Source organism: Helianthus annuus, chromosome 16 (genome assembly GCF_002127325.2).
Source record: "Helianthus annuus cultivar XRQ/B chromosome 16, HanXRQr2.0-SUNRISE, whole genome shotgun sequence".
NCBI lineage: Eukaryota > Viridiplantae > Streptophyta > Magnoliopsida > Asterales > Asteraceae > Helianthus > Helianthus annuus.
In genome coordinates this window covers 195049646-195120565 of record NC_035448.2, presented here as the reverse complement: position 1 = coordinate 195120565, position 70920 = coordinate 195049646, and the positions used below count along the sequence as shown (strand labels likewise).

Genomic DNA, 70920 nt, shown 5'->3' with positions numbered 1-70920 from the left:
CGTCGACACCACCACAGTGGTGGTCGGCCCTTCATCTGAGCCGGTGGTGTGAGAGCAGGTGTTGCGTCGGGGGGGGGGGGCATGAGGGTGATGGTGGTGGTTGTCGCGTGGAAGATGTCGAAAGGAGGCGACCGACGCCTGGGTCGCCGGAAATGCGGCGCCGGTGACGGGGAGGAGAGAGGGGCAAGGAGTGTGTGCGAGAGGTTAGGGGTTTGTGAGGGAAGGTAGTGTCTTTATATAGCCTAGGGTTTTAAGTGAGTTGGGCCTAAAGCCCGTTTACGGCCCAAATCGCGTTTCAAGACCTGATTACGCCCCCGGCTTCATAAAATGCATCGTTTTATTTATTTAAAGATGAAACTACGTTGAATGGTGTCGGTAATGGGTATTAGCTGTGTCCGTTTGTCGGTTGCGTTAAAGCGCAAAATGCACGTCATTTGTCAGTATTTATCCGTTTTTCGAACTGATTTCGAATGTGATTCTAAAAAAAAAAATAAAAAAAAATAAAAACGAACACGAATTTTATAAAATTAGAAATACGGAAAGAGCGGAGCGTTACAGTCTCCTCTCCTTTAGGAAATTTCGTCCCGAAATTTATTCAAGGGGAAGGCTTGAAAGGGTTTTGGCATACAGAAGAGGATTGTTTAAAATTGAGGCCTTGGAGTTGAGACAACAGAGAATAATTGAGGTATAAGGGTGAACGATTGATCTAATAACGATTATGAGTGTAAGAATAGCATAAGTATCGGATAGACGAAAGCAACGTGTTAAGAATGGAGTCTCGTTATGGATAATCGGATATAATACGTTTGTGAGTTGTTTAAAGTTTGAATTAGGGTCCAAAAGGTCTGCAAAACACTGAATTTCTCATGGCACGTTTTACGAAAGTTTGGTAACATGGTGAAAACATTTATATATAGGAAGCACCAGCGGCGTATCCACCATGTTTTGACCACATTACGTCTGTTTCGTATTTGGTGTCATGTGACATTCTGTGTCTTACCACACACAGTAGTACACTCTAGGGTTCTCATGCGCGTATCACTATAATCCCGTGTGCACCCGCGATTATATTGATCGTCGCCTGATCCGCATAGCTTGTACTAGTTGTGTATGAATTAGGGTATACATAATTTTAAAAAAAAAAAAAATTAAGAATGTGTACGTGTAAGAATGTAGTATGTAAGCAAGTCCATGCTTAAGTATGTATGGGACCCACGCAAGCGAATCCCTCGGATTACGTTCGCGTATAGGTACGAATGTATGAATCATGAGTTTAAGTATGAATATGCATGTATGTATGAGCATAAACATAAAACGTGTAAGTAGTATGTGGATAAGTATAAGCATAAAACGTATGAAAAATGAGTATAAATGCAAGTACAATAGGAGTATAAGCGTAATCACAAGGCGTATGAGTATAAATACAAGTATCAGTGTGAACATAAGATTTATGAGCATAGATATGAACATGAATGTGAATATAGGTGTAAAACATGAAGGTTAAGTATGATTAAAATATATGTGTATGAATATGAGTGTAACAAGGTCGTGTAAGTGCAATTGAAAACATAAAGCATATGAAGATGAATACGAATGTAGTATAGACATGAATGTAAGGACAATCGTACGGGTATAGTTGTGAGTGTATGTATTAACGTAAAATGTACGAATTTTGAATCGTGAGTATAACATAAATGTGTAAGTGTGAACATAAGTGAAGGCATAAAATGTATAAGCATGGATGTAGAAAATAATGATTTTGTTTATAGTATAAATCGAACTACACGAGTTTATGTGCGTAAACGTTTAAAAGTTTTGAGTATGAAAAAAGTGAACGAGTGACACGCGTGAGATTGTTATGAGATGTTGACTAAAACGTATAAAATGGTATGCATATGTAGTTGTTTGCGTAAAACGTGAAGTTAAATAGATTGAGTTGTCACGAAATGCAGAATCTAGTTTGTGAATGTAAGGGAATAAGTGTTTATGGTAAAAGCCGAGAATTTTGTGTGTGCGAGTGATGTGAAAATAAATTATAGAATAAGAGGTACGTTTAAATAAATGAAGCATTTTGAAATACATGATAAATGATTTAGGTATAAACATGATTGTGTTTACATAATATAGCCTATTAGAAAAAAGCATTGGTAACGATCACCTAGGTAAGGGAATCACCCCTAACTCGTTGGTGAGGTTGTTGTAAGGTGAGAAATAAAGCGGAGTTAATCGTCAAGGTAAGGAAATCACTCCTATCTCAATGATATGTCTCCACTTGTTACAAAAGTGTAAATAAAATTACGTGAAAATATGCATGCAAATAATGTATAATCGTATGAAAAGTAATAGCATGATGCATGCGCAAAAGTGAAATCTCAAAAGTGGTTCAAACTTGACAAAAGAGAGTTTCATTATGAAAGATCAGATTAATAAAGCGTAAGTTTGATAAAAAGAAAGTCGGATGGTTCCAAAACGAAACGTTGACTAACCGAAGTGGTCGAAAAATCTTTCGAGTTTGGGGAGCATGCTTTGGCCTAATAGGTGGAATACTCTCGCCGACAAGTCGGTTAACGGTATTTACCCTTCCGGTTACTACACGTCCCAAATCAATCGAAATTCCGAGACTTGGCGAGATTAAAAATCAAGGAGTGGAACTAGTCGACAAGGTGCGGGTTTCACCCCTAACTTGGCGATTTCGTATCCTAAGTGTGGTTGTTACTCGTCGGGTCAAAATTTAATTTCAACACTTTGACGAGGGTACACTAGAATTTGAGATTTGAAATTTCCTTTAAGATGTGGATTTCACTCCTAACTTAATGGTGAATTTCGTGCGAAAAAAAAATAGAATCAAGCGGGGTGAGGGTCGTTTACCAAATTGTGGGTTTCACGCCTATTTCGGTAAACTCGTCTCGTCCGTATAATATGAGTGGTTTCGAGTTTAAGAGAAAAAAAAAATCGAGTAAAATGCCTTGTAAAAAGGCGTATGTTAAAGGAAATAACGAATAAGTATAAGCACATAAAAGGCATGTTGAGAATAACACACAAAGAATAGATCAATAAATCAAAGTATCGACACATAGTAAACGAGTATTGACACATATGAATAGCAATTCAAGTATTAACACACAAGCGGCTTATATGTTTAAAAGTCAAGGCGAATAAATGAGAAGCGAGTAAAGTAGCATGCAAGTAGTTTCAAGCGATACACGAGAATAAAGCTCTAAAACTATAGACTAGGTTAAAGCATTCCTACTTTTCCTAATTCCCTATAGTTATGGCTCTGATACCAATCTGTCACACCCCAACCAATGGCGGAAACATCGGGATGAGACGAAGTGTGAAGATTGCTCGAGACATCATAACGCTAATAATTGTGACAAGTATTTAAATAATCATTTCATTCCATTTCTAACGGATCAATTACAAGGCTTTTGAAACACTACAACAACATGAATAATAAAATAGTACAATATGAATACAAATCTTTTTAAGTGTGTATCTATGCATCCTACTAAATTCCATGCATCGTCGACATCCACCTGTAACATGTTAAAATAAAGTCAATGCAAAAGCAAAGGCGAGTATACAAGTTTGTTACGAACATAGTAAAAGATAAGTTTTAAACAATTCCTCATAGCAAGCATGTGATTCAAGATAAACATTCAAACATGGCATGTGTCCAACATATCAAACCAAGAAAACGCAATATGCTCAAGACATAACCTCAAGTTTACGGGCGGGTCGTTAATCCTATAGCGCTACATATGTCAAGGTTTGGCTTGTACGAAGTTAATGATAAGTTCAACACATAAGAATCACCCAAATTTAAAGTATCAAGCCATCACATATACAAGCATTGTTATAGGAATGTTCGTGTGTTTAGACAAAAGTTCATGTGTAAGTTTCAATAGTTAAACATGTTACACCCCAAAAGTGGTAAAAGTAAAAGGGGGATATACGAGTATACTCACAAAATTGCATATGCTTTCCGATTATCCAAGCGTTGACGAGTGTACGAGATTAGGAGGATGGAACACCAAGGTCACCCTATATGGGCAAACGATGGTGTATGAGTAAACAGAGTTATGACGGAGGATCTGGGTTGGAATGTAGAGTATAAATTGTTGATATAAATGTATATATAAAAATAATAACAATAATGATAATAATAATAATTTTAAAAAAAATAAAAAATACATATGTACATATAGTTTGAGAAATGTTTCTAAAATTAATCCTTTCAAAAGTATTGTTAAAATATTGTAAAATAAAAAAAAATAATAATAATTATACATTTATACCTATTTTGTAAAAATTAGTCGCATTCCATAGGTTTCGTTTTATACAATTTACGCATTTCGTTTCACGAAATTTTACAAAAAAAACGGGCAGAGTTTCCTCTGTTTTTGGACGATCCCGACAACAAGGCGTCGCTCATTATATTCAAAACTCAACAATTTTATCAACGGTAACACAATATATATAATTATATAAATTTCTATGCATTCTTTATAAACAAAAAAAATATATAGGAAGCGGGTTTGTGATAACAAAATATTAAATAATATAATTGTAATATTAGTGTCGTTAAAACATCACGTCTCCTATTTAACCCGATGACCCGAATCCGTAACCAAACTGCATCGAGGCCTCGGTTGACCCGCTATGACCAGGTTTGACCTGAACACCGACCCGAATCCGATTGTAATAGAACCCGAACCTGCTGAATAATGAAAGGATTAGCGCGACTTGAATAGGAATAAAGACCAAGGCCCGAACCGAGACTAACCTGAACCGAACCGCGTCTGAACCGGCTGAGCTGACTGAACCAGAGCCCAAACATCAACTCGTAGCCCAAGCTACTATCTGACCCGAAACCGGCTGCGAACTCGGACCGGGATAGGACCCGAAACGAACCCGAATGTAAACCGAGCCCACTGGAATCGAACGAAATGAACCAAATCAAGACAAACTGATTTTGAAATAAAACTGAAATTTAACTATTAATGCTCGAAACTCTTACCGGAACTGAGTCTCGAACCGGAACCACACCACTGCCATGAACTGCCACCACTGTCGTCACGGGTCGCCGGAAGCATGGCTGCCCCGAACTGTTCTTGAACCTGGAACTAAACCGAGAACAACACGAGCCGAGAACCAAGACTAACCGGACCGCCGCCGCCGTGAGCGGTGCTGCTGCCGCCGCCGTTTCTCCCTATCGTCTCGGTCTCTCTCTCTCTTCGCTATATCTCTCTCTCATCTCGATCTCCTTCTCTCTGTTTCGCGGCCTCGCTGCCGTACGTCGACACCACCACAGTGGTGGTCGGCCCTTCATCTGAGCCGGTGGTGTGAGAGCAGGTGTTGCGTCGGGGGGGGGGGGCATGAGGGTGATGGTGGTGGTTGTCGCGTGGAAGATGTCGAAAGGAGGCGACCGACGCCTGGGTCGCCGGAAATGCGGCGCCGGTGACGGGGAGGAGAGAGGGGCAAGGAGTGTGTGCGAGAGGTTAGGGGTTTGTGAGGGAAGGTAGTGTCTTTATATAGCCTAGGGTTTTAAGTGAGTTGGGCCTAAAGCCCGTTTACGGCCCAAATCGCGTTTCAAGACCTGATTACGCCCCCGGCTTCATAAAATGCATCGTTTTATTTATTTAAAGATGAAACTACGTTGAATGGTGTCGGTAATGGGTATTAGCTGTGTCCGTTTGTCGGTTGCGTTAAAGCGCAAAATGCACGTCATTTGTCAGTATTTATCCGTTTTTCGAACTGATTTCGAATGTGATTCTAAAAAAAAAATAAAAAAAAATAAAAACGAACACGAATTTTATAAAATTAGAAATACGGAAAGAGCGGAGCGTTACATGATCCATCGTTGTTGTTTCGATGTTTCTTACGTTTGACCAAGAACGACGATTGGGTTACGTTTGAGACATCCCAAGTTGATGTTTGTTTGACTTCCTTAATGGTTACTACCGTTTGTTCTTGGAAGGACCGATTTTTCTGGATTTCAGAGTCCATTGTTCCTTTCAGGCTTGTTTGGAGGCATCCTTATGCTGTTTTGAATGAGCTTGAACCTTTCAAACACGAGATAGATGGTTGTTGAAGTTTATTAGGGGGTGTCCTTCCAGGCTTTGTCCCTTTCCCGAACATCTTTTAGTGTTGGTGGATGTTAGCAAGTTGTGGGACAAGCCAGATCGTGACCCTGTGCTTGTGAGAGATGATCAAGGTATGATATTTTGTATTTTCTGCTTATGTTATATTTTATTTATTGCAGTTATGTTTGCCTTAGACTTTATCAAGAGCGATGACACATCTGATGTTGTGTTTGGAGATGCCGAGGCTACTTCCGGCGAAGATGTTGTTGTTAGGGGCACTGAACATAGGTTCGAGGGTTCAGGCTATGTGAACGTTCCCAATGTCAAGGGTTTCACCAAAGTTGTTGCTTCCAAAGTCTCTACTCGTCGTTCGAGCTGTTGTTTAATAAAGACTACTGACCAACCATCGGCTTCTGAGTCGGTGGAACTAAGTAATGACATAGAGGCTTTAGATGATTTAGAAGTTGGGGTTGGGGAAAATCAAAAAAGGACAAGGGACGGCCCTTGGTGGCTTGGCGGGTAAAAAGGTTGTGAGCTTGAAGGGTTCCGGGAAGGGTGGTGAAGGTTCCACCAATGTTAATCCAGGGGAGGTTTATGTGCTGGATTGGAAGGTCACAGTTGGTGACAGCTTCAAGCCTTCATCCGTTTGTGAGGATGTTCTTACCCACTTTGATTCTCCTGTTGTTCGAGGTTCTTGCTCATCTATGGGTGATGACCTGATGATTTAGAAAAATGGTAATGGGTGCTTGTAACCTTGTTGCCTTGCTTCCAGAGGGTGTATCCCGATTTCACAAGAGGATGCGAGAATATGATGTCTTCTCGAAGAAGAGGGATGAGATGAAGGCTTCACTAGCTACTCTAAAGAAGGAGGCACAGGGTTATGTTGGGAGGGAGAAAAGCTGATGTTGAGTATTGATGAGCTTTCATCCCAGCACAAGACTGAGGTGGTTGAATTGGAAAAACGCTTGGAAGCTGATAGGGTTTAAGTCAGGATCGATAAGGCTGCCTTGGAGGTTCAGAAAAAGGCCTTATTAGAGGAGAAAGAAGGGTTAAAGGCTTCACTTGCCCAAGCAACTAGTGATAATAAATGGCTCATTGAGTATGGATTCCAGCAAGTGGTTAAATATCTTCTCCATTCATCGGAGTTCAAAAAGGTCTTGGCGAGCTTCTTGCTCATGGGAGGCACCAAGGTTTGTTTGCTGGTTACAAAGCTTTGTGAGCCTGGGGAGCCTCAGGAAAAGTCTTCTCTTTTTCAACCCAAAGCCTTCAAAGCCTTAAAGGAAACTGTTTTGAAGGTAGGGCATATTATTTACCCTTATGTGGGTGAAGTCTCCAAGTGTTTTGGTAAACCTTTGCCTGTCTTGCAGGAGCTAAAACCCAAGGGCCTTAATGAGGTTGTTTGTAACGAAGTGTTGAAGTCCCTCTCGAAGAAACGTCCTTGCTCCGGAGATAGCAAGGAAACGTGTTCTGAAGGTGGTGAGGGCTCAAAGGGTTCAAGCCTTGAAGCCTCCGAGACAACGGGTGTCGTAGGGAGGAAAAAGAGGATGGCTAAAAACACCCAAGATGATGGGGTTTCGAATAAGGATGATGCAGCAAAGTCTACCATCTCTGATGTTGATAAGTGAAGAAGGAACTTTGATTTGTAGTATTCTTAGCATGTCGAACAATGTTATGGATTGTTTGTTTGAACATCCTTTTATTTTAAGGGAACCGTTTAGGTCCCTTGGTTGTTAAAGCCTGGCAGGCTTGTGGACAATGTTTTATGTTTGATGGCCAGTATGGCCCTTGCTATCTTTAACTTATCTTGTTATGTCTATTGTGTTGTTCTGTTTACTCCCTTGTGTTTTTATTGGTTTTGTATGTTGTCTTTGTTTTGGGCGGTGCATCTTATGTTACTTATACCTTAAAGGGTTCAGTGCTGCAGTCACTTAGCCTTAGAATATTTTTAACAAGAAGATACAACCTCTATCCTATGTATGACATTCACTTAGAGTCTTTTTGGTTCGTAAGCCAATGTTGGGACTTAAGGAACATTTGGCGTAGGCTGTTCAAACCTGTCTATGAGACATGTTTTTCAAGATTTCTATGAGTCTCATGGAGTTGTATTGATTTAGGAACTCACCCCTTATATAGGTCCATTCAACCCTTGAACCTATTGAGCGATGTGGCCTGGGAGCTCATCCCCTTACATGGCCCTTGCCATGGAGTTTCTTGCTAGGTTCTCAACCTGATTATAGGATAGAAAGACAAATTTTGATTCATCGTTCATTCATTTCAAAGTACTTTGATTACTAGGGGAATAGAACAACTTTTGGGAACTATTTGTAATACGTTTTGGTTAAACATGGAACCTTTTAAGGTTTTTGTCATTCCAATAGTGGGGAAGCTTTTTGCCTTGCGGACCTGCCAGCTTCTATGATCCCCCTTTGTGGGCTTTAAGGATAGTGTATGGCCTTTCCTTCTTCGGGCCAAGCTTTCCTTGGCTTTCTTTCTTGCAAGCCTCATTATTTCGAAGCGCAAGGTCCTCAGGCTTGAAGCGTTCATGCTTCACCCGTGTATTGTAATATAATTCCATGTTTTGCTTGTACCTTGCTTTTTGTATGGCTGCTTGATCATGAGCCTCTTCGAGGAGTTTCAAATTCAACATCGTCTTTTTCTTATTTGGCTTGAGGTCGATGTTAATTGTTCTTTGTGTTGTTACTCCGATTTCAACTAGGATTACAGCCTCTGATCCAAACACTAGGCTGTAGGGTGTTTTCTTGTGGATCGTTTTCTTGGTTGTTCGAATTTCCAATAGCACATTGGGAAGCTATTCGATCCAGTTGTTGTCGTATCTTTCCAATCGAGATTTAATCCTTTCAACGATGTTGTTGTTTATCCTATTAACTTGGCCGTTGGATTGTGGGTGAGCTACCGAGCTGAATACTTGGGTTATTCCGAACTCCTTACACCAGGAGCTAGAAGGCTTCTCGGCAAACTACTTCCCGTTATCCGTAACTAGTACCCCTGGAGCCCAAAACGACAGATTATGTTTTCGTAAACGAAATCAATGACCTGTTTCCCTGAGATTTTTGCTAATAGTTTTACTGTTAGCCACTTGGTGAAGTAGTTCTCGGCTACCAATAAGAGCTTGACTCCTCTTTTGGCTAGTGGGAATGATTCAACAATATTCATTCCCCGCTTGCGAAATGGCCAAGCCGAGGAGGTGGAAACGGTGTCATGTTTGAGGCTTTTGGGTACCGGAGCATGTAACTGACAAGCTTCATACTTTCGCAATTGTTCGAAGGTATCTCGATGCATGGAAGGCCAAAAGTGTTTGAGGTTCATCAACTTTGACACTACCGATTTTGGGCCACAATGAGCTCCACATATCCCTTCGTGAACCTCTTTGATCAGATATTGGCTTTGTTTTGGGCCAACGCATCGAAGTAGTGGTGCAAGGCATCCTTTTTTCTAAAGGATATATATCCTTGTGACATATACTGCCTTGACTTGATACGAACCCTTTCAGCCCTAGTCTGGTCATTAGGTAATTCATCGTTTTTTGGGAACTTTTCAATGGGAGTCATCCAATTTGGCCCTTCTTCGGTGATCACATCTTGAAACTCGTGTTTTTTGGATGGATGGTATCTTTAATACCTCAACTAGTATCTTCTTGGTGAGATGTGCAAACGTAAGAGATGCAGGCTTGCTTACTGCATCAGCTCTCTTGTTTTGAGATCTTGGAATTTATTTGATGGCACATGTTTGAAATGTGTTAATCGATTCCTTTGATTTATTTTGGTACTTATTCATGTTGGGTTCTTTTTCTATGTAGATGTTATTGTCTAAGTTTGAGAGAGTCTGTGAGGACTTGAAGCCTTTTGACAACCATCGTTTTTGCAAGCTTGAGCCAAGCAATTAATGCTTCATACTCAGCTTCGTTGTTTGTAGTCTGAAATTCAAGACGAAAGCCATACGTGAATTCCAATTCGTTGGGATTAATTAGAACTAGCCCTGCTCCTGACCCTTCAATGCTGGAAGCTTTGTCGGTAAAGAGCTTCCAGGTATCAGGGTTGGAGGGTTCAGCTGCAGCTGTATTAACTTTTGTTATGGCTTCTTTAGGGACTTACAAGATGAAGTCAGCCAAGATTTGAGCTTTGACAACTTTTTCCAGGACATAGGTGATTTTGTGTTCACCTAATTTCACAACTCATTTAGCTAATCATCCGGAATTTTCTTGTTTAGCACATTCTTAATTGGTTAGTCAATGATCACTTGTATCGGGTGTGACTGAAAGTACCTTCGAAGCCTTCTAGCCGTTTGGACTAGGGCTAGAGCAAGTTTTTTTTTTTAAAAGAAGAATATTTGATTTCTGCTAATTTTGAAGTTTTGAAAAAAGTAAACGGGTATCTGAACTTTGTTTCGTTTAATGATTAGAGCCGTACTTATGGTATTTTCAGCAATCCAAAGGTAGATAGAGGTCGTTCCTCCTGTTTCTGGAGCCGAAATGGCTGGGAGTGAAGCCAAGTGTTGCTTCATTTGGTTGAAGGCTTCCTTTTGAGGTAAAACGCTTCAAAGCTGTGAGCTTTCCATTTAAAGTCTTTCTTGTTAGCACATCCTTTGAGGGTTGGCTTTTATGCTTTGTTTCCCCATGATGTGCCCTAAAAACGAGCACTTGACTGGATTAAGCTTTCATGTTTATCTTTCTTGAGTTTTGGAAGGTTTCTTGTATGTCATCGAGCATTTGGTATTCCGTTTTGCTCTTGATCATCAAATCGTCAACATAAGCCTTAATGTTCTTGCCGATTTGTCTGGCAAACGCTCTGTCAACCAGACGTGGATAAGTGGTACCTGCATTTCTTAAACCAAAAAGCATTTTTTGATAGCAAGATATACCTTTATCAGTGTGGAATGTGGTTTTTCTTCATTTTTTTTATTAGGATCTGATGGTAACCCTTTTAGGTGTTAAGAAAACACGAGAACGGGAAGCCTGTGAGTGAGTTAACCTTGAGGTCTATTTAGGGCAGCGGGTAGCAATCCTTTGGGCATGCTTTGTCCAAGTCTTTAAAATCGATATACATTCACCAAGACTTATCGGGTTTTTAAACTATTGCCGGATTGGCCACCCATGATTGATACTTGACCTCTCGAAGGGTTCCGGCTAGAACAAGCTTTTCCATCTTTTGGCATTATGCAAGGCTTCTTTTAGGGACTTGACTCCGTTTCTTTTGTATAATGGGCTTAACATCAGGTGGGATCCATAACTCATGTTTCAACAATGCTACGAGGGATGCCGGTCATATCTTCGGGGCATCAAGCAAATACATAGTGCAAGAGCAGCTTTTCAAGGTATGAGAGGGTTTCATTGTAAAGGTTAGTGTTTACCCTTATCCCCTATTGAGGATATTTTGGGTTTATGTCCAACCCTTGTATATCGTTTTCGTCCTTTCTTGAGCTTTCCCCTTCAACCACAAAAGCTTCTTGGCTAGGTTGAAGGGTTGTTATCCCTTTTTCAATGAGAAGCTTCACAGCGCCTTGGCCAACTGAAACTGTCATTCCGAACACACTTTGCCATGGCCTTCCTATGACGATATTATATTTGGAAGGGATATTGATCACCGCAAAAGTGAGTTGTTCGGTTCGTCCCTTTGTTCTTTCGCTGAACAAACATTAGGGGTTATTTGGCCTAAAGGCTTGGTAGGCATGTCTGCGATACCTTCGATGGGGGATTCAGGCTGTTGAAGCTTTGAACGCTCATCGTCGCTGAGAGGGTTAAAGCGTTTCAAGCTTTTCATCAGCTGAGAGGGTTAAAGCATTTCTCAAGCATGATTTTGGAGGATTCAGACTGTTGAAGCTTTGAACGCTCATCGTCGCTGAGAGGGTTAAAGCGTTTCAAGCTTTTTATCAGCTGAAAGGGTTAAAGCTTTGTTTTCAAGGTCGACCATGTTCACTTCCTACTTTTATTCTTCAACCATTTTGTCCTTGACCCCTTTAACCAAGTGTGTCAGTTCGGAGTTGACGGCTTTTTCAATCCTCTTTTTGGGTTAGAAGCAATTATTGGTATGGTGACCTTTCTATTCATGAAACTCACAATACTGGCTTGATTATTCCAATCTTTTGTTTTTTTTTGGCAAAGGTTGAGGAGGGCGGAAGCTGTGTTTTATCTCTTCGGTTGCCACGATCTCTTATGTAGCCTTGGTTAAGGCTGTAAAGTTTATGGTTTTTTCTTGGCTTGGAGGGTTCCGGCCTTCAGGCCTTCTGGAATCCGAACCTTTGAACCGTTTGTCATAAGAGCCATACTGGAAGCTCCAGTTAAGAGTCTTTTATTTTGTTCTTTGATGTCTACAGCTTATTCTCCTCGAATGTGGGCTTCAGCCCTTTCAAGTGTTTCTTCAAGGGTTTTGGGCAGACATTTATTGAAGTATCTTGTGAAATATTTGGAATTTAGCATTCATGAACCTTGCAACCCTAATATTTTCATTGGCGTAAGTTAAATCTTTCTTCTTGTAACTTTCGATGAAGTCTCTGAGACGTTCATCATCACGTTGTTTGGTCTGGAAGATTATCGTGGCATCATTGACATGCCTCTGTTGTTATAGGGAACTTTTGCTAAGATCGTCAAAGGTCTGAACGCTTCGTCCAGGAAGGTCATTGAACCATATGCATGAAAACCCTTCAAGGGTTTGCATGAATATGAGACAACATTCGGAGTTGGGTCATTTTTCAATTCTTGCAATCCCGGCGAAGATTTGGAGGTAGTCTTTAGTACCGTGATGGCATCTTTATCTGGATTTGAAACTTGTAATCAACGATTTGTTGGGAGAAGCAAGACAAGTTTGTTAGGCTTGTAGGGTTTTGAGAGGTCTTCTACTACCCTTGAAGCTGGGTAACCGCTTGAGGTACCCTGGTGAGTGGTTGGCACTTGGTTGATGAAATTAAGGTCAAAGCCTTGAAGGCTCTCTGTGTCATCATCCACTTTTCACGTGCTGCAAAGGAAATTTTTTCCATCATCCGTGTCATCAGCTAGGGCATAAGGTTAGAGCCTTAACGGCTTTCTGATGGTACTCATGAAAGATGTCATCATCTATGTCAGAAGGTTAAAGCCTTAAAGGCTTACTGTATAAGGCATTCCCATGGATGTGTTCATGACCATACCACGAGCCGAAGGCAGGGTGGCCATGGCTTGTTTTCACGAAGTAGCAATGGGAGGGAGAACACTTGAAGTTGGTGACTTACCATAATTGATCAAGAGTGGTTTTATGCCTCATAGGTGCACCGGTTGTAACGGGTTGGGAGGTGAATAAGGGAAAAACGGTTGGACTTGGCCTCCCAAAACCTTAAAGGCTTGAGTGGTTGGTCTGTCACACTAGGACCAGCTTCAATGTAAGATGTGGCTGAATGTGAGCTGCTAAAAGGAAGAGATGGACGGTCTGGTGATAATGAGGGTTTAGACTCCTCATAATTTAGTCTTATTCTTACCCTTTTTTCCCTTTCTAAGCTCACATGATAGTTGAGAAGAAATCTCAGTTGTAAGAAATTTCTAGCTACTCCCTCGGGTGTTAGATCTATGCGTTCCGGCGTATGCATTGCATCGATTTGAGTAGGTGCAACCCCTGACCGAGATGGGGTTGGTGTTTGAAAAGAAGTGAACTCCGGGAACATATCCCGGTGGAGTACTTCCGGGAGTAGAAAGAAATGTAGATTTGACCGGTGAGATCCGACCGGAACTTGGTGTTAAATCGGTGTTGTTAGGAACCTGGTTTACCTGACCGAGAGACTCGCTTTCAGACATGATGTAAAGAGAAATTGGAGCTACACAACTGGTCTTTAAGATAAAGTTAGCGGCGTAGCCCCACGGTGGGCGCCAACTTGTTGATACAACAAATAATAGACCAAGGCCTGTAGCGATATCTCTGGGTAAAAGGGTTCAGGGGTTAGATTAGCCTAACGCAGGTCGTGGGGTCCCCCCACGTTTGCAAGACGTGGAGAGAGGTTCACTAGTATTGTTTTTATCCTCCTTAGATCTTGAGCTGATTAGAAATCAACCCAGAAAGCGATCGTTGGAGAAGATGAATTATTTAGTGTGAAGAAGAGAAGCAAGCATGAAGCTAGTTCTCAAGAGGGAGAAGGAGAATCAGAGAGTTAGGGTGATATCTGCTGATCCTGGTGTGTTTTGTATGGTGAAATGGCCTGCATTTTATAGGGGAAGGTGTTTCTCAAAGGAGAAACCCGTGACTAGTGAATCTGTGCTTGCAGTGAGGGGTTTGCCATTTTGGGGGTTGAAGGGTTTGGACCTGCGGACAAAAGGGTGTGCTCTCCCACATGGTCTGGTTGCAGCTGGGCAGGAGGTTTCACACGTTAAGTGTTGATGTGACCGGACACTGTGCTTGTCCTTTTTACTGTTCGTGACCGTTGAAACATTTCCGAACCTTTTAACTTTTTAAGCTGTTGTGTCTCTAATCAGTTTATTAAGGTTTGAGCTACCCCCGTCATCAAAATTAATAACAATTTAATAAACAATACTTCCATTTCTAGTATTTTGTAGTAGCTGAAAATTTATGTATTTAATATTTAATGGTTTAATCAAAAGCCCATTTCCTGCATATGATTTTGGTCTCAATGTGATTTTGTTTTATGGTGATGGCGATGGTACAAAACTCAACCTATCATTAAAAAACCTTTTACACATAAACAAGTTGTAAACTGTTAGTTAAACATGTGTCCTTTTGGACTATAATAATATTCTCACCCACTAGTAAAGTCGTAATATATCAATGCTAGACGACAATAAATATTTTGAATAAAAATAAAAAATAATAGTTTTGATTCTGTCAATATAATAATTTATCATAAACAAAACGGAATGTCAGTAAGAAATAATGTTCAACTTAATAAATATAAAGAAAATATACTCCGTTAAATGTGGCGTGACTTTTCTCGATGGAATGTTTGCGAAATTCTGAATGGCTAAGTACTGAACTAGTAGAAGGTCTGAACCATTAAGTGTTGAATTAGTAAAAAGTCTCAACCATTATGAGCTAGTATAATGTTTAACCACTCAGAGACAAATGTCTGAACAATTCATATAAGAGGTCTTAATCATTCAAATTCAGTATAATACTTAACCATTCATAGGCAAATTTCTGAATCACTCAAACATCTGCTCGCGAAACAAACAGTCTGAACTATTAAATGTTGAACCAGTAAAATATCTAAATTATTAAGAGCCTTATTAAGAGTTAAACAAACAGTCCGTAAGTCTTTAAAAGAAATAACAATACAAAAAAAAAAAAAAAAACCAACTTCAGGTAATATAAAACGGGTTTAAACCTTTAAAATGTTCACGGATTTTAGTTTTTTTGCAAATCACGGGAGAGAATGTAAAACAATTTTAAACCTTCAAAAAGTCCTACCAAAGATTTACTTTTAGGAGCATAACTAGGTGAAAACAAATACAAACCAATGTTTTAAAAACCGGTTTTTAAATCAAATCGGATTAGGCTAAAAAATGGTTCAACCGGTTGAACCGAGTTGTACTGAGCGGTTCAATCAGGCTGACTAGCTAACTGTATAAGTTCATAAATTACAACATCAACTCAAAAGTTAATCCAAAAATACATGATTACATATTAAAAGATGATCTAAAAGTAAACCTATAATAAAAAATAATCCAAAAGATAATCGAAAATCATTAGTGTACAATATGTTTAAGCCATTTGAGTGTTAAATACATCAACTATTTTCGTTTCATACAATATTAAATAAGAACTTTTAGCTATGAATAATCATAACATATAAAAATTACGTAAGATAAGTAACATATATAATAAAAATAAGTAACAACCCAAACTAAAATAACTCTGGACCGATACCGGTATTACGTTTCAAACCCGTATACCGGATTTTACTGCCGGTACAAACCTTATGCCGTTTCACTTATTTAACAGGGTGTTTCGTACCGGATTTACATCTAGAAACGGTAATACCGGTATAACCGGCCGATATTTACCGGTTTTTAAAACATTGATACAAACTTTGAATCATGCATTGGACGAGTTGTTTTTTTTTAATAGCTAATTTCTTTAATCCTCTGTCGTCTGTGAGACTTGAACCCAAGAACTCTCTCTTCTCAACCTTGGTGTTTTAAAGGCTTTGCCTTTACCAATGGACCACTACCCATTGGTATTGGACGAGTTGTTGTAATAGATAAACAAAGAGCATAAAAAGTCGAATGCTTTCACCTCGAGAATTTGACGGTTCAAATGTTGCTAGCCAATAGCCATACAACTTGACAAGTCAATATGAGGTAGTGAAATCGAAGTTTATTTCTTTCACTTTAAATGGAGTTAATGGCCATGTGATTAGGCCATATTGTATGTTTGGTCCTCACTTTTTTTAAAACTACACGATAGTCATTATTGTTTACTAACGGGTAATACTGATAACCCTTGAAATGAATGTTAGTTAATTTTCAGGGTTAAACTGTATTTGAATGCCTAATATACTCAATAGTCACTCCCCATGAGTAAGAACGGCATTCAAAAGAAGGGGAACACCCTCTTTTTATATGTTTAATACTTTAGTGTCATGCTCGACAAACTCTCTTTATTTAATAGAGTTAAGTTCGAGTATAAAGACGCTTAATGTACAAAAAGGAACGAAAGGCATGAAAAAAGTTTTAAAAAAAAACGCGTTGGTATTTTCGTAATTATTTTACTCGTAGGGTAATTATTAAAATTACTCTACAAATGGTCTTGTAGAGTAATTTTCGTGAATCGGATATCCGAATACCTGATTTTTTATTTAATTTTTATTTTTTTATTATTTTTGATATTTGGAACCGGATATTTCGGATAGTTTTGAATATCCGATTATAAGTTCTCGGATATTTCCGATACTATTCGGATATTTCGGATACTTCGGATATGCGAAAAAAATAAAAATTAAATTTTTAGATATTCCGGATATACGAAATATCCAAAAAATTTAAAAATCACTATCCGAATCCGAAAATTCGGATATCTGAATTTTTGGATTTTTCGGATTAGGATATCGGATAATTCTGATTGGATTTTCGGATACGGATAGTTTTGAACATCCTTCATATTTATATACACTTGTTGGGTTACCGGTGAAGAATTCAAACAGAAAATTCTAACCTTGGATTATCGCAACAACAAATATTATCGCCCGGAGTTTGCTCCCAGAAATATAGCCATCCCTGCCCCCTCACGTTAATCCCACGAGCCTCTTCTCGCTTTAAATTTGCTATCCAATTCAATTTCGTTAGTCCCTGAGTTGGAACAATATTTTTTTATTTTAATCTGATTCTTCGATTCTGGTATGTTTTCACTCTCTATCATTTTATGTTCTCTGCGTATTGCTACCTCTTTTTTTATTATTCGGTTATTTGTTTGTATGTTTTCACTCTCTATCATTCGGTTATTAGTTATTAATTAATTCGCTATATATTATTCGATTTGGTTTTCTATACGGATCAAATAAACATCGTAACTTGGGTGTTTGCTATCTTTTTTTCGTAATTCGAAATACATCAGCCACGTTCTTTTTTTTTTTTTTTTGAATGGCCACAAAAATAAATAACAAAAGGAGAGCCCGTATGCCCGCCACCGCAGACAACATTGAGTAGCCCAAACCCACTTCTCGAAGGTCTACTGTAGTAAAACCAGGTTTGAGATTTGAACTTGAGACGTAAAGCCTCAAACCCAAATCTTCCCTTCCTTTCAATGCCAATTGAGCCATATATCATTCTACCTAAAAGTAAGAATTTTAAAGTTTTTTCAATTGATTCAACAATACACAAATCGATTTAAGCGTAGAATTTTCCATGTTCCTTTATTTCCTCCTTGAATTTCGATAGGCTATTGATTCAATATACATACCGAATCAAACATAAGGGTGGTTGTTTCAGTTGTTCTCACTGGATGGTTTCACAGGGTTCAATGATAATAACCATGGTTGCAAAAATCGCGACTAGTCGGCGATTAATCGCTGACTAGTCGCTAGTCGCCCATCAACTGAGTAATTTTCAGGTAATCAGTAAAAAAATCGCTAGTCGGCCTAGTCGGGCCTAATCGCGACTAGTCGGTCGGGAAAAATCGGAAAAAATCGGGAAAAAACAAAAAAAAATCGGAAAAAATAAAAAAAAATCGGAAAAAATCAGAAAAAATAAGAAAAATTCGGAAAAAACACATATTCCAGCCAAAACCTCCCAGATTCCGGTCAAAACTTGTCAACTTAAAAAAATTACATATAAAAATATATGTATATATGTATAAAAACTTAAAATTATATGTAAAAGGTCCGATCCGATTAATCCCGATTAATCCCGAGTAATCCCGAGTAGTCGCTAGTCCCTACCTCACCGACCCGCTAGCGACTAGCGAGTTCTCCAACCTTGATAATAACAATAATAATAATAATAATAATAATAATAATAATAATAATAATAATAATAATAATAATAAAAAATTGGTATTTATATTTATTATATATGATTCATGTATGTTTATCGTTCAAGTTATTTAGTTTGTTATATGATTCATGTATGTTTATCGTTTAAGTTATTTCGTTTGCTTAAAATTCAAAGTTAAAGGTATACATGCTGAAATATGATTTGTTTCATGGTGATAAAGCAATAAAAAGGAATGTTTTCAATAAACGTTTTCCCATCTAATACAACTACTAAAGCATTCATAATCGATATCTCGTCGCAACGCGCAGGGCAACGTCAACTCATAACAATTACAAAAGTAATGTTGTATCTCCAAAACTTGGTCATGCTAAACTCTCCTAATAAACGACCTTTAAATTCAAAAGCTATACAAAGTCAAAGATTACATTACATAACACTATAATAGACATGTCATATGTTTAAAAATACCCATAGTCCTACGCCGGTCTCGGAATATTATATGTTTTAATGTCATTTGAGCTCAACCTTTTGTTCATATGATGTTTTATGATAATTGATATATTTCTTAGAAATTGTAGAGTTTGTGGATAAAGCTGGCATTGTGGTTGAATAATTCTTCATGGCGTAATCTTTATTTTTTTGGAAGTTTTTAGGAAAGTTCCATTGTCGATTTAAGATCACCGTCATGCATCAAGACAAACAGTCTACTTTCTTTTTGATCAACGTACCTTTATAAAAGAAAAAAAAATACATTAGATTTAAATAATCATAATTTTCATCAATTGGCCGGTAGCATTTATAACTTTCGATTTGTACCACACCACTTCCAACTTTCAACTTATTGGCCGATAGCACCCCCAGGCTAACTGAACCCTAACCCAGTTAGTTTTTTGCTGATGTGGCACTTGTGTGTTGACGTGGCATCTGGCGTGGAATTTTTTGATGTGTGGGAGCTGAGGTGGCCGCTGGCATGGCATCTGACTTGGCTTTTTTATGACGTGGTAGCTAATGTGCCACTAGTTTGGTGATATGACAGCTGATGTCAGCAGACTGAGTTAGTGTTAGGTTAATTTTGGAGTGCTGTCGACCAAAGTGTTGAAAGTTGGGAGTGATGTGGTACAAATAAAAAATTGTGAGTGTTATCGGCCATTTTGATGAAAGTTGTGGTTATTTAAATCTAATATCCAAAAGGAAAAGGCTAAATTCTTTGTGTTATCGGCCATTTTTACAGCCTGGTCAAACTCTTTGAGCTCAATTCAATACGTAAAGGTAAATATCTGTAATACCCATTTCAAGAAGGGTCGTATTTTTGTATGTTGTTCAGTTTCTAGCTTAGTCAAGGAGGTTAGAACCTTGCTTTCAAGGAAGGTTCCATTCATGTTTGTTAGAATGCGCCCTTTTCTCCAATGTGTTTTGTAAAAGTCGCTAAAAGCGTATTATTATTATTCATCCCATTTGACAATATTTTCATAACCGAACCGGTGAATAAATCATGTGTTTTGTAAGGAAGGTTCCATTCATGTTTGTTAGAATGCGCCCTTTTCTCCAATGTGTTTTGTAAAAGTCGCTAAAAGCTTATTATTATTCATGCCATTTGACAATATTTTCATAACCGAACCGGTGAATAAATGATGTGTTTTACACAACTTTTACCATTCCGATTATGAGAACAAGATCAATTAACATTTTGGTATTCTTTATATGATCGAGGGTCTCTCTAGCAGGAGTGTTAGAGCTTATTTAAACACATTATTTTATTTCTTGTATATTTCAAGCATACTTTTGATGTAAAAAAATACTTTTGCTTAAGTTATTTTTAAGCGGACTGATATGGATTTAATAAGTTGATATAGAAGTTCTTAGGCTATGTACATTGGTGACTAAAGTTGGGTTGGTCACCAATAAGATAAAACTTTGAGTAATTAAAAAAATCAAAAATGAAATTAAAATTGGCAACCAAGTTGGTGGAGCAACCTTGGTTGCAACTCAAACTAATTCCCCTATTAGTTTAATTACTTAAATAACTTATAATATTCAAACATTTAAAAAAAAACTAAATACATGGTATTTCTTATTTTCTTTTTGTGAACATCCTGATATAAATTTTATTAGAAACCGAGTCCGTTAAGAAAACATATTTTTTAGGTTGGAATGGGTTGTGAATGTGTGTTAAAAATTGAGTAAGGTTTGGTTGTGTAGGTGGAAGAAAGAGATATTAATTTTTTAATAAAAAGTTGGGTTGAGTTTGGTCACCAATGGAGATAGTCTTATACGCTCATGCATAAACTCCTAACAACACATACCTACCTCCTAATATATGTAGGCCGTAGGTGAAATGTAATAAAACTTGATATATTTGAATTTTGAAGGTGATGCGATGATTTTTCAAAACTAAAAGTTGAAATATAAGTAGTTTTACCTACCTTTGATAATATATTTGACAAACGGATGCGTTGACCCTTAGTCATATAATCAAGTAGGAGTAAATTTCAACGCTAGAAAATGATTATTAAGTATTTGTATTCCCATTAAAAAAAAATATTTGTATTCACAATCAAGTAGGTGTAGATTTCAACACTAGAAAATGGGTATTTGTATTCACAATAACCCAATAATTACTTTCAAACACAAACTTTGCATGTTTATTATTGGAAATTTACACATAATCTCGGTTTCCATGTGTGTAACTAGTTTAATACCCGTCCGTTGGACGGCTTACGCTAACAACGTAACAAACAAAGATAATGTATATTGAGTGTGTTCGGGAACACTTCTCCTTTTCTTCTTTACAATATCCTTTTTTGAAAAGGTTGCAACCATCTAAATTTTCGTTTTCTTCTTTTCAAACCACTAAAACTCATTTTCAAAACACATTATCTATCCAAACACTACAAAGGGATAGGGCCTGTAAATCTGCTGTGTGTAGATCAGCCCCTCTGTTCACCACAAGGCAACTTCGATTGCTTGTGTTTGCTTAACAGCCTTAAAATCCTCAAAGAGAACATTAGTAGTAGAGATATTTGGGAGTGGGGTATTTGTAACAACTTTTCCGTTTGATTTAGCATATGGTTAAAAAATTTACAAAGAAAAGCAATCCTTGGGTTAACATGCTGTACTTTATTAAGGCAATCGGAGCAATCTCGAACAATATTCCTTGTTATATGTGTCAGCTTCATCCGCACCTGCACTGGTTTCAGTTGATCCGACAACCAAAAATAAAAAAATTTAAACAGATTTTCGGTTAAAAAAATCAAAATTCGATGATACCCTCAATCAAATACGAAACCAATCCAAGAAAAAACTAAAAGAAAGAGCATAATAGCTATGATACTTTCAAATATGAACAAAAGCCGACCTGTGATCGGGAGGCTCAACGACGAGGATTGCAGGGATTTCTTTTATTCTTCAAGAATGATTCAATTGAAAATAGAAATTTTGTATGTGGCTTGTACATTATATAACAATACTGAATTGATACCACTACCCAAGTTTGTAGGAGGATTAAGTTGAATTGTGGAGATCATGGGTAGGAAAATGTGGAAGTAACCACCAGCTAAGAAAACCGTAAATAACCGCCCTGAACCGCCATAAGAGCAGTTATTTTTGGGAGTTTAATACCCGTCCGGCGGACGGGTCACGTTGAACAACGTAACAAACAAAGATAATCAATATGAAGTGTACACAAATTTAAACAATTTTACACACAAAAGCACCATTCTCTTATTTATAAAAGGAAAACGAACGTCAACAACTTACAACCACAAATCCATAGAAAGTAAAAATGGTACTCTCAGTCTCAGCACTACATCAGTTATTTATGCAAAATCCCACGAAGTGTGAACTGTAGATAAGATACAAGAGTAAAGATCAAGAGATACTTTTAAGCTAGAGGGGACATTTTCGACAAGGGGTTAAAGTTAAAAAGTACAACTAAAAAGGAACCGGGCCAAAAGGGTCATAGATCGAACGGGTGATTACAACCTCTTAAGTTATTTTATTCGAAAAAGGTGATCATGATACAGCAATAGTTATGTAACTAATTCAGCAAAATAACTATTTACAAAATTAAATATATTTATAAAAAGTGTTGACTTTTCAACCCAATACAGATGCTAGTCAATCTTTAGAGCTTGTCTGCCGAATAGATGTTACTCATAGTCTTTTAAACCTACCGAATGAAAACACACACCTTGATGCGTCTTGGGGATCTTCAGTAGACCAAGAAAGCATGCCTTTAAACTCTTGCATAACTTTGTTAATCTCTTCAAGACCACATTTCAATATACGAAACGGTATATTGCAAAAGATGACAACACAATATTAAAACTAAATTATAAACATCATATAAAAAGATAAATAACTTTAGCTATTATACATGAGAAAGGAGGACAATTGACTTCGCTTTCGTGTACTATCTTAACTGATAGGTCATACTGTCCCTTACTATTATTGCCACGAATCGCACTTCGTAAGTTGAATAAAGTACGAAACCTCCGAAGCATTCCTTGAACTGGCCTAATCTTTTCCACACCTCTAGTAAAAAAGTTTAAAGATGTTTTTCAAGTAGGGGTGCAAAGAACGATTAGCCATCGAAGAAACTCCTTGGATGGAACGACACACATATGAGGTCCCTGAGTCCCTCATCTTCCTGCAGCATGGCAAAGATTGCATACTTCCAAAAGATAATCATCTTCTTTCTGTTTAGAAAAAGAAGATATATTTACAGTTCACAAAGAAATGAATATAATATGCTTCTACGACTATAATAGACATTATAATTTGTATGTTGCTATATCATTATATCACGTTAGAGGAAATATAATGTTACATTCTAATCCCTCTAATATAATATAATAATAAACTATGTCTAATACTTGTTAAACAAATTGTGCTAATTTTAGAAGTCATGGCTCATATAGCAAGAAAAGAGTAACTGACTGCCTGGCTTAATTAGCATCACTTAACATTGATAGCTTAATAATTCAAGTAAAAAATGTTCCCAATATCAAAAAAAAAAAAAAAAAAAAAAACACTTTGTCACCAGGAAGTGGTTGCGCATGTTCGTGACTTGGAGCATCAATGCTAAAATAACTCCTCAGTAGCCAATGTCTTTACTAAAGCCTGCAAATGAGAAGAATAATCTGAATGTGTTACTTCTTAGAATTCTTGAATATGAAATTTACACTTCTGGTTTGAAAATATAGCAGTTTTTCAACCATTTAAGTTGGGTCGATTTGGGTTTATTTTTATTTCATATGCGCCAAATAAAAATACTTACCTAAGTGAATGGGTCAAACGGGCTGAATGTCATGTTGTATGCCCCAGACATCAACAATACATCTAAGTAACCTACATAAAATAAAAAAAGATCACACGAAGGTGTAAAACATTTAAAAAAAGAGCTGCAATACAAGTAACCACTCACATTCCAGAAACTTGAAGATAGCATTTGGACCAATGCTAGACAAAGTTTTAGAAGTGTCAAGATTTTTAACTTCCTGTAATTAGAAAACCCCATTAGAAGTGTCAAGTCAGTGAATGAATGAACCAAACCATTATACTTAATTCAGACTGCAAAGCGTCATCGGCTTCGTGTCTACCATCAACATATGTCTTCGACATATAACTAAGCCAAAAAGTCCAGAGTATTAAGAGCACAAAGAAACTAAAAAGTAAGAAAAATCTGAATCTTAGACTTTTAGACGGACTTGGTTGCATAAAAAGTATACCCATGTGCGAGTCAACTACCCGTCCAGCTTAAATAAGGATATCATATAAGAACCAATCACTTACTTTTTCACCCAAATTACATGTACAAATCCAAATTAAATAGCCTTGTTCCTGCAACTCATCAAGTGACAATTAATGTGTAATTAGATAAAAAGTATAATGATGATATAAAAAAAAAAACAGCAAGATAAGAACATACTTGACACCGATTCTGTTCGGCTTCACGTTATAAGATCTAATGTAAGCCTTCTCTGATGTTCCACTCAATCTTATTGCAGTCTGCTGACCAAATAGCATTTGATCAAATAGTTATTACAAATATATAATCACTTTGATCCATGATTAAAGAGTGTCAATTATCAACCTTAGAATTGAAACACTAATATTATACTCACGATTCCAATTACACAGATATTAGAAACAACAATTAACAAAAGAAATTGATTATGAATATAAACTTGCACATTCATATTATCAGCAATCGCTAGATACATTATCGATTTACAAATCTTCCCCATATTAGGAAACATTGAATAAATTAGGTCAGACAAAACATTGGTCAGTGAAGTGAAGTCGACTGTAAATGAAAATGATGCAACATGAGTGAAAATTAGGTTTAACTTACAATTTTGGCACTGGATGAATCGAATTGAAGATCAGTAATGTGACGGAGCTCAGCGGCACTACGAACGACTTGGTCCGATTCGAAAAGCCCTAGAAGCACAACAACGTGAAAGTTTCAAGAAACAACAAAACCCCTTTTATTTAATTAAAGCTCCAAATTAGATTTACCTTAAATCACGAGAGGGAGACGATGACTGATTAGGGATGAATCGCCAATTTCTAGAGTGGGTTGTGGGAAACTTGGAAGAAGATCCAATGTTAGAATTTTGAAAGCCGATGATTGGATCTAGTGAGATGATCATCCAATTTGTGTACAGAGGAGAAAGAAAACCTGGCAATGGTGGGGGTGGAGGGTTATAATGGGTGGCTTAGGTGGTTGCGGAGGAGAAAGCAGGGCGTGGGGGATGGGGATTTATAATGGGTGGGGGAGAGGTTGAAGAGAGAGTGGGGAGTGGGATGGAAACCTCTAATAACCTCTCAAAACTTACAAACTATTCTGCATAAAAATTAACCTCTATATAACCACCTACTTATTATGGTTAGGATTTAATCTTAGAAACAGCCGTCAAATTTGAACGGCTGAGATCATTACAAAAACGGTTATTATCCTCAATATGGCGGTTAACTCATCGTGAACAATAGTATAATAATAGTGGGCAGGAAATTTATGAGGTAACCCCTAAAGTTGTGGAGATAATGGGTAGGAAAAGGTGGAGGTAACCAATTGTTGGAGAAACCGCAAACAACCGCTCTAAACCGCCATGGGAGTGGTTATTTTTGGGAGTTTAAAGGGTCAAGATTTATTTTCAGCATGATCCAATGGACAAGAATGATTTGAGAAGTAACTTCCACTTAATGGGTTCCATATATATATATATAATTTTCAATTTGATTAATTAATTATAAAAACTCTATACTCTCTTTTGATTGGCCAAAGGTTGTAACCAAACAAATATACCGCCGTGATATTTATAGCGCCACTCCCCCATTCCTCCTTGATACCGCCCACGTTTTGGTGTGCTGGACGTTTTGCCGGCGCCATGACCGGGCATACCGCCCCACTACGCATTACCTAAGGGGAGGGGGGTGGTCACTAGTGAAAGAATTCCATCACTCACAAGCACCAATCAAATTCCGCCATGTCATCAACAATTTTTCCATCACTCACAACTTTTTTTGGTGGCAGTGGTCATCACTCACCACCACACCAAAAAATTTCCCCCCAACCAACAATTATCCTCACAAAATTAATACCATCACGCGTTGAATAATTCACGCGTTAAAGAAATTTGCACCATCACGCGTTATCAACAACCGGTGGCGGTGGGGAAAGTTATTCCATCACGCGTTGAATTGCACCATCACGGAAAGTTAAGGTAGTGCCCCCAGTGGCCTAACTAATATTCAAAGTAATTTGTTTACACACGACTTTTAAATAAATAAATAAACATATAGTTGGAAATCATGTAGAACTTGCATTACTTTCCTGAGAAAGAACATACATGAAAGATAACACATGCATTATTTTCCTTGCAATAACCGGACAATCATGGAAAATGAAATCGAAAAAAAGGATCTTCCTGCATATTAAAACAACATGAAGAAGAAAGGATTCATGTCGTCACGTTCTTCATGACTGAAGAACCATTTAAAGATCTCAAGATCATTTTTGACAGGCACAAATGACTTCTTAGATGGCTTAAAACCTCCAAATGGTATAGCAACAACTTCTGCGTTTGGATTAGCACCTCCAAATGGTATAGCAACAGCTTCTGCATCGGGATTGGCACCTCCAAATGGTATAGCAACAGCTTCTGCATCGGGATTGGCACGTCTAAATGGTATAGCAAAAGCATCTGCCATGGAACGCCAGAAACCAGTTCGGAGCATGTGAGTTCGGTTACCATCTTCTCCGAGCCCCCAAACTGTTTGAAGTATGGTAAGGTAAATGACTATAATAGCAGCTATAGTCGCTACTGATACCCAAACATTGTAAAAATATTCATGCTTCAGTTTCGCTCTCTTTTGATTCCACCCATCGTTGCAATAGCAATTGATCTCCCAAAGCACATCGCGTAAATATGAGTCATCGGCGGCCCCAGCTACCTCTTTACAGAGCTTGTTCACCAGTCTTGCTGCGTGTTTATTCCCACCTAGAGTATGTTGCAAAACACCTGGATAATGAAGCAATTCTATGTCCTCACCAGAGTTTATTAGCCTATCAAGAAAGAATACATAAGCCGTTACATGTGGTTTGCAGCCAGAGTGGCATTGCTCAAAGGCCACCATGTTTCTAAACAATGTGAACTTGTAGTCATCCATGCTCACAGGAGCAATCTTCAGAACCCCCTTTTTAAACCTTACTTCTAACGGTTGACAGTTTTCCGCCCTTTTGACTTTGACACCAGACTCTTTTAATTCTGATACTGAACGAAACATGTGCGGCTCCTTGACCACAAACTTATTTTGCGAAACCTCAGTCGGGCAGATGCTGGCCCGAAAGAGTTCTAGAAAGTGGCTTCCATCAACCTGCAAAGAACTGTTCTTGGGAGTATCTAAATCTTTGTATATCATTGGTTCGAAGTATTGAAGTGCAAGCTCTTTCAAATTTAAATCTTCTGCAGCTTCACAAGTACTAGTTTAATACCCGTCCGTTGGACGGGTTACGTACATTAATGTAATATAACATGAATGAATGAACATAAAGATATAAAACAAAGTCAGATTACACAATTATATGAACTAATGTGATATAAAAAGCTAACCTATAAGCTAACCCATTCATCAGTTGTGATCCTTGCAAGAAATTCAGCACCTTCATGAATATAGGAGATCCTTCCATTAACAAATGTTACTTGAATTACATATTCCCAGAATTCCTTCAAACTAAAAATTCATTTCTTGGTTTCCATGTTCATCAATCCATGAGTTTGTACCATTTCTCCTGCACACCAGTCACTCCCATTTGTATCTCGATTATCATATGAAGTGGCATCTGAAATCCCCAATACTTGAACTCATTAACGGTGTTTTCTAAGGTTACAAAACTAAAACTGAAATGATTGATCTAATGATTTGTTGGTTACCTCTATGTGTGGAATTTCTTTCAATGGCCTATCTGCAGATTTGGCACATAAATCTCTTAGAACAGCCTGCAACGCACAAATCCCATTAAAATTCATGTTTGCATAGAACAAATCTTTCAATGAATGAGTTGGGCAAAGCGTCATTTACATTCGAGTCGGGTCAGATCTACCCAAAAAATTATTTATTTCCAATTTCTTTAAAGATGTTAATAAAGAGGGTGTCCAGCCAACTCGGGCCTGCGTAAACCCTGCGCGGCCGCGCATGCCGGAGCCTTGTACAGGGAGTTTGCTTTTTAAAATAATGAATGTCCTAAAAATGATTTTGAAATTTATATTATACAAAAATATGTATTAAAAATACACTTTACAAACCCGTTCGACCCAATTCCTTTTTAGGTTTTTTTTTTTAACTCTTTTTAGTCATCTGTGGAGGTAAAATTTTGTGGCTGCATTGTCTGACCTGATGAGGTACAACTACGACAGGTGCACGTTGTCGTTCAAGCTCAATAATAACTGGCTCGAACATGTTATACATACAAAATGCATACTTTGACTTTGCTTAAAATGCCGAACTTGTATTTGCAACAACTGAATTAATTATTTACTTTCTATATTTGTTTTTTGTTACAAATAAACTCGATTTTTAATAAACTGTTAAAAGAAATTAATAACTTTGGTCCAATTTTGGCCATCCTTATAGTAAGCTTACTGGTCTGTTTTTTCTTTTCTTTGCATTTTTACAAGAAATTAATAACTTTGGTCGAATTTTGGCCATCCTTATAGCTTTGATCACCTACCAAGAATACACAATTCGCCCGAGAAGATAACTACTATTGTTCACCAGAATAATTTCTCAGGAAAAATATGGTGATATTATGAAATTATGCTAACTTTAGTGTGTCGCTTAAATTAAGAAAAAAAAACAGGGTAAACAGGAAATACTTACTTGTATCTGGCCCCATGGCCACTAACCATATATATCACGTCATTAACCGGCGCATAAACCTAGTCAACATTAGGTAAAAATAATTTAAATCACAATAATAAATAATTTATATGTCACAAACAAATTTGTTTAAAAGAATTTACTACCTTCTCGTAATTATCAAGCCGACGTTTAAAGTCCTGATACCCAGCTTCAACATTTGGCCTGTTTAAGAATATATAAAGATGGTCCATATATATACACCTTCTGACCTTCAATTGAAAAATAAGATGGTTTTATAAAGTAAGCATACTCATCAGCATCGGCACTCTATCGGGACTCTGATGAATCTTGAGTCGGATATTTCTTTCAATTATCTAGCGATCATTACAAACTGTTTCCAAAAATATGATCTGTAGTGTTCGTTAAACAACAACTAATATTAACAACCTAGAACATTCATATTTTTGAATAACAATTGTCTATATAAAATTGTAAAAATAAAAACAGAAAAGCAATTTAACACAATAAAGAATTAAAAAGAAAGAAGAAAAGTAAAAGCTAACCGTTCTAAAGTTGTGTCAAGAGACACGCGCCCTTCTTTGTTAAGCATATCTGAGCCCTTAGACAATCCAGTTCATTCTCTTTCAAGCTTTTGATATTGACTTTGATTAAACATAAAAAATCACCTACAATCATGAACTTGATTTCAAACAGCAATAAGCAAACAAAATTAAACATCAAAGTTATATGATGAACGATTACAGAGTTGTAAAATGGAATAACAGAGTTTGGAAGAACATACACATGACAAATTGTACCGGTTGGAGGATTTAACTGTCACAGGCATTTCATCGAACAACTTGCGTGCAACATTCAAGACCCCACATTTCACTTACATAAACATCAACGCCTTACACGCACAAACAAATTCCATTCCAAACCTACATTCACAATAGATTCATGAACCACCCTCCCAAACCCAAATTAAAATCTTCACCACAAATTAAAATCAGGTGTAGCCCCTTTACCCACCATTTTCGATACATATACAACCCATCTTTCAAACACACAGCTCTAACGTAACCAAAAATAAGAACATTACAAGGATGCGGAATATTTGAAGTTTCAATGACAATGTATGCCTCGTTTAAAAGATTAGACACATATTAGCACCAGGCTAACTTTTGAACCGAAACAGGGGATGTTTTGAGACCGGAAAAATTTGCACAAATCGCCAATTACAAGAGCTTGGGGGAACCGTCGTCAAGGAGAACTCCACTTCAGATTTCCTTCTTGCGATCATCATTCTATATTTAACCTCTTGAAACCCTAAAATTAGGGGAGAGTGGGGCAGTTGAATTGGCGGTTTACCAGGATTGTAGGAGGATCCAGTTGTGGAGGTCATGAGTGGGGAAAACCACCTGCTTATTGTAGAGATAATGAGCAGAAAAAGATGGTGGTAACCACCTATTGAAGAAACTGTAAACAACTGTTTTGAACTGCCATCATGGAAGTTACTTTTATGAGTTTAAGTGGCTGAGATTTAATCTCAGCCAAATCCAATGGTCAAGGTTGATTTGAAAGTTGGTTACACTTAATGGGAACCATATATATATATATAATTTTATTGGTATACTTTGTGGAGAAATAGGGGGTTTAATCATTAATTGGATTTTTTTTTAAATTAAACTTCATTAAAACAACCTCCGACCTAAACGGGCAAAAGACCAAATACAAGAGAACCCCCGACTCAAACAGGCAAAAGGCAAAGAAATTACAGCATATATATAGGGTATTTAATTGGATGTTATAAATGTTACATAATTAACAATTTGGTGCCTTTGGAACTTTGGATGAAAGAGGGCGTTAGATTTTTTGTTTTTTTTTTACAGGCAACAAATCAGACCACAAACAATTTGGTGCCTTTGGAACTTTGGATTTTGCATAGCCTAAGGGTTTTTGTATGAGTTAACCTAACAAATTGTATTGAACTTAAGTACTTCCTAAAGACATCCAACCGCTTTTTTCATTCTTTTTTGACTTGTACGTTATGCTCTCTACGTGAAAGGGATGGGAAAGATAGATACCATGGTTTTAGAGATGGTTATACTATACGTTGTGCAGGGGCTTGAAAAAAGGGCGTTATGCGACATGTGGACGCCACGTTAACACGCGTCAGAAAAGTGGCGTGGTGCAAAAAAAAAAGGAGTGGGATGGGGCGTGAAAAGCAACGTTTTTATAAAAGAAAAACCAACCAATCAAAATCAACCCAAAATTCACCCACCAATAAAACGCCGCCACCTCACCCACACATTTGCCCCCACACCGGTGGAGATCCTCAAGCCCCAACCACAACTTCACGCCGAACACAGGGTAGGGGGTGTTAGCTTGACGTGAACTGGCTTCTACGCCAGATTTCTATATCAATACCGTGTGGTCTTAAGAAATGAATGGTGTGGCTTTGGTGTGAAGGAGAGACCAAACACCATCTTGTAATACTTTCTTAATTTTGTAGTTGAATAAAATGTCCGGATAGTCCCTGTGGTTTTTTAAAATAACACCTATAGTCCCAAACTTTTAGAAATTACATCGGTGCTCCATGTGATTTGACGAGTTGTTACTCGGATAGTCTATGGAGTGGATGTCCGTTAGTTTTATCCTTTAAGTCCATCTGAAATTACTTATTTACCCCTCCCTTTAAAAAAAGGTTATTGGATTTTATCACCCCTAACTATTGGCTATTGGCCACTGCCACCCTCAACTATCACTTTGACGCCCGCCACCCCCAACTTAACACTTAGTGTGTTCTGTTACCACGTCGTTAACTGATCACTAACTTTTGATGCTGTTACTATACATTTGGGGTGTCCTAAGATCCCTAAAACCTTCCTAAGATCCCTATGACACCCTCAAAGGTATAGTAACGAGATCTTAAGTTAGTGATCAGATAACGATTTGGTGACATAACACACTAAGTGTTAAGTTAGGGGTGACGGACGTCAAAGTAATAGTTGGGGGTGGCAGTGGTCAATAGCCAATAGTTTAGGGTGATAAAATTCAATAACCTTTTTTAAAGGGAGGGGTAAATAAGTAATTTCAGATGGACTTAACGGAGAAAACTAACGGACATCCACTCTAGGGACTATCCGAGTAACAACTCGTCAAACCATAGGAAAAATCGGTGTAATTTTTAAAAGTTGGAAACTATAGGTGTTATTTTACAAAAGTAACAGAGGAACTACACTCTTTATATTTTGTTTACATGTAGGAGTGAGAAAACCTGAATCTGACGTAAATACGTCAGAAGTGACACCCAAAAGGTGAAACATTTGGGGACATGTATTTTTGTATGAATTTAAAGGTTGATTCTAAACACACCCCCTCCCCTCCTGATTATACCCCCCTTGTGAGACCTTGTGAGAGGAAAACTGTCGGTCCCACGCGGGCCCCACCTGTAAGTATGTGAGAGGAGGAGGGTGAAAAAAGTAATTAGGGGGGTGTAGAAAGTAGCACCCAATTTAAAACATTTGGGCCATGTCCAGTGTCCACATTAGTTTAGGCGCGTTAACTGTGGTTGACTAATTCTTCAAGTTCAATGCTTACGACTCCAAAAACTTATCTTCATTTCTGTCTTTCTACTAACTTTAAGAAATGATCACCCACTTTCTTCAACCTCTATAAAACCCTAAAACTCTTACGATCCACAAGTTACTTTTTGTATGTTTGTAAATACTATTTCTTAATCCAATGTTTGGTCTGGTTAGCAAGCAGGATGACCAAATCCAAAAGCTTCTTTTACAATTTGGTCAAACCCTTCAAGCTCAAGTCAACTAAAGGTACCCTTTTCAAGATTTCATCAAAGATTGTGTTTTTTTTTAATGTTTTTTGAGGCTGGTTTTGTTTTCATATGCTATGTTGTTCAAGAATCTTGGTTTTTATGTGATACCCTTTTCAAGATTTCATCAAAGATGGTAACTTTTTATGTTTTTTGAGGTTGGTTTTGTTTTTTATCCTATGTTGTTCAAGAATCTTGGTTTTTATGTGATACCCTTTTCAAGATTTCATCAAAGATGGTATCTTTTTATGTTTTTTGAGGTTGGTTTTGTTTTTTATGCTATGTTGTACAAGAATCTTGGTTTTTATGTGCTACCCTTTTCAAGATTTCATCAAAGATGGTATCTTTTATGCTATGTTGTTCAAAAATCTTGGTTTTTATGTGGTACCCTTTTAAAAAATTCATCAAAGATGGAATATTTTTTATGTTTTTTTAAGGCTGGTTTTGTGTTAGATGGTATGTTGTTCAAGAATCTTGGTTTTTATGTGGTACCCTTTTCAAGAATTTATCAAAAATGGTATCTTTTTATGTTTTTTAAGGTTGGTTTTGTCTTGGATGCTATGTTGTTCAAGAATCTTGATTCTTGGTTTTTATGTGTTTGTCTTTTTTTGAATTTTGAATTGTGAAGCAGAAACTCAAGATGAAGAATTGGAACAGCTTGCTGCTCAAGAACAGAAGATTTTTAAATTTCAAACACTAATTTCTGCAACTAAGAATTTTCATCCAGATAATAAGCTTGGTGAAGGGGGTTATGGCCCTGTTTTTAAGGTTACAATCATCCTGTTTTCATTCGAATTGATAGAAAAAAATGTATTATTTTAGTTAGGGGGTTTGGGGGCTGACCCTTAAATTAATCATAGAGTATCGTCCTAAGGTTTAGTCATTTTTGCTTGTTCCCTGGGTTTTAAAAAGCGCGCCTAGGCGCAGCCTCTGGGGCTTTTTCGCTCAGTGCCTTGTGTAATTACAAGAAGCGCCCCAAAAGCGCAAATTTTAGGGTTTTTTTGAGGGCTTTTTGGCCTGAGGCGCGCGCCTCATGTATCTGAGGCGTTTTACTGCAGAAAAATGTTGTACCTTGGGTTTTTTGACTTGTACATGTAAGTAAAATGGTATAAAAGCCTTATTTATAGCTATATTTTGGTTAAAGGAAGCTAAAAACCTATGGGATATGTATGGGATATATAAAAAAAATTATATAAACATCTTGCGCCTCGGGTACGAAAAGCCCACCGCTTTTGCGCTTTGCGCTTCACGCCTCAATTTTACACCTCGTCGCTTTTGTGCGCCTCTCACTTTTTAAAACCAAGCTTGTTCAATCCAAAATGATTTTTTTTGTGCATTTGAGTCCTCCATGTATTGCCATTTTCATCCTTGAGTTTGGCAAAGTATTGCGATTTTCGACCCTTGAAATTTGGCCCTCAAGGATGAAAATGGCACCTCAGGGACGAAAGTGGTCAAACTTCTGGGACGAGAATGGTAATTTACTCTTAATCATATAATAATCACAAGAAGTAGGAGTAGATTACCCAAACAGTATTATTAACTCTAGAAACTGATTGTTTAAGTCTTGAAATCACAATAATTAGGTTAGGTAATCACTTTCAATACACACGTAAGTATCCAAACACCCCATAAGTGAAGAAAAATGGTGTCGACACATGCAAATGAGATGTTACATGATTGAAATGTGTTTAAATAAATGTGTAGGGGAAGTTGGAGGATGGGAGGGAGATAGCGGTGAAGAAGTTGTCACAAACATCCAAACAAGGGAAAAAGGAGTTCACGAATGAAGCCAAACTACTAGCTCGCGTGCAACACCGTAATGTTGTAAATTTATTGGGATATTGTGGAAATCCGGAGAAGCTTTTAGTATATGAATATGTTGAACATGAGAGTTTGGACAAGTTTCTTTTCAGTAAGTTCTTTCCCATTTTTTTGTTTATAGTATACATCATAATTCAATTAACGCGTGTCGTTTTGGTGGTTTAAAGATGATTTACGATATGAGATAAAAAAACTTAAGTCTTAACAAGATTCTTGTAACAGAAATTGAAAGGTTGGTCTCGAAATGTTGTCCATCGTTTATATTTTTTATTAATAAATAAATAAATCATAAGAACTATATTATCACAAGAGTAAAATGCATGGATAGTCCCTCTGGTTTGGTGAAATTTCATCTTTAGTCCCTAACTTTTCAAAATTACACTCTTAGTCCCTATGGTTTGACAAATTGTTACTCGGATAGTCCCCAAAGCGGATGGAGGTTAGTTTTTCTGGTTAAGTGGGTGTGAAATGACAAGGACTATCCGAGTAACAACTTGTCAAACCCAGGGGCTATCCGAGTAACAACTTGTTAAACCACAGGGACTATCCGAGTAACCTTCATCCGCTTTAGGGACTATCCGAGTAACAACTTGTCAAACCAAAGGGACTAAGAGTGTAATTCTGAAAAGTTGGGGACTAAAGGTGAAATTTCACCAAACCACAGGGACTATCCGTGCATTTTACTCTTATCACAATAATAATATTTATGTTTGAATAAAGCATTTTAAGAGGCTGGTTGTGTGCATTTAAAATACAAATTAGGTGAGTTTTGGCCTGTTCTGTTCTTAGCTAGATTTTTCTAAATTGACCCGTTTAATATAAAACATAATAAATAAATGACACATTTGTTTGCTAGCTATTTGATGGTGATTATGATCTTCTTGATTTTTTTTATCAGAACATCAAGAGGTGTTAGATTGGAAACGAAGATACGACATAATTCGCGGTGTCGCGCGTGGCTTGCTTTACCTTCATGAAGATTCACATGATCGTATCATCCATAGAGATATTAAAGCTAGCAATATTTTATTAGATGAAAAATGGATACCAAAAATTGCGGATTTTGGCATGGCGAGGCTCTACCCCGAAGATCAAACTCACATTAACACACGTGTAGCCGGTACCAAGTATGTTTTTACTATATCTATTCATAGGTAGTCTCTCTTTAAGTTAATAATTTAAACGGGTAGCTACCAATCTAAACAAATATAGTCATCCACACTTCTTAACCACAATTGGGTTGACCCGACACATTGTTAAGCACAAGCCATTGGTTGTTGTTTTGACAACGGTTGATACTTGATACTATAAAACATGTTATTAAGATCTCCTAAATGGATTTTTGCCTTTGGATACAGTGGATATATGGCACCCGAATATGTTATGCACGGTACTCTATCAGTAAAGGTGGATGTGTATAGCTTTGGCGTTGTGATTCTAGAGCTCATTAGTGGTCAGAAAAACTCGACTTTCGACCTTGATCCCGAGTGCCAAAATCTACTAGATTGGGTAAGAGAATAAGAGATCAACCTTCACTTTTATAATTTTTTTAGGGAAAATCACGAAAATGGGCCTTTTACCAAACAACTTTACGAAAATAAACATCGTTTGCGTTTGTGGTAGTCTCAATCCTTGAGATTGCGTCTGTGGTAGCCTCATGAATCCTTGCGAATAAGAAGTTGACACGTGTCATCATCCTTAGGCTTTTTTTTCTTTTCCACCACTATTTTTAAAAAAGCATAACTTTTTCATACGCTAATACTTTTTAAAAAGAGTTCAATTCCATTTTAGTCCCTGTGGTTTGGACCATTTTATCAGTTTAGTCCAAAGGTTTGAAACGTTGCCATTATAGTCCAAATAGTTTGAAACGATGTCATTTTAGTCCACTGGGTTAACTTCATCCTATTTTTTTGTTAACAAGAAGGGCAATTCGGCCATTTTATATGGCCGGATTGCCCTTCTAGTTAGCATAATTACATAAAAAATGACTGAATTGCCTTCTAGTTAACAGAAAAAATGGATGAAGTTAACCCAGTGGACTAAAATGACAACGTTTGAAACTATTTGGACTAAATTGGCAACGTTTCAAACCTTTGGACCAAACTGGCAAAATGGTCCAAACCACAGGGACTAAAATGGCATTTAACTCTTTTAAAAAAGTTCACACCAAACTAAAGAGAATTTTATTATCTTAAATTGATGTATTTTTTTATAAGAAAATATTATCGTATGAAAAAATATACTCGTTTAAAAATCGTGGTGGAAAAGAAATAAAAAGTAGGCGCAGAAACTTTGCGTCTCAGACGCAAAACTTGTATTTATTTTCGTGTTTGTTTCTCCCCCTAGACGCATACCAGGTTAATATTCGTAAAGTTGTTTGGTCGAAGAACATTTTCGTGATTTTCCCTATTTTTTAACTATTTTTATGGTCCATGTTCAAGAAATGATAGATTTAAATTTTCTACAGGCATATAAGCTGTACAAGAAAGGCAAAAGCCTCGAAATTCTGGAGTCAAAACTGGCCGCGTCAGCAGACCCAGAACAAGTTTGCGCATGCATACAAATCGGGTTATTATGCACCCAATCGGACCCAAAACAACGACCCACAATGCGCGGTGTGGTCTTAATGCTAAACAAAAAACCGAGTGCACTAGACGAACCGAACCGCCCGGGAATCCCCGGCACAAGGTACCGAAGGTCCCACAGATCCGCCACATCATCCTCAGCAGCCGGGACTTCTGGTGCTTCGAGTTCTCATGCTTCCACCGCCACCACCACTTCCACCACCATGGTTGCTAGTACCCCGAAAGGATCTGCTTTTGTGGCGGCGCGTTCGGGTTCTTCCACCATGACATCCGCTGCGGGTTCCTCTGGTCATGGCGTTTCGCATTCGGGTCCTCACCGGAAGTTGAGATCAGATCCTCATGGTAAACGTCCCATGGTGATTCAAGATTGATTGAATCTTAGAACTTTTCTTAATAAAAAGTTTTATTTTTTATTTTTTTATTTTTTTCCATGATTAAATCACTGAATTATATACAACATACACCTATTCTTTAGCCAAAAGTGAGAAGTAGGATTGAGAAGTGAGATAGTCAGCAGGTGTAATTAGGTGTGTAGATATTTTTAGTGTTCTTCATATATAGATTTTATATTTTGACTTGTTTGTAATTTCAATAGGCATATAATATTAAATTTCCCATATTTCTTTGGTGATTTTTATATTGTAATTTTTTTTTTTTTGAACGGCCAACGAATCCTCCAAATGGGCTACTGGCGAAATTCACCACATCGGGATACACTCGCCTTCCGAACCGGGGAAACCCTCACCTAGGGCCGAAGCCCGTGAACACTCGCCCGAAGGCACGACAGTGCGGTGAGGTAAAACCCGCTCAGTTCAAGGATCGAACTAGCGATCGCCGCCTACTCGCCTAGTCTCTTTATATTGTAATTTAAGACAAAAAAAGAAAGGATGAATATGTCAATACATTTATTGTCAATGAATGTGTCGATACATTTAGCCAGTCAAGAAATGTGTCCCATTTCATCTTTTTACTAATATTACTTTATCTTTTGTAACGCCAGAGAAAAACATTCATTAAACGAAAACATAAAACATAAAAAACAATAACAAAATTAAACAAAAAAAATATTATCTTAAAGGTGAAGCTTTGACCAATCTTTGATCTATAAAAAAACATGTCATTATCTTCTCAATGGTTTTCTTCACATGAAGTTGTTTTTTTGTTGAATTACCTTTTAATTTTCCATTTAGACGGTGGGTTGTGGGAGCGGGGAGCACCTCGGGGTGCTGAGGTGGCTTAGGTCACTGTCGGGAAACACCGCCCCCGTCCTTCCTTCGGTGCACTCGGGAACCCAACCCTGTCCTCCCTGATCTGTTGTGCTTGTTGATGTTGTTGGTTGTTGATTGGTGGGGAAGGAGAAGGCGGTGAAGGGGAACCATACCCCTTTGGTTAGGGGCGTTAAACGGGCCGTGTTTGTGGGTTGGCGGGTTCAACTCGACCCGAACCTGACCCAAATATTCGCAGGCTGACTCGAACCCGACCCGTTCAACCTGATTTTATTTTTTTCTAATTTTTTTAGTAAATTAATATATTAAAATTATCATCTACTACAAAAAAACACACAAACTTATGTAACAAAATTACATTAAATCATAAAATCTTATGTCAATTTCCCTTTTAAGTTATAATCTATATTATTATAAAAATGAGAAGTGATGTACAAAAATGTAATTTGACCAGGGGTACACATTTTTAAAAAGCATGTACAAGCAACTGAAGCTGGTAGTAGAGGAAGTTTAGCAGACTTTTAAGACGCCTCCAGGGACAGGCTAGGGATTTCACCTATAAACCCTAATATCCCATTATATAGCATGTAAATGAATCTTGCAATTAAGACGTGAAGATAGAAAGGCAGATTGTGAATGCGAATAATGGTGGGAGTCTCCAGGTTGCAGATGAAGCATCGGTGTGTTTCAATTTCATCTCAAGTTCATCATGGTTGAAACACACAAGAACCAATCGTTCAATCACGCTCTTCGAAACAACGAAGAAATTCCACCGGTCACAGACGTTTGTTCTTCCTTCACTCGATCGATCATCCTATTTTTTCTGCTACCACGAAACAGATCGGTCCCAGATGATGGTGGTCACCAAACTTCGACTTCGTTTCCTGCTAAAATTGATGGTTTTGACGGTCTCTGACTCTCTGGTTGATTGGCGGTAGCCGGAGAGGCGATTTGAGCAGGTGATTTTAATTATTGTTAGATCGTATCCAATTGTTTTCATTCGTTCAGATAAATAGAAGTTCTACAGAGAAATTTTAGTTCTGCACATAAGGTGTTTGATTTAATGCCAGTTTTGGTTTTGTTGATGCTATATATAGATTCCTATAAAATAAAACAATTACATTGTTTCAATGAACAGGTGGAGCCAGAAGTTCGATTGATTATTCGTGTTCATGGGTGGCGGACTGCATCAGGTAGAACACAACTTCTTTGACTTACAATTTGAAAGAAACATGGGTGTTGCCATACCTTCAGGTTGTGGTAATAGATCATATGATTATGGTATGAATTTCTGCTCTTTTTTATACCATGATTATTGTGTGAAATGGAAGAATTGGGGAGGAGGTGGAGTAATTTAATTTTTTTAGATGGTGTGTGATCTGTCATTATTGTTGTTCCTTTTCCAGGATGAAAACATTGAAGATGCTGAAATGAAACGTACATTTAATATGGGAATCGGGATGGCTTTGGTTACTGGCGAAGAGGCTGCCCAAAGGAAAGAGGTAGTATTCGACTATTTAGTTATGTGATCTTGGTTACCATTAAGTATGTAACTTAGGCTCTATATGTTTGATCCTACACATGATTTGCACAAGATAAAGATAGTAGAGGTGTGTATAAGTTTATTATGATAAGTTCTTCAATTTTCTTTGATGAAGTTGATGCAATCGGGGGTACACGTTTCGATGATGGTGTAGGTGGAGATAATGAGGTCCAACGAACCATGCTTGAAATTGTGAATCGGCTTAATGGGTTTGACGCTCGTGGTAAAATTAAAGTTCTGATGGTATGCAGTGTTGGTTTAGATTTTTATAAATCATTTTGGTCTTGTTTATGTGTTTATAATATATTCATGTTACCTTGCAGACCTGATACACTTGACCCAGCATTGTTAAGACCGGGAAGGCTGGATCGAAAAGTGGGGTTTGGGCTTCCAGATATGAAAAGTAGGACACAAATATTTAAGATTCATACACAAAAAACACTGTGAAAGGGATATTCGTTTGAACTTTTGGCTCGTCTTTGCCCTAATTCTACTGGTATGTCTTTTTTTTTCTTGGATAGTCGATAATTTGGTGTTTTGTTAGATTGATTGATTGATGATGTTTGGTTGTTTGTGATGGATGCAGAAGCTGATATAAGAAGTGTGTGCACAGAGGCTGGAATGTATGCGATTCAAGCCCGACGGAAGACGGTGACGGAGAAACATTTTCTTGATGCAGTGAATAAAGTGATCAAGGGTTATCAGAAGTTCAGTGCAACTCCCAAATACATGGTGTACAACTAAACTAAGGGCATGAGATGTTTGTTGTTATTTTACCGTTTTTAAGGTAAACCAAGCATGTTTACTGACTTTTTATTATTATTTTTTTTTATTACAGGGGATGACTCTTGAAGAATATCAAAAGCCAAAAGGTTCTAGCCTTATCAATATTGCATCTCTGATACATTAGACCTTTTTTCTATATTTGGATCATTGACTTATAAATTGCTCATCATTTTTTTAATTTTGTGAATTCTTTATTATCTTACGTATAGGAATGAATTCAAACGCGAGGGAGCAGGTCGCGGGAACTGGGTAATGAAATTGCTCGGTATCTTTTTTTTACTTTCTATATAATTATTAAATTTAGAGGTGGGTAAAGGGGTGGCTTCGGTAACGAGCTAAAACGGGTTTGGGTCAAGGCATCTAAATTACTTAAAGGGAATATGGCCAAACCGCCAAAGTCACCTAAAGTAATCGACTTATTAAAAAGTAATATTATTTTGTAGTGTCGTTTTTGCCATCATATGTAGCGCATTAATTATTTTTAGAACATAAAATCTGGACAAAAAGTGTTTTGAGTGTCAACCCAGCCCACCCCCACCAGGTGACTTTGGCCATATTCCCTTTAAGTAATTTATATCATTTGACCCGTTGGGAGATAAAAGATGAGCCAAATTGGCCCATTATTAGGTATATGGTTTGAAAGCTTCGCCTATACTTGATACTTTTATTTCTTCGAGTTAGTAATGCTTGTTATGCTTCCTCACACGGAGAAGTGGTGAACGAAGGGGAGAAAACGCTGGTTTCTGATAAATCGTTTAACGTGGAAGATTCAAACGATGAGAAAAAGAAGAATGCTGTAAATGAGTCCGAGGAGAAGGAGCTTGAGGATAAGGTAAATGTAAATCTAAAATGTGGAAATCCACTTTTAGAAGGAGAAACAAAGCAAGATCTTCTGAAAATGCTTTACTATGTTAACAATCAAATTCGGTAGTTTTGTGATGGCCAATACGGGTTGCAGTGGGTTGGGTTCGGCTCTTTTTGATGACCTGCTAACGCTTTTTTGACTGTTTCTTTTGAGTGATATAAATAGCTCAAACTGTATGCATCAAGAGTCCTCTCAAAACTTGGATCAGATTTAACCGGTGGATGCATGAATCCAGCTGCTGTAAGTATCTTCAGTTTTACTCTCTTTTTGGTTGCATATAATTATTACTAAAAAAAACTTATTTAGCGTAGGTTGGCTGTAACACAGATGACAAAATTCGAGGTGGTATATTCAAAAGTCAACACATGTCAAATATGCGTTTGTTGATAACGGGTCAGATGGGTAAAATAGAGAAATTTAGCTAAAAGAAATCAAACGGGTCGGAAGTTGGCTCTGGACTCAGCCTACAACATACATTCATTTTCTTCAAAAAAAAGGTTATTGTTTTGATATAGTTTTTGTGACCATATCTTCTCCTTACAAATTTACAAAAAAAAAAAAAAGAATGAAAAGTGGTTGTGGGTCAACGGTCAACCCCACACGACCCGATTGACCTGCGCATAGACATTATTTGTTTTGATGCAAACCAATTTTGACCCGTTACTTGACCATGAAAGCTACTTGATTTGTTTACCTATTTTGATGTTCTTTTATGAAAATTTTTGTTTTTGAAAATCCATAGAACCAATGAGCAAAAGGTTAGTCAAAACAAAAGCTTTTAGGGGTCGCGTTATGATGTTATCTAAGATTATATTTGTATGCAGCATTTTTCTTTAAGTTTGCATATTGACACTTTATTTATAAAAAATGTAGGCTGTTGGGTGGGCATATGCTCTTGGTGTTCATAAAACAAAGGAGCATATAGTTGTTTATTGGTTTGCCCCCATCGAGGCGACTTTATTGGTTGTATGGACATTTAGGTTGCTGGTACGGCAGCCAAAACCAGAGAAACAGAAGAAACAGAAGACTAACTGAAGGTGATTCTATCACACCTCACACGGTTGCACAAAACCAATCCTTCTACATATATAGAATGAAGATTCCATTTACAGAATTCTACATTATAGATTTTTTGGTCTTCCATACCAATTGCATTCTTTAATCTCCAAATTAGAGATAAAAGTGATGTATACTCAACTCATGTTGTATTCCTTTATCACAAAATTGCAGAAGCTTTGACTTTTACAAGTCAATTAAATATTGAATGTGATGTACTGATGTAATACATATTTTGATTAAGTCCACATGCCAAATTTATGGTGGATTTTATTCTCTTTATGGACGTAAAAATGGGTCAAGCAAGGGAAGCCCTAAATGCCCTTCACCACCCGCCACGACGGAGGCGGTTAACTGAATCGGAAGATTTGGTGCACCGAAAGTATTATGCGGCTATTGTTGAATGGAAATAAATGTTACAAACCTGGAATTGATTGTGGTTCGTAATAGACATCATAATTGAAATTGATATCAGTCGGGACACCCGTCGCAACGCGCGGGCATTCCCACTAGTTATAGTATAACATACAAACTCAATTTAGTTTTTGACATAAAACATATTATAAAAAAATATAATTTTTAATAGAAATGGGTTAAACGGGTCAACCCGTCAACCCGACCGGGTTGACCCGAACATGACCCATTTAGCTAAACAGGTTCAACCTGAAACTGACCCGAGCTCGTTTAGACTAAACCTAAACCCGTGAATTTCGTTTTAGATTCATGTCGTGTTAGAAATTCACACTCCTACCTTTGACGAGGAAGGAGAATGAGAAGAGGAAGGTGGTGAGATGAAGATGATGTGGATATTGGGGGAAGAATCACACCCCGGAGTCCTATATTATGTCACGTATGTTCTGATAAAGCAAAGTTAGATTTATGAGTTTAATAAATACTATTTATAAATAATAGAAGTACTATACACGCAAGTTATCGAAATGCATCTACATCTATGATCTTAAGACAAGTAACTGCCAACTTTACGTCTATTTGGTCCAAACAAGTAGGACATTAACTCCTTTTCTATCAATATAAATAATAATAATACCTAAGACTATGGGGTATGGGGCGTGGGTTGGGGGAAAACGCCCAAGCCACCACCCCGGGTGGGCTTGGGTTGGGGCGTGGCCCTTGGGGCTTGGGTTTCAAGTCGGGCGTGGAGCGGGGGTGACATGCTAGCTGGCTTGCTCCTATTCGCTGACCCCGCCATGTCATAGCGGTCATTTGAAAGTTTGAATTTTAAATTCAAACCGTTTGGCATACAATCCGCCACCTGGGTCTCCCAACAACCCCTATAAATGTAACCCCCAACCCACTGGTCCCCCCATCCCACGAACCCGCTACCCCACCGGGGCCACCGGCTACCCACTTCTCACGAACCCGCTACCCCACCGAAGAACATGGCATCTTGGACTCACGAGGAAGAATTGGCTCTCGTCACAAGCGTCGTTGACACTATGAAGGGCCGGCAACCGGGCCAAACAAAATATTGGCCGGAAACATTAGCAGCCTACCGACAAAACGTCGGTAACGACCGCCACAACCTCAACGCGTGCCAACACAAATGGCGCGAGCTACGGCCCAAGCTCGATCGTTTCAAGGCTTACTTCGAAGCCGTTCCGAGCGGCGAGTTAAGCCACGAGGACCGGGTGGCGGTGGCAAACATAGAGTTTCGAGGCAAGGAGCGAAGGGCGTTCGACAAGATCGTTCTTTTTGAAATTTATCTAACGCTCTAGGTTTGTTATTTTATAATTTTTAGAAATTATGTAATTTTAGTATTATGTAATTTTTAAAATTTTAATGAAGTTGTAGGTTTTTTTTATAAATGTTGTGTGAATTTTATAAATTTTTTGTAATTTTTTTTAATAATCTGCCACGCGGTGCACCCAACCCAAGCCCAACCCACGACCCGCCATACCCCGCGGACACGTCACTAGACGGTGGGGGGCTCCCATTCCACGTGTCAACAAATGCCGCAATCCAAACCCAACTCAAGCTCCACCATACCCAACGGTCTAACCACTTGATCCACCATCATGGCTACATCTTTTCGTTACAACTTACAAATCATGTCAATTTAATTCAATTAAGTTATTGATTTTTTTTTAACTATTACATGTATAATGTGCGATTTAAGTTTCTAGTGCTTTAAAATATATATTGTGAATGTATGTTTGATGGATGCAAAAAACTATTAGGGCCTTAGGGGTTATTTGGATGTGTTTCAAACATATTTATTACTAGATTATAACCCCGTATATTACACGGGTTGAATAAATGAATTTTATATACCAAATAATAAAACATTATCTTTTTAAAAGCCTCCTTTATTACACAGGTTGAAGAAATGTAATTTTATATATTAAATAATAAAATAAGTTATATCTATAAGAACCATATGTACTGTACGGGTTGAATAAATGTAATATTATATACCAAATAATTAAAAAAATATATCTTTAAAACCATTGTATTACACGGGTTGAATAAATGTAACATTGTTTACCAAATAATAATAAAAGTTATATTTTTAAAAACCCCCGTGTATTACATGGGTTGAATAAATATGATTTTATATACTAAATAATAAAAAAATATATTTAAAAAAAACTAACGGGTTTTTTTTATATTTAAAGTAGGATAAGATTGAATATTAATCTAAACTAACGGATTTTTTTTTTATATTTATAGTTAATATAAGATTGAAAAATCATATGATTGAATAGGTGAGAGGTTGTATTATGATAAATCGGTTAACCGTACTCAATGATAAAGATAATAGTGATTGTTGAACAAATTAATTAATCGAATTTAACAGAAACATCTGTGAATATCCAACTTTAACTTTGTGTCTAAAACTACCGAAACTCCAATCCAACAACTAAATAATCGTATTTGAATTTAAAGCTAGTACACTTCCCATCATCTACAAATAGCTACATCATATCATTCACCAGCACACATCTTTAAAAATGAAAACAATCATCTTATTCTCAGTACTCGCATTGATCATTTTAGCAGCCAGTTCAGCTCCTGCTCCCGTCCTCGATGCCCATGGAAAAAGCCTCCGCGCAGGGGTCAAATACCTCGTTAAACCTGCTGATAAAGACGGTTATATTGGTGGATTCGGTCTGGTGGAGGTCCTAACCAAGCATTGTCCAGCTGTAGTTGGACAACTCCTAGGTAAGCAAAAGGAAGGGCCTCTAGTTGACTTTCACTCCGGCCAACCCCAAGGAACGCTTGATCCGTCTATCCACAGATTTGATTGAATATTAGATTTGTATGAATTCTTATTAGATTTGATTGAATATTATTGTTAATAAAAGTTTGTATTAGATTAGATTTTAGATTTGATTAAATATTATTAATAATAAGAATTTGTATTAACTAGAAATACAACCCGCCGCAATGCGGCGGGGATTCTTTAGTTATAACTAAGTCGATTTAGGACGCGTACGTTATGTTGAACCTATCAAACGGGAAAAAAATAGACGATGTAAAAACATTTACCCACACACGCACGCACGTTGCGTCATGTTAACTCGCAAAATTTAGAACGAAACGTAAAAACGTTAAACCAAAGACGCATGTTGCGATGTGTTAAGTCACAAAATTTAGAACGAAGCATAAAGCGAAAATTTTGCAGAAAATGAAAACTATAAAGGACCAAAGTTGAAAGTAAAAAAAGTTGTGAGGATAGATTAAAAAGTTTTGTGTTTAAGTAAGAAAACAAATAGTTTTGGGTTAAAAGTGATTTATGAAATACTTTTGGGTGAAAAGTAAAAAAATCAATTTAAAAAAAAAAACCCAAAGCCAAGGTTACAAAAACCATATGCATAACCATTTTTTTTTGAAAAACCCTCAAAGCCAAGATTACAACACATAAGTAAAAAAAAAATTGTTAAATCGCAAAAGATGGAAACTTTTGAATAGAAGTGAAAAATCAAATTAATCAAAGTGGTTAAATTGTATAAGATGGAAACTTTTGAATTAAAAGTGAAAAATCAAATTAATCAAAAGGGGTTAAATTACCAAAATTGAAACTTTAAACTTAAATTGTCAAATATTAAAACTTTAGGGTTAAAAGGAAACAAATATTAAAACTTTAAACTTAAATTGTCAAAGATTAAAACTTTAGGGTTAAAAAGGAAAATTTCAATTTTTTTTTTGAAAAACACCCTAAACCAATGTTACAAGTCATATATGCATAAACATGTTGGTTCTTTATAATGTTTAAATTTAGATTAAATATTATTATTTTTAGTATTATTAATAATTTTAATCAATTAAATGAGAGAATGACAAGTGTCCCAAAACAGTTTTCTTTTATTATATAGTATAGATAAGTTGAGTACATCACGTGGATGTCGGTAATTTAAATCGAATTGGCCATCTAACACAAAAGGGTGTGTGACGAGCCACTTCGTCGTTGCTGCAATAGTAGGTGAAAAGGAATACAATATAAGAACAATGCGCATATCATACCACTCAAAGGAAATGTAACCATTCAATGTTCAATCACTTTCTTGTTTCATGTTATTCAATCACTTTCTCGTTTCATGCATCTCTACACATTACTCTTACTTACTCTCACATTAGAGTTCATTCATGAATCATGAGGTTTAACTCTTGTGATAAATCTAATGGTGCTTGTTTCTTGTCTCAAATCAAATACTTAAGACATTCAAACACAAATAGGACACCATGTGAAACAACGGCAAGAATCCTTTGTTGCAGTACATAGTTGAAAAATGGTTTGAATATCTCAATCCAATTGCTCGAGGGATACAACAAATGATTATTTACTTGGGTAATCAATGCAATCTACTTTTCAAATACGTAAATTAGAGTATTCACTATGAAAACCTTAAAAATATATGAGGGAGTTTCGTTATACTATAAGAAATGATTGTTAGTGTTTTTGAATGGTTGTGAGTGGAGGAAAGAAAAAATATAGTAAAAAGTTGCTCTTCATCTGTAAATATATATGAAAAAAATATAGAGAGAGAAAACCTTATAAATTTTTAAATATTTTTAGAAATGGTTGTGAGTGAAACAAAGAGAAAAGGTAATGATAAACGTATAAAAATAGTATTTAATATTTTAATTGGAAAAGAGAGATAAAAGTAGTTGTTCTTAATGTAAATATATGAATATGGATAGAGAATTCATTGTGAATGCTTATGGAACTAACTTATCCGTGCTAACAGGGGTCACCCCATTAGTGTTATTACCAAGGCACCTAGGGCTTAGATCCCTCCAAAAATATGGTCCGCAACTTTTATACACACATGCATGTCATAGGTTGCCAGATTTGTTTGTTTGGAATTGGGTTGGAGGACATAAGTAGTGGACCTGGGCCATAGGGATATATCGCACATCGACTTTAATCATGAGACATTAGCGACGTAGGGATAAAGGACTAGGTGTTGACATGTTTAGTTTCTTTTTTTTCCTTTGACATACGTAACACGCGTAACAAACGAAAATTGAAGTATTAACAAATGAAAAGATAGAATACGGATTGTTCAAACTTCTCAAGAATTGCAATCGTCTTTTCAGAATTGTAAACACATCCCGATTTCACTCATGAGCAATCAGGCTTTGTTGTAGCTGTCAATACATGCGATGGCTGATGGATTCTTCATTTTAAAGCAGAAAAGTTTACAAGATTTCCCACTCTACAATGGTGAGACTTTCATGCCACCAAAAACTTCCACCTTAGAGCACCCACAACAATGGACCAAGTCCATCCAACAGACTGCCTCAGGCTACATTACTCCAAACCACAACCATTCGAAACCCTACTTTAATAAACCATTCTAGACCTCCACATCATACCCCACTTTTTATGCTAATATATATATATATATATATATATATATGATAAAGATCCGTTATGAACCACCCTTTATTGCGAGAACCGCGAGAACCAGTGTGAACACATGGCATTTTTGTAATTATAATATGTTTATGATAAAACACGCACATTCCTTTTTTTTGTTACTGTTCTCTGTTTTAGGGTTTCAAGAGCTTCATCAGTTCTCAGTTTTCACAAGTGGCAGAGAGGCGTCCATGGTGGTTTCACGGCGGCGAAAGGGCGTTCACGGCAGAGAGGTAGTCGCCGTTCACATATTTCACAGCGATGGCAGTCGGCACAGTGTTTACGGTGGTATATGGCATCTTCTGATTCATCATGTGTCGATCCTCATACATCTGATGATCCTCCTCATACATTGTTCCTCCTGTAAGTCTAATCATGCCATTTATCCTACCATTGTTCCTCATGTAACCCTAATCGTGCCACACTCCTCGATTATTCTGATCGTGATGCCCTAATTACGAATGGAATACTCGATTACGAATCGATGAAGAATATATGATCTATGATTATGTTCTTACTACAACAATATCGATTATAATATGAATTTTGTAGCACTAACCTCAATTATACGACGAATTTTGAAACATTTGATGGTAAAATCCATATGACGAACAATTTATGGTGTATTGTTATCGTTATGACGAAGACGAACTACTGATGTAATCGAGACGAACTATAGAGAATTGCTTATGCTTGAGAACTGAGAACTGCTGATGCAATTCGATTGTTGGACTTGATTATTGTATAAATACACCATCCTGCACATGTGTAACACTTTACCATTACCCTATAACCATCACCAATAATCTACATCTTGCACATGTGCAGCACGTTACCATTACCAATTCACGGCGGCATCCGTGGCTACCTAATCGATGTTAACACATCACACCCACCACCACAACGACAACTACTCTGACTATAACTCCATCATTGACATACTTCAGTATACTAACCACCGTTCACAGCTAGTTCATGTGAGTATGTTTTATTATTGAATCTGAATTAATTATATTATTGCTTGATTTAGTTTATGTTTTTAATCACATGTATCTTTACTGTTTACTTTGTTTTTAAGTTTTATTTACATGATTATTTTACATCATGCCAGGGCTGTTGGAGGCTATTGAAAGTGGTGACCATAGGTGTGAGATAGTGGTGACGGTGGCATGATGTGTTTTGAATTAGGCCAGTAAACAAAACTAATGCCACTGATGTGTTCGACATTGTGCCCATTTGAATAGAATATCAAGCATGTCCTGTACTACTCTTAGTAGTAGCCTAGTAGGAAAGTGTGATTTTATTTTGACACGTATGCGGTTCTGTAGGTATGTGATGGATGAAATCGGGTTCAACACTCAGAGATGAACCAGATTTCAGAGTATCACCATTCATGTGCATGGCTGAAGGGACATGGGAGTCTGCTGTGAGGTGATCTATTGTTAACATTCTGTTTCTTTTTTCTATTCCTTTTAAGTACAAAAGTATACATATATATCATATTAAACAGGTCAGATACATAACATAATAAAACAGTAGATAATGTTTGGCCGTGTTTGCATTTCCTCTCTTAATGTTTGAGATTGGTAAGAAGTCCCGAGGTTTCAACAGCCGAGCTCTCTACACTTTCCTCGTTCATTGCATATTAGGTAAGGTCGATTTTAGTTCACTATGATCTTTTGAGCTTTTCTTTTTTTTTTTTTTAAAAAAAAAGAGGGAATACGAGTGTGTGAATGGTTCACTTTTATTACTGAACCATAATTAGAAGTTTCAGTTATATGGAAAACTATTAATTCGTTTATTTTTTGTTTTTAAGAAAGAACCTTTTACAGTTAATGAAAACCTTAACATTGCAGGTACTAAAGTGCAAGTACTAAATAATATATGACTAGTGTGAGTATATGCTTTTCATGCTAATTTTTTACTCTTTTGGCTTTCTATTTTTTATGGTTTTTTAGATGAGCTTTATGATACAAGACTCGAGGTGCATCAATCAGAGATGTTTTAGAGGAACACTTTTGACATCAGATATTGGAACACAATATCTTTAGGATGCTTCAATTAAGCGGGCTCTCTCTAAATGTTTTATGTCTCAAGTATTATTGTATACCCGAAGAGAAACATATCTGCATCAGTATGTGTTTAGTAGTAATCGAACAATGTCTATGATGATGATACACTTCATCGCTGCCCGCCGCAAAGCGCTAGATTATTTTAACATTAGTTTAAAGATAAAAGAAAGAAATTGAGTTAGCTTGGTATTGTATTTGAACAAGTTTTGAAAAACTATGAATGTTAATTAAACAGGAGTACATATTTGGTTTGTTTGTTTTGGCGTAAATTGTATCTGTGCATTTTAATAAAAATAATTATTTATTTTATCTGTGCATTTTGTGCGGATTAGGAATATGGTATTCACTTTGCGTGGGTGGGTCATGTTATTTGTTTTGGACTTTCATTATGAGCGGTTTATTTGTTCATATTAGGTGGCTCACATGGAGTTTACTTTGGTGTTTTTGGGAGGTGGGATGATTCATTTTTGGCGTTTAATTACCCGCCTAGAATACATTTTCATTTTTTTTCCTGTCGAACAATGCACATGTGTATACATGTTTAATGTTTCATTACACATTGTTATTGTTTCGACCAATGCACATGTGCATACATGAATATATTAACTGCATATAATCTGTTTTCCTTTACATATGCATCAACATATGTAATGTGGTACCCCATACGTAATAGGGTACCACATACACTCCACATGGTTATTGTTCCGAACAATGCACATGTGCATACATGTTTAATGTTTCACTACATATTATTATTGTTTCGACCAATGCACATGTGCATACTTGGATATTTTAACTACATATAATCCGTTTTCCTTTACATATACATCAACATATGTAATGTGATACCCCATACGTAATAGGGTACCATAACATATGTAATGTGGTACCCCATACGTAATAGGGTACCACATACGTAATATGATATGAACAAATATATAATATTTCAAAATATACACATATTCATTACTAACATATTTATTGTTTTTTTACTAATGCACGTGTGCATTACCAACATTAATACACTATCACACAACTTTTGTGTAACAGCCAATATATATATATAACACCCTTATCATAAGGAATCACATAATCCGAGCAACAATCATTGTTGCACATATGCATCACCGGCATATACTATACTAAACAACATATTACATCCTAAATTAACAAATATAACCATTGTAATACATTATACAATACTACAATACGAATATGTATGCTATATCAATCTTTGCACATGTGTAGTACCAAAATTTTCTCTACCAAACAACATAATACATCATATATTAACAAACATTGTCTTTTGTATTCCATGTCCACAAACTACCTACACATAACATTTGCATTAGTTCACAACCTCACACCTTCTGCTCGTCTTTCCATTTACTAAGCATCTTCCAACACTCCTCCTGTTTCAACGCCTCTTAGTCTATCATTTTCCGAGATGTCAACCTATTCATCAAATATGTCCTTGTTGTCAATCCATGAGCAGTTTTGAATATATTTTTCCTGCATACATTACATATAGTACATCAATTGTTTCATGTATGCACATGTGCAATAAACATTTTACAAACAATATGTACAATGTATATGTTTTAAAGTAATAATGCACTTGTGCATATGCCGTAATACAATCATATTAACTTAATCTGACAAAATATGCATATGTGCATAAATATGCACATGTGCAATAACATGACTGACCTAATAAGTGGGTTTGCTTCAGTAAAAAACTAACCCTTACCAAATCAAATTTCGTATTACTACGACCAATCATATTTAACATTAATTAGTAACAAATCTATTCTGTCAAACTATGCACATGTCCATCATTATAAATGACATTGTTAACATATTATGGCAAACTACATGACATTATTAACCTATTATAGCAAATTATTCACATGTGCGTAATTATACACATATGCATCAATATGATTGACCTTATTAAACTAATCTGGCAAGATATGCATATGTGTAAAGCTATGCACATGTGCATTAACATGATGGACCTTATCAACAGGTTTGCTTCAATAAAAGACCCTAACACTCAACAAATCAAACAACATTGTGCTTTTTACTTGTCCTATTCCTATTCCTTGTATTTATTTCTCCTGCAATAACTGCACATGACATCAAACAACATCGTTTAAAATGAAAGTAACAATTTGATGCACGTGTGCATATACTACCAACAGCATCATTGACTAATAACCAACCTTTTTTGGCTTTTCGTTTAACACTTTTGTATTCACCTTCCTTATCATCCGGCAGTTTTGTTGCCCCTTCGTCATTATATCTCAACACAAATGTTATTTTCTTCGTTTTTTTTCTAGCTTTTTACCTACGATAATAGTTGAAACATAATATAACCAAACATGAAATTTCTATTAGTATGTGCATTAAACACCTTTTTTCATCATCGTAAACGATATGCATTTGTGCATCTATATACACTTTGTTCATCAACATGCACATGTGCGTCACATGTCATGGTCATTATGCACTTTTGAATCACTATGCACATGTGCATCACATATTCTAATAATGATATTTAAAATCAATCCATATGTAAAGTTCAATGTTATAGGCTCAAATTCAATATGCACATATGCATCACTTTAAACAACAACATTAACATAATCTAATTACACTAAATAATCATAAACACGTATATTAAACAAAATGGTTCATATTTGCTATGCACATGTGCATCGCATGAAACAATAACACCATCATATTAAAGTAATCACGTATCTTACAGAAAACTGCTCAAGTTCACTATGCACATGTGCTTTACCTAAAACAACAACAACAACAACATATACTAATTACACAAAATCATCTACACGTATCCTAAACAAATTTGCTCAAATTCACTATGCACATGAATGATATTATTAACTTTATTTGCTCAAATTCACTATGACACACTCATTAAATCATCTATATTTATAATCACATTGCCCTAATTACGAACAGATTAAAAATCCACAATGCTTATAATCACCTTGCCCTAATTACGAATGGATATCGATGATTATGTTCCTAATATATATTATACGACTGACTTTGGACGAACTTTGGGAACTAACCTCGATTATATGACTATCTGCAGGTAAAATCTCAAATCTGATATAAAATCTCGATCCAGATGCTTCGATGCTTCTATATGGTGAACTGCTTCTATATGGTGAACTGATGATGGTGAAGTGATGATGTATTCGAGACGATGGTGTAATCGACGAACTGTTGAGTATTGTTGAGAGATTTAGGGACGAACTGTTGAGTATTGTTGAGAGATTCAGCTTGAAGGTTTAGAAATGTTGAGAGATCTGGATCTAATCAGAGTTTTTGGAGAGAGTGGACGTGAAAGTTTTTATTAAATGTGCTTTAATTTATGACTGAAGTCCAATTGTAAATGGAATCAGGTAACCGAGTTTTTTAAAAGTTTTTTGTTATTTACAAAATTGCCCCATGTTCACATTGGTTCTCGCGGTTCTCGCAATAAAGGTGGTTCTCGCATGAACCCTACCCTATATATATATATATATATATATATATATATATATATATATATAGGGAAAGTGTTCTGTACAAACGCCCTTATCGTACATTACGTACGTTACAATCTCAGCCGTCAGATCATCTTCCCGCATTTTAAAAATCGCATGTTGTTTTTTTTTTTTATAACAATTTCGAATGTGATAATTTTTGATGAATTCACATGTTTTTTTTGTACCAATTTCGCATGTTATAATTTTTGATAAAATAGCATGTTTTTTTATAACAATTTCGCATGTGAGAATTTTTGATGAATTCGCATGTTTTTTTGTACCAATTTCGCATGTGATAATTTTTGATAAAACAGCATGTTTTTTTTATAACAATTTCGCATGTGATAATTTTTGATGAATTCGCATGTTTTTTTGTATCAATTTCGCATGTGATAATTTTTGATAAAATAACATGTTTTTTATAACAATTTCGCATGTGATAATTTTTGATAAATTCACATGTTTTTTTGTACCAATTTCGCATGTGATAATTTTGATGAAATAGCATGTTGTTTTTTTGTAACAATTTCGCATGTGGTATTTTTGATGAAATCGCATGTTAAAAAACCAACATGCGAAATTGTTACAAAAAAACAACATGCGAATTCAATGCGAGAAGATGATCAGACGGCTGAGATTGTAGCGTACGTAATGTACGATAAGGGCATTTGTACGTTAACCTAACCCTATATATATATTGTGAGTACCCACACAATCCAAACCCTACCCGTCCGCTTGAGCGGACTACCTCCTCCAAACCGTGCCCAGTCAGCAACCTCCAACAACTTCGTGCGGTGGCTGCCTCGTCATCTAGACACTAGAGCTGACTTCACGTTGTTCATGCTCTTAGCATGGCGCATTAGATTTCAAACCAACTTTAAAACATTCAAAACCTTCACCTCACGCTACACCTTCTTATATAACGTGTGAAACCCACACCCTAGGTCTCTCGAGGTCCATGGATTCGGACTCAACGGCTAGACTTTGGTCAAGGACCACACCCTCCAATGATGTAAGTTAGACACCTCAACCTCAACACCATTGAAGATGATGCGCTCATTGATTTGAAAAACAATCACCTATTTTGTTCCGTAGATCCAACGGACGTGGGGGCAATACTCAAAAACAATGTCTCTCAGATCTGGTTGACAGATCACCACCCAGCGGTTCCGAATAACAGAATATCCACCGCCACGTCTTTCCGTATATCTCACTCCTCTTTCTCTTTCTCTCTCTAGAACCGACATCACTCACTTTCTCTCCATTTTCGCCAACCTTCTTACACACTCTCTCTCTGTAAGCATCTCTCTCTCTATCTTCTATATATATGTGTGTGTATGTATTGTTCGATCGACTATTGATTCGTTAACATTACAGGAAAACAGTTTAACTAATGGCGAATTTCACTGTTAATCGCGTCGAAACCTCGCCGATTGAAGGCCAAAAGCCTGGCACTTCTGGACTCAGGAAGAAGGTTCATCTCTTTCTATTCTTCGTTTTTGAAATGATTAGGTTTCTGTTGGCGTAGATCTGGTGCATGTTTTTATATTCATTGGTGATAAATGTTTAGTGTTATTGATGCCTGTTTAAAGTGAGATCGGATTGCGGTTGTGGCGTTGTTTTAGATCGTGTGGTTGAGCTTTGGTGTGTGATTGATCTGTATTCGTGTGCACGGATCTGTTGTAATTGCATGTGTTACATGATATGATGCTGTGTTGGAGCATGGATTTTGGTTAGGGTTAAATTAGGGATTTGATTTACAATTGAAAGTTGATTTGATTTACAATTGAAAGTTGATATGATCTACTAATAATATAAAAAATTATTTAAGTTTGAACTTTTGAAAATGCTCTGATTGAACGTTTAAAATTATAAAGCTGACTTTGATGATGGCATGCTGGTAGGAGGATATATGTAATGTAATTTCTTCTAGTTCTAAGAGCTTAATTGGATAACTTGGGTCATTGAGGGGGGCTAGATTTTTCTATGAGAAACCTGTGTTCACATGCACACCTTAAATCTCCACTTAAGATTTTAAGTGATGTCAGAACAACAGAAGACTATCAGAAAACACGATCTAGTTGCCAGATGAAGCTGCTATTTTAATAGTTAGCAAATTGCTTTCATATGAAATGGTCACACTGTTAGGTACCCTTGAGACATTTTCAATCTCATCAGATCCTTCAAAGTGGTTGTTACAACTTTGTCTTCGTCAACTAAATTTTTTATTGTAAAGAATCAAGGTAGAAGAGATTTAATTTTATGAAACAAGTTACTGCTACAACTAGGACTTGAAATCTCAAACTGAGTAGTCAAGGTTTAACAGGCGGCAAATGGTGTGGCTGTAGAAGATGTTTGAGACAGGGAAGGTCATGTAAATAACCATTGGGCAAGATAGGGAATACTCTTCCTTAATGCTATGACAAGTAAAAGCTTAGGTTACAACTAGGATTTTGCCCTGCTGCGCTTTGCTGCAGCAAAACCGTGTATTCACGTAAGTATTGAACACTTTTAATGTGAATAAATTCACAAAATCACGGTCGTCTCTTGGGCGAGGCAACTCAAGACTTAACACCAACATTCCACGACCATCTCATATCATATCCGGCCTTAAAACCTGACAAAACAGAAAGTCACAACCTGAGATATCTGTACTGCTAGGGTTATGATCATTGTCTTGCATATGGTGAGTGATGGAAATACTATGTAAGCAAAGCTGAAGTCTATGAATCTTTTTACAAGGAATCCACTAAATGTAGAAGGTTTGACTTCAAAAAAAGTGAAACCCAATTTATGACTACTATCCTGAAGTCTATGAATCTTTTTACAAGGAATCCACTAAATGTAGAAGGTTTGACTTCAATAAAAAGTCAAAATGAATTCAAGATTAATATCATGAAAGTGTAAGTGCAGATCTTTTTATAAGGAGTTGTCTAAATGTAGTAGGTTTGACACTAAAGTCAACTGTAGCAGGTTGGACCTCAAAAGTCAAACAAAATTTAAGATTACAGTTCTGAAGTCAAACTACAATTCTTTTTCCAATAAATTGTCTAAATTGTATCAGGTTTATTCACAAAGTAAAACTAATTAATCCAAGATTACTATCTCTAAAGTTGTAGTATAAATCTTGTATTGACGAAGGGCTGTGTTAAAAGTACCCCACACCCGTCCATTTTTACGTATCAAGTTGTCAAATCATCATTTTGACGTTTTCAGGGGGTGTCGATTAAAATTTCAGGGCTATAACAAACAGATTACAACCTCCAACATATCGCGACGTTGAAAAATTAATCAAACTAAAATCAAACCACAATGACCAAATAAACATAGCTAACTTTGCCCTATTTTTAATCCATCGAACTGTTTTCTTTTATCTCTAATACCTTTTAACACATATAAGGAAAACCCAACACAAAGTAGTGTAGGAGTGTGGAGTGTTGTTTGAATTAGCCTCCTCTCACTCACAAACATTGCATTCTGTTCATCCACGGAAACAATGGTGCTCAAAACCATCTCCATCTTCATCTTCTTTTTTTTCCGTACTTTCCTTTTTTCGGTGGTCTCAGCCACAACAATCATGATGGAAAACAAATGCACCCATCTAGCCTGGCCGGTAATCCAACCCTGTGCCGGCTGGCCGGTTCTCGCCCGTGGTGGTTTTAAACTATGTCTAAAAAATCATACATTCTCTTCATTCCACCGGCCTGGCCTCTGGGCTGTGTTGGCTTCTCATTCGACTCCTCCAGCAGCGGTAAATGCGCCACCGGCAACTACAGAGGTTCAACTCTTTTGCAATGGCGCCGGTCGGCGGTACACCGCCGAGGTGCCTACATTTCTAGCTGAAATCACCCTCACCACCTATACACACCATGAGTGAATAAACCTACCTATGTTCACCTAAATCAACGACATGACATTCATACATATATATGGATATGTGGTGAACCATTGTGGAAGTGCTCATTTGCAAATACAACATATTAGTTTCCTTAATTTAAGCTAGGTTGAAGAAATTTTGTCAACAGAAATCAAACATGTGACCTAGGGTACATGAGCTGCATGAGCGACTGGATCGAATTTCCCCCAAATCTAGTAGAATCAACAATAATAAGGTAAAGAAACTCTAGAAAGCACACACTCAACTTGGAGAAGATGCCTTCATTAGAAGCAAGAAGGAAACATCGGTTGAAATTGAAAAGATACATAATTGGAGTTTGAAGGCTCCTCACCCTCCGGTCATCGTTTTATGATGGTCCACGCGCCAAAGTACGGCCGGCTCCGCCGTAGCACCAGTGATGCCGTCTGTGGTTACCAGAACAGGGTGGCTGGCCTCCTTTACTATCTAAGCTCCAATCTCCTCCCTCTCTCTATGCTTCTCCCTATACAACTCTCTCCCTCTCTCTCTATGTGTTGTGAGTGCACGTATGAAAAAAAGGCAGAATACGAGGATGGGATTAAGAATGACATTGGTTGAAGTTGAAGGGCTACTTTTGTCGGTGGCATAGTCCACCGGCATTTGTTTTCAAGATACAGAGTAATAGTTTACAGAGTCCACTAGTCTAGCAATGTCCCCAAAGGCGAATTTTGTTGATGATATAAAATATCAGTAACCAGCAGTTCAAAGTAAAAACACTGATATAAAATATCAGTATCAAAAAGTCATTTGTTGTTTTGAGTCAACTGATTGTTCTTGTTGAAGAAGGTACAAAAGTCTGTACAAGTGATCCTATATCTCTGCTTCTATTTCCAAATAGTCTAGTGTAGAAATGCCATATAGTAGTATCGAGAAGGCTCACTTAAACATGAATGAATCTTGGGATGTTGTTAATCTCCTAGAAGGGAAAAAAGATGGATAATTGCTAAAAAAGACGTCAGTAAAAATGCTTATTGGTCAATGGTCATGTTTGTCATTGATAGGACCTCTACGTAAGCCATATCTTATAACAACTCAACAAACAGTTGACATTCGTATGTAGGGTCTCAGACAACAGTTTGAACTTCTAAACTAAAATTGACTCAATAGACATAGAATTGGCTATTGATGGAATTGAAAAGAGGTTCATTTGGGTCACTTTTATATATAAGTTTAAGAACAAAAATCTCAAGTTATATATGCTCTTTTTATAAGTTAGATATTTTGTATCTTTGCAGTATCTTTTATTGTTTTGAGAAGACGAAAAATAAAGAACTTCATAGACTTGAAATCTAATGGTTAGAAACCATGCACACATACAAATATTTTATTGGATTATAGAAAAATGTGGTTGTTATCTGCACCTATTTGTTGTTTAGTATCTAATGAGAACGAGACGGTTAGTACGTTACTAAGAATGATTAAAAATGTATAGTATGTCACTATGTTGCTAGAAATTACTTTTTGGCAATGTTATTGTCAAATTACTGTAATGCTAACTTTTGTTACTTGCTGATTGTAACCTCTTTCTCAAAGAAAAGTCACCAAATCAATTCATTTGACATGCTCCTTTGTTATTTGCACATGATACACATTGCTTCATAGTAACTTTTAAACTAACTTGTTTTGACCTAAAAATTTTCAGGTCAAAGTATTCACCCAACCGCATTACTTGCATAACTTTGTTCAGTCGACATTTAACGCTCTTTCTGCGGAGAACGTTAAAGGTTCTACCCTAGTTGTTTCCGGTGATGGTCGTTACTACTCAAAGGATGCGATCCAGGTGCTTATATCAACCTTTAATTAATTCAACTAATATCTAATGACGATAATTACTTCTTGAAATTATCTCTTCAGAACAACCAAATAGATTCTTGTTAAAAATGACGAGAAACAGTAATGTTCTAGCCATAACAATGAAGTTCATTGTAAAAAGTGCAGATTATTATCAAAATGGCAGCTGCAAATGGAGTAAGACGTGTTTGGGTTGGTCAAAACGGACTTTTATCCACACCTGCTGTATCAGCAGTTGTACGTGAACGAGTTGGGGCTGATGTAAGTTTATATTTTTTAAGCTTCTCTTTGCCGGTTCATAATGAGTATTAGCTTAACTATTTTTTGTTTAAATATTCTAGGGTTCCAAAGCAAACGGGGCGTTTATTTTGACAGCCAGTCACAACCCAGGTGGTCCCAATGAGGATTTTGGAATCAAATACAATATGGGAAATGGTGGGCCAGCACCTGAAGGAATTACCGACAAAATCTTTGAGAACACTAAAACAATAAAGGAGTATTTTATCGCAGAAGGCCTACCGGATGTAATATTGAATCCTTAAGCTATAAGTTACATTGTACATACATCATTTTGATCACATACTTGAAACGTGTATGCAGGTGGATATCTCGGCAATTGGAGTTTCAAACTTTTCAGGTCCTGACGGTCAATTTGACGTTGATGTTTTCGACTCGTCAAGTGACTATGTGAAATTGATGAAGTAAGTTTGCTTTCGCCAAAAGAATCAAATTAGACATCAATGTTGCATTTACTAATGGTTTTAAGGGTGTTGTTCGGGTTTTAATCGGGTTATTTGGGTTAATCGATTTTGGGTTAATCAGTATACAGATTTTTAAATACAAATTGCAATGCATACTTTCCAATTTAACTTAACATGATTATTATCAAGTAAAAAACAAAAAAAATGTCAAATAAAAACATATCTAATATGATATTTTGTTCAAACCCATGCATTAAACATATATATTAACTTAAAAAACGTCAAATACAGTAAGCATAAAACCAAACAGCATCAACCAATCGTGTAAACTAAAAAGAAAACGTCAAATCGTATTAACTGAATCGAATTTTTTTAGTCAAACAACCAGCGAGACAAGGAAATAAAACTTCATGTTCACCACAAAAAAAAAACAAAACATATGGGAGGAAATTTGTAATTTCTCTGTTATTATGTATGTATAAATATAGTTGACATTTATTATGTAATTCGGGTTAATCAGGTCAACCCCGATTAACATTTTTTTAACCGAATTACTGACCCGATTACTACTTTCGGGTTCCGGGTTCCATCTTGTTCGGGTTAGTTTTATTCTGGTTTCGGTTAAAAACACCCCTAAATAGTTTAGTAAATGACATCAATGTTGCATTTACTAATTGTTTAGTGAATTCTTTTCAGATCGATCTTTGATTTCCAGTCCATCCAAAAGCTAATTACCTCTCCACAATTTAGTTTCTGGTGTGTACTCTCTCTGAGCTTTCTCTCTCTCTCTCTCTCTCACTTTCAGCATATATTTTGTTTCCATATATTTGTGCTATCAACTATCATTGAATCTTTTGACTAATTTATTTAATAGTTATGATGCACTTCATGGAGTTGCTGGAGCTTATGCTAAACGTATATTTGTTGAGGAGCTTGGTGCAAAAGAGAGCTCGTTATTGAACTGTGTTCCCAAGGTTATTTCTGCTCATCTAATCTTATATCATTTGCTCATTGATTTTAGTCAAACTTAAAGGTGACAAACTTGACTCGTTTACTTATGAAAGGGGTCGTTTTCCGGTTGTGTTATATCTCAAAGTAGTCAAATCAGGAGAGATGGTCAAATGAGTCACGCGGGTTTAGGGCTGCAATTAACGAACTTGTTCGTGTTTGTTTGTTAAGGAAATATATGTGTTCACGTATTGTTCATGAACACTTACCGAACAAGATTTTCTATTCTTGTTCGTTCGTTAAGGAAATGAACGTGTTCATGTTAGTTTGTTAATTTTAGGTGACGAACGGACGTTCATGAACACAAACTAATGTTCATGAACATAAATGAAAACAAACGAACACACGCTTGTTCATGAACATAATATATAATACACTAAATCACTAATACTTTTTAAATGTTTTATTTCTCAGAATTTTGAAATATTAAAATAAAATATAAAAATAAAACCACTAGCAAACTATCGAATACATACGAACATAAACGAACTTGTTACCGAACGTTCACAAACATAAATGAACGGACGCGGCCTCTATTCATGTTTGTTCATTTAACTAAATGAACGAAATTTTTTGTTCGTGTTCGTTCATTTATTAAAGAATGAACACAAACGAACTTCCCGCCGAATGGTTCACGAACTGTTCGGTTCGTTTGCAGCTTTATGCGGGTTGAAAGTTGCCCAAAGTCTTATCTTTAATGCTTACAACCTCTTAAAGTCTCTTATTCACAGATATAGATTGTTATTGTTAAAATATTATTTTTAATGCGTATATTAACTAGGAAAATTGGTATTTAATAAACCAACCTTTAACCAGTTGGTAAATAATAATCCAACCTACAGAATTGGTATATAATAATCCTACCTATCAATATGTTGGTACTCAATGAACTTCCGTTAATTTTTTTTAACTGAAGTTAGTTTTTAAGTTTTATTTATTACACAAACAGTCCCTGTAGTTGTAATTTACTAGTTTTAACTATTTTATGAAACAAAAAAACCACTCGAAAATCCTCCTTTTCCTCGATTTGAGGTTTATAAAATAGTTAAAACTAGTAAATTACAACTACAGGGACTGTTTGTGTAATAAATAAAACTTAAAAACTAACTTCAGTTAAAAAAAATTAACGAAAGTTCATTGAGTACCAACATGTTGATAGGTAGGATTATTGTATACCAATTCTATAGGCTGGATTATTATTTACCAACTGGTTGAAGGTTGGTTTATTCAATACCAATTTTCCTATTAACTATTATTATTAAATAATTATTATTATCATTGATGTTGTTACAAGAGATTTGAAAAGATGGATGTAAAGTGATTGTGGGTCAACAATCCCACTCTGTCCGCTAGGATCCATATGTAAAATGATCTGTTTCAACTTTAGCCCATTTCGACTCATTACACAACCTGGTCAACCTGCTCATCTTGTCACCTCTATTTCTGTATCCTACTTTGTTTTTTATTGAATTCGTAAGATGCAAGCAGGAAGATTTCGGTGGTGGACATCCTGATCCCAACCTTACTTACGCAAAAGAGCTGGTAGCAAGAATGGGATTGGGTAAAAACCCTGATAGTAACCCACCGGAATTCGGTGCTGCCGCTGATGGTGATGCTGATAGGAACATGATCCTTGGTAAAAGGTAAATTCTTATTTACTTTAGATGTAAACATAGTTGTTAATAGCGACAAGGGACCTATATGCTACATAGCGAATAGCGACCGCTATTTTATAAATAGCGCGATACACTAGAAAAAGAATTAAGAATGTGTTTATACGTATATTACATCAAAATATCCTGGTATATGCTATTTTACATGTATATTTAACATAAACCTATAAATCCAGCTATTTTATAGCTATATCTAATTGCTATTTACATAAAAAAAAAAAAAAACTGTCGCTATTCACGCTATTGGTCGCTATGACTCAGATAGCGACACTTGGTCGCCTCGCTACATAGATCGCTATAGCGGTCGCTATAGCCGCTATTGACAACTATGGATGTAAACAACTACAATTCTCTTGGAAGAGTCCTAATTGGTAAATATGTAAAATGTATATGTTTTTTTGCGGTTTCAGGTTTTTTGTTACACCGTCAGATTCTGTTGCTATCATTGCCGCCAATGCAGTCCAATCTATACCCTACTTTTCATCTGGATTAAAGGGTGTTGCCAGGTTACTTTTTTATCATATATAAACTAGCTTAATTCTTCATATCTGTCTGATCCCTCTTTTCGGTTTGGTTTGGTTTTCGGATTTTTAATAACCTAAAATTTTCGGTTTGGTTTTTGTATAACCATTTTTAATAACCATAAAAAACCGATAAGCTACAATAGTACGCACAATCCATATATTTAGTCTAAATTGATTTAAGTGTTAACTCATGCTAGTAAGAATTATTAATTTTATTTTTGAATGTTAAGTCTTTATAATAAAAATATTTTCATGTTTATTTATAATTGAAATGGTTTATCTATTGCCTACAAAAAGAACATTATCCTCAAAAGTGTTATAAAAGAAATTGTTATAATAAAAGCATTAGAGAAACATACAAATAGATTAGACGGTTAGGTTTATGTGAACAATATTAATTAAAAAGGTTAAATATAGTAACTTAAACGTAAACATCTTAGAAAGATTATTAAATTTTGGATTTTACTTTTTATTTTTGAATCTTATGTAACTTTGGTCCAAAAACCAAAAAAACGGACCGAACCGTTGCTAAAACTGAAAAAAACCGAAATCCGAACATTTCGGTTACGGTTTTAGTTTTACCATAAAACCGAACTGTGCACACCCCTAATTACTAATGTTATATTGTTGCATCTTCATGCAATTGGTTAATCGCTTATGTCTGAGTCCAATGTAAACAAAATTTGATTTGTTATTGTGATTTTTCTGCACGTAGGAGTATGCCAACGTCTGCTGCTCTTGATGTTGTAGCCAAAAGTTTGAACTTGAAGTTTTTTGAGGTACTTCTGCACATGCACTATTATTATACGTTTATAATTAGGTGCTTGGACCATCGTTTGAAAGTAAAAAATAACCCTTCTTATTTTTCAGGTACCAACTGGCTGGAAATTCTTTGGTAACTTGATGGATGCTGGATTATGTTCAGTTTGTGGTGAAGAAAGTTTCGGAACAGGTAAAGTTTTGTTTTTCTTTTTAAAGTAAGTACACGGATGGTCCTTGTGGTTTATCAAAATTTGGTATTTGGTCCCTAACTTTCCAAAAGTACACGGACGGTCTTTGTGGTTTGCACTTTGTAATGCATTTAGTCCCCAGCCAACAAATCTAAAGGTTTTAGCATGTCCAAGTTAGGGACTATGCGTTACTAAGTGCAAACCACAGGGACCATTCATGTACTTACGGAAAAAGCCGGGGACTAAATGTGTTACAAAGTGAAAACCACAGGGACCATCTGTGTAAGCTTTAGATAGCTAGGGAGCAAATCCAAAATTTTGGTAAACCACAAGGATCATCCGTGTACTCACCTTTTTTTTAACTTCATGCTGCTAACTAAAAGAAAAAAAGACGATAAAAATGCCCGGATAGTCCCTTTGGTTTGGTGAAATTTCACCTATAGCCCCCACATTTCTAAAATTACAACCTTGATCCCAAGATGGGGGTTAGTTTTTTTAGTTAAGTGGGTGTGCAATGACCAATACCCTTACTTTAAAAAACAATAATTTAAACATAAATATAATTAAAGTTTATTTAATTAAGTGGGCCGCACTCAAATGTGCATTTTCATTCTATAGGATCGGATCACATCCGTGAGAAGGATGGAATCTGGGCTGTCTTGGCTTGGTTATCCATTCTTGCTCATAAAAACAAGGACAACCTTAACAGTGGGACCCTTGTAACTGTTGAAGACATTGTAAAACAGCACTGGGCTACCTTTGGACGCCACTACTACACTCGCTATGATTACGAGGTATTTTTTGGCAAATTTAATTCCCGATTTATAATTGACACTCATATTGATGAGAATACTTTTGTTGTTATAAAGAATGTCGATGCAGGTGCTGCAAAAGAACTAATGGCACACTTGGTCAAGTTGCAATCCTCTATTAGTGACATTAACGAGTAATTTTCTTGATTTTTTTAGATGTATATTCTTTTTGTTACGTTTTCTATGTGTTATGAGAAACTGCAACTGTTTTTCTTGTGCAGAACCATAAAAGGAATACGATCTGATGTGGCGAATGTTGCAAGTGCTGATGAATTTGAATACAAAGATCCTGTTGACGGTTCAATCTCTAAGCATCAGGGAATTCGTTATTTATTTGAAGACGGTTCACGTTTGGTGAGTTTAATTAGGATTAATTTCATATATACCCTTACAAACTTGAAAAGTTTCATATATATTATATACCCAACAAAAACTAAAAATATCATATATGACCTTACAAAATAGTTAAAATATCAAATATACCCAATTAATTAAAAATAATCTAGTAAGTAATCTTTTTACCCTTTTTTCTTTAACTTAAAGTTTTCATTTATGCCGAATTTTTTTATTTTTTTTTTCATAAACCATAGTATTCTTCATATATAATATTTAAGCTAAATGAATTAAGCTAGAAATGAGTAAATGTAATATTTGAAGTTAAAGGTCATTTATGAGATCTCAAAGTTTTAGAAAAATAAGGGTAAAAATTGTCGTTTATTAAATTGTTTTTAATGATGTAGGTATATATGATATTTCAACTACTTTTTAAGGGTATATATGATATTTATAATTTTGCAAGGGTATATATGATATTTTGCAAGTTTGTAGGGGTATATATAAACTAGTATTAAGCCCATGCGTTGCAGCGGTTGTCGTAAAACTGTGTCAAGTAGTATCAATGCTATACCCAGTGGCGGACCCAGAAATTTCTTTTTGGGGTGCGGGAAATTTTTAAGGGTTGAATGTCTCTGGGTACAAAATAATATTTTTCGGTTCGTAGCGGGTCGGAGGGTCAGGTCATATTTAAAAAGGATAATCCAACATTCAACATAAAATTCATATTATCAAGGCAAGCACGCCAAACATTATTACACTTGAAAAATGAAAATACTATGCATGGTGATAAATAGTATAACTTATATATATACATGGTAATAAATCATTTAAAAATAAAAACTATGTATATTTAATTTTAAAGAAGATATTAAAATAGTTTAAATTATAAATTATACACATATCAGCAAAACGAAAAAAAGTAAAAAAGGTAAAATAAAAGAGCAGTAATATATCTATAGGGTTTGCATAGTAAAAGTTAATGAATCTATAGGGTTTGCATAGTAAAAGTTAATGAATAATAATATAGTAAGTAAATTAATAATTATGATTTCTATACGGTTTACATAGTAAAATTTGATTAATGACAATATATAAAGTAATTAATAATAACGATTCTCATGTTTTAAAATTGTTTAAATAGTAAAATTTATGAGTGATAATAGAAAAAATAAATTAATACTAAAATGATTTCCTCATGTTTTAAAATTGTTTAAACTGAATATAATATGAAAAATTACCGTTTCATTTCTCAACGTAAATGTACTCAATGCAGTTTTAGTTTTCGATGAGTGGCACTGTGGCATTAATCTTTTTTGAAAAGTATGAGTGCAATAATTAAATTACATTGAAGGGTCATCTTCCTGCTTTCTCTTTTTACCCAACTTTCAAGTTCTTTATTTTTCATCTCTTCTTATGCTCTGCAACTTCTTAACCAGAATTTTTTTTCTTTCTTCTACTCTTTTTTTCTTTTTTCATGGGGTGCGGTGTCAAAATTTCATAAGGAACACATCACGCATGTACACTAACCGAAAAATATTCATGGGGTGCGCCCGCCCGCCCACGGGACAGCATAGGTCCGCCCCTGGCTATACCATTATCAGCGATCACCAACACCGGAAAACTCGTATAACCAAAATAAATAAAAACGGAAAAAAATAAAGCTGAGCGAAAAGCAGACGTAAAATCTTTGAATTACGCACGCTCATTGCAGAGAAATTAAATCGAAACGTAAAACATAGAAAAAATAACTAAGTTAATCCAGGACCCGTGCGTTGCGACGAACGTGTCAAACGGAGAAAAATAGATGTGTTTTGATGGGCCAAACGGGAAAAATATACGAAAAATGTTGAACCCCACACACACGTTGCAATGCGTTAACTCACAAAATTTAGAACGAAACGAAAAGCTTGGGAATGATGAAAAGTATGGTGCAACAAAATTGAAAATTAAAAAGAGTTGGGGTTAAATTGGAAAAGATGAAAAGCTTATATTAATAAGTAAAAAAAAACAAAGGGTCTAAATTGCAAAAGTATTTAAGTTTTGGGTAATATTATTAATAAGTAAAAAAAACAAAGGGTCTAAAACAAAGAATGTTAATAATTTATTTGATATTAGATTTAGATATTTATAATATTATTAATTGGATTTATGAATGTTAAAATAAAGATAAGGATAAAAATAAAGATAAGTGATATTTATATATATTGGTTATTAGTATTAAAAGAAATATATTAATTAATTAAATAAATATAAATAAAATTTATGTGGTTGAAGAAGATAATGCCATGTGGCATTATTTGTAGTCTTTTATTAATATTTAGATTAGATTGCCCCATTTAATTATCATTGTTTTTATATAATTATTTAGTAAATAAATTTTTAAGATGAAAATTATTATGTTGGTAACTACTAACTAGAACTCTGGGAAACTCTTTCTGATTGTGTGTAAATGTGTGTTGTAGGTTTTCCGTTTATCAGGGACGGGGTCAGAAGGCGCCACAATTCGTCTTTACATCGAGCAATACGAAAAGGATTCATCCAAAACTGGAAGAGATTCTCAAGAAGCACTTGCTCCTCTGGTAAATCATCTTGTTTGATGTATATATGTTTTATCGTGGGTCCGATTATAGTCATCAAGCTCGTCTCTATTTACCTAGGTTTGACCAATATAGTATGTTTTTGTGCTGTATGTTTACTAACATCTGGTCATATGTTTGGTCACAGGTGGAGGTTGCACTAAAGCTGTCAAAGATGCAAGAATTCACAGGTCGTTCCGCCCCCACTGTGATTACATAAATAAATACACATACATGCTGTCGCTGTTGCTGTCGCTGTCGCCTACAGGGTATGTATTTTGAGTGCTCTTATAGAAATAAAGTTTAGCTTTTCGGGATCACATGTCTAGTTTGTTAAATGTTTGAAGATTTACAATTTTTGTTGCCCTTAATAATTCAGTTGTATCATGAGAGTATTTACCAACAATGTCCTGAAGTTACGGCTATTTTATTTCATACGAGGCTTGACAAACGATTCGGTATCAGTTGTGTAGGACTAGGAATGTCATCAGTGAAACAAATATTGACACCCTATTCACTTAGGTTCAAGTGTTTAACAAAAAAGACCAATAATCATCTCGAATATTCGATATTTCTACAACACCAGACTCCAGAAGCCACATAACATTAAAAGAAAAAATTTCTCATGCTTTTGTTTACGTGGATTGAAGAGATGTTTATAGTTTCGACCAGGGCCATTCCAACTTTTTTGAAGGCCTAAGGCAAAATGAATTTTGGGGCCGATTTTCCTTCTTTCGATTATTACTGTGTTTGGAACCAAGCAAAAATCTAACACAACTATAACACAGTGGTTTGCTTGTATAGGAAATCAAACAAATCTAAAACAATAAGTTTACACTAATATTAATAGTTAGCCTATTACTTTTCTTTTAATCGGAGGCCCTATTTCTTAGAGACCCTAGGCTTAAACCTGGGTTACTTATACTATAGGTCCGACCCTGGTTTTGATGAAAATTCTAGACTGAACTGTTAACTATGGTTTTGGAGAATAACTAACCAAACAGGTGGGGCTGGGTTTTGTTTCTTGATATATATGGCCGGGTTTACTAGTTTGGCGATTTAACGGTTCAGTTTGAATGGTTTTGTTGGTTTGAACTGATTTTTTCTTTCCAAAATCATTAGTTTATATTACAAAACCTAAAGGATAAAGATGGTTAAAGATGATGATACATATGCATAGTTATATGTTCTAAAAACATATGGACAGTAAAAGTTCGGTTGATCCGGTTTGAATACAACATGACAGTAGGTTTAAACGGTTCGTGAAAATCCTTGACGCCAATGTTAATAAATCCACAACTACGATTGAAACCGTGATCATATTTGCTAACTTTTCATATAAAGATTCTCAATAATGTACATATTTATTGTTTAAGAATGTGTAATCACGAGTTTGATGATAAAATATGAACGATAGGGGTTGATTCAAGGCCGGAAACTGATCGCCAACCCGTGAGAGAAATAAAACAACCCTTCAGAAATCGATCACATCAACATGCTACCTTCCAAAATTTCACTTGTTTTCATCTCAATCCCCCCAAACCCTCTTTTTGTGCTTTTATGTTCTCCTTCTATCACTTTCATTCACAAGACAACTCCACAATATTTTATTTTCATATACATCTATAATTATGCACCAATAAGGGTTGAAGGTGTATTGGTGTCCAACCAGGGGCGGACCCACATTGGTGCCACCGGGGTCTCCGGACCCCAATCTTTTAAAAAAAATAGTAGATTCGGTATAATTAAATTGTATATGGACCCCATAAATACAATTAGGTGGACACCATAAAAATAAAAAGAAAGCTGGTGTAGTGGTAAATCTCCCTCTTTTCCACCAAGAGGTCATGGGTTCAATCCTTGATAAGCCCATTTTTCTTATTTTTTAAAAAAAATCTAGTTCAAACCTCACTTTAACTCGACCCGAACGAGGACCGACCCGAAAATGAACCCCATTGAAATAAAATCCTGGGTCCGCCACTGTGTCCAACCCTACCAGTTTATCATATTAAATACAAAATTTGCTAATTAATAATTGAAAAACTAATGTTAGTTAATTTTTTTTTTGTCAATGCGGTGGTAGCTCACTTGGTAGAGGCATAGTCTCTTAAGAGAGAGGTTTCAGGTAGGGATGGCAATCGAACCCGAACCCAAACCCGATGGGTAAACCTAAAACCCGACACATTTGGGAGGGGATTGGGGTCAGTTAATCGGGTTTGGGACGGATTTGGGACTAGTTTTTATTTTTTTCACGGGTTTGGGATTTGGTCACATACCCGTTTACCCGACCCAATTACCCGATAAAGTAAACTCGTTTACCCGATTGTATGTCCGATATAATTTCTTTTATATTTTTAAATATGTAAATATATAATACATCCTTTTTTCTGTACACATAAGTATTTTATCCCGTATACATTATAGTTATTTGATATATTTCTTTAGTGATAATACTAAATGTAACTGATTAGTAGTTACCCGATGGGTTTTGGGTCGGGTATACCCAACGGGTAAACTTTTTAAAA

At 36.2% G+C, this 70920-nt stretch overlaps 4 protein-coding genes and 2 long non-coding RNA genes across 53 annotated transcripts; 3 read left to right on the top strand and 3 right to left on the bottom strand.

Annotated features, from left to right (window-relative positions):
• Positions 1-22195: 22195 nt before the first annotated feature.
• On the bottom strand, positions 22196-25729 carry LOC110915190. 5 transcript variants are annotated; one of them, XR_002578803.2, is made up of 8 exons: positions 25027-25729; positions 24860-24948; positions 24434-24513; positions 23930-24345; positions 23783-23853; positions 23546-23625; positions 22694-23201; positions 22196-22345 (listed from the first exon to the last, which is right to left on the bottom strand). It is a non-coding gene; the product is annotated as an uncharacterized LOC110915190 (long non-coding RNA). The 5 variants fall into 5 exon arrangements; XR_002578805.2 differs by lacking the exon at positions 22196-22345 and having other exon boundaries at positions 22522-23201; positions 23930-24002; positions 24298-24345; XR_002578804.2 differs by lacking the exon at positions 22196-22345 and having other exon boundaries at positions 22522-23201; positions 24434-24516.
• A 554-nt stretch (positions 25730-26283) lies between these two features.
• LOC110915191 (UPF0481 protein At3g47200) lies at positions 26284-30461 on the bottom strand. Of its 4 annotated transcripts, XM_022159843.2 has the most exons (9): positions 29905-30460; positions 29675-29813; positions 29436-29558; positions 29183-29282; positions 29037-29094; positions 28891-28949; positions 27945-28010; positions 27624-27853; positions 26284-27397 (listed from the first exon to the last, which is right to left on the bottom strand). In XM_022159843.2, exons 8-9 carry the CDS (start codon positions 27698-27700, stop codon positions 26446-26448), a joined length of 1029 nt encoding a protein of 342 aa, XP_022015535.1. In that variant the 5' UTR covers positions 27701-27853; positions 27945-28010; positions 28891-28949; positions 29037-29094; positions 29183-29282; positions 29436-29558; positions 29675-29813; positions 29905-30460; the 3' UTR covers positions 26284-26445. The 4 variants fall into 4 exon arrangements, with proteins under 4 accessions (XP_022015535.1, XP_022015536.1, XP_022015534.1 ...); XM_022159844.2 differs by having other exon boundaries at positions 29436-29571; positions 29675-30461; XM_022159842.2 differs by having other exon boundaries at positions 29675-30461.
• Positions 30462-32465: 2004 nt separating this feature from the next.
• Positions 32466-37732, top strand: LOC110915192 (putative receptor-like protein kinase At4g00960). 2 transcript variants are annotated; one of them, XM_022159847.2, is made up of 6 exons: positions 32466-32708; positions 33336-33475; positions 34412-34619; positions 35427-35655; positions 35887-36037; positions 36996-37732. In XM_022159847.2, exons 1-6 carry the CDS (start codon positions 32645-32647, stop codon positions 37482-37484), a joined length of 1281 nt encoding a protein of 426 aa, XP_022015539.1. In that variant the 5' UTR covers positions 32466-32644; the 3' UTR covers positions 37485-37732. The 2 variants fall into 2 exon arrangements, with proteins under 2 accessions (XP_022015539.1, XP_022015540.1); XM_022159848.2 differs by having other exon boundaries at positions 32468-32708; positions 33339-33475.
• Positions 37733-38882: 1150 nt separating this feature from the next.
• On the top strand, positions 38883-42837 carry LOC110915194. Of its 40 annotated transcripts, none has more exons than XM_035985081.1 (12): positions 38886-39298; positions 39478-39532; positions 39746-39949; positions 40037-40125; positions 40206-40378; positions 40469-40614; positions 40721-40754; positions 40878-40917; positions 41350-41500; positions 41699-41773; positions 41840-41875; positions 42407-42837. In XM_035985081.1, exons 6-12 carry the CDS (start codon positions 40504-40506, stop codon positions 42566-42568), a joined length of 609 nt encoding a protein of 202 aa, XP_035840974.1. In that variant the 5' UTR covers positions 38886-39298; positions 39478-39532; positions 39746-39949; positions 40037-40125; positions 40206-40378; positions 40469-40503; the 3' UTR covers positions 42569-42837. The 40 variants fall into 40 exon arrangements, 10 of the variants coding, with proteins under 10 accessions (XP_035840974.1, XP_022015544.1, XP_022015542.1 ...); XM_022159852.2 differs by having other exon boundaries at positions 39478-39620; XR_004883333.1 differs by having other exon boundaries at positions 38887-39298; positions 39746-39841; positions 41845-42030.
• A 9067-nt stretch (positions 42838-51904) lies between these two features.
• LOC110918453 lies at positions 51905-53752 on the bottom strand. Its single transcript, XR_002581326.2, has 3 exons — positions 53647-53752; positions 52771-52895; positions 51905-52057 (listed from the first exon to the last, which is right to left on the bottom strand). It is a non-coding gene; the product is annotated as an uncharacterized LOC110918453 (long non-coding RNA).
• Positions 53753-55212: 1460 nt separating this feature from the next.
• On the top strand, positions 55213-68859 carry LOC110915197 (phosphoglucomutase, cytoplasmic). The gene is made up of 17 exons (XM_035985079.1): positions 55213-55406; positions 55486-55582; positions 59667-59804; positions 59963-60076; positions 60157-60339; positions 60416-60516; positions 61213-61272; positions 61391-61490; positions 63013-63167; positions 63608-63703; positions 64437-64500; positions 64592-64673; positions 65290-65465; positions 65541-65617; positions 65705-65837; positions 68282-68398; positions 68544-68859. Exons 2-17 carry the CDS (start codon positions 55502-55504, stop codon positions 68613-68615), a joined length of 1749 nt encoding a protein of 582 aa, XP_035840972.1. The 5' UTR covers positions 55213-55406; positions 55486-55501; the 3' UTR covers positions 68616-68859.
• Positions 68860-70920: the final 2061 nt, after the last annotated feature.

What these genes read in the sequence shown, in the direction of transcription:
- LOC110915191 (XM_022159844.2), bottom strand. Translation starts at nt 27,700, where the DNA reads ATGGAAGGATCTCCTATATTCATGAAGGTGCTGAATTTCTTGCAAGGA. An exon ending in ATGAATGGGTTAGCTTATAG is followed by an intron (nt 27,398 to 27,623) that starts GTTAGCTTTTTA and finishes TCCCAAGAACAG; the next exon opens with TTCTTTGCAGGTTGATGGAA.
- LOC110915192 (XM_022159847.2), top strand. Translation starts at nt 32,645, where the DNA reads ATGACCAAATCCAAAAGCTTCTTTTACAATTTGGTCAAACCCTTCAAG. An exon ending in GTTATGGCCCTGTTTTTAAG is followed by an intron (nt 33,476 to 34,411) that starts GTTACAATCATC and finishes ATAAATGTGTAG; the next exon opens with GGGAAGTTGGAGGATGGGAG. An exon ending in GCCAAAATCTACTAGATTGG is followed by an intron (nt 36,038 to 36,995) that starts GTAAGAGAATAA and finishes AATTTTCTACAG; the next exon opens with GCATATAAGCTGTACAAGAA.
- LOC110915194 (XM_035985081.1), top strand. Translation starts at nt 40,504, where the DNA reads ATGTATGCGATTCAAGCCCGACGGAAGACGGTGACGGAGAAACATTTT. An exon ending in GAGCAGGTCGCGGGAACTGG is followed by an intron (nt 40,918 to 41,349) that starts GTAATGAAATTG and finishes TCTTCGAGTTAG; the next exon opens with TAATGCTTGTTATGCTTCCT. An exon ending in GATGCATGAATCCAGCTGCT is followed by an intron (nt 41,774 to 41,839) that starts GTAAGTATCTTC and finishes AAACTTATTTAG; the next exon opens with CGTAGGTTGGCTGTAACACA.
- LOC110915197 (XM_035985079.1), top strand. Translation starts at nt 55,502, where the DNA reads ATGGCGAATTTCACTGTTAATCGCGTCGAAACCTCGCCGATTGAAGGC. An exon ending in GACTATGTGAAATTGATGAA is followed by an intron (nt 60,517 to 61,212) that starts GTAAGTTTGCTT and finishes AATTCTTTTCAG; the next exon opens with ATCGATCTTTGATTTCCAGT. An exon ending in TGAACTTGAAGTTTTTTGAG is followed by an intron (nt 64,501 to 64,591) that starts GTACTTCTGCAC and finishes CTTATTTTTCAG; the next exon opens with GTACCAACTGGCTGGAAATT.